Here is a 72,089-nt window from a genome sequence, read left to right as displayed (position 1 = left end):
AGAAAATTCTTAATATTAGTGCCTTTGTGATGACATCCACAGTTCGTTCGGATACTCCAATACCTTGAAATGGCCTCCTCAGAATCTGCAAACCAACAAATTTATACGGTCAAATAGTGGATGATTGCTCCCTGTAACTAGGTTTACTAGGAGATCTCTCCTTTTAGGTACCACCATTAATGGCTGGACTATGATTCCCAATATTTTCGGGAACCAGGCTTGTGTAGGCTAATCTGGTACTACTAAAATGCCTGTAGCTTTGTCTTGCTTGATTTTAGCATCGGTTTATGAGGCAGAATTGTGGAAAAGCATACATAAACATTCCTCCCCCGTTTAGAGAGAAAGCATCCACTGCCTCTGCTCCTGGGTCCGGCTCCCAGGACACATATCTGGGTAACTGATGGTTTAATCTAGATGCAAACAGATCCATATCTGGAGTGCCAAATCGTGTAGTTATTTCGTTAAATACTGCACGATTCAACATCCATTCTGTGTTATCATTAAACATTCGTGACCTTGCATCTGCCACCATGTTATATCTTCCTGGTAGATATACTGCCGTAACCCAAATATCCCTCTCGATGCACCAGTGCCAAATGAGGTTTGATAATCTGTCACAGGATACAGATTTTAAACCACTCATGTGATTGATATATGCCACCGCTGTTGTGTTATCAATCTGAATTTGAACATGCACATGTTGCATGTTGTTACAGAGAGCCTTGAGTCCATATTGTGCCCCCAACAATTCCAGGTAATTGATTTCATATTGTTGGAGTATCGCAGACTCCTGCTCATTCCATCTGCTGCCACAGCTCCTGACTGTGTTTGTAGCTCCCCATCCTAAACCGCTTGCGTTGGTTTGGAGAAACGCTGATGGGCTTTCAAGCAAGATTTCCCTTGAGCTGAGTCTTATGTTTGCCTTCCACCATTGTAGTTCAACAATGGCCTCAGCTGGTAACCGCATAGGTTTGCCAAACTGGCCTGCATGTAATCTCAGTGCTCGTTCCTTTGCTCGCTGTAAATGCTGGTAATGCAAAGGCCGGTAGCGTACTGCAGGAAAGGCAGCTACCAATTTGCCAATTACACTTGCTGTTTGTCTGATAGTTGGTTTGTATTTTTCTATCAGATCATTGCAGGCTTTCCTCAAATCTTGTTGTTTGCCCCTAGGCAAAGTCACCAACATGGTTACTGTGTTGATAGTAAATCCTAGGTAATCAATTACCCTGGTAGGTGTCAATTTTGATTTAACTGGATGGATGAGGAACCCAAGTCTTTCAAACAGGGTTTTGGTTGCTTTGACTGTTACTTCTGCCAATTCTTTGGTGACTCCAAAGATAAATATGTCATCCAAATATGCCATGACTATGTGGTTCTGAGATCTTAGCAGCCCCAGAATTGGTTTCAGTAATTTGGTTAACCATCTAGGGGCTGATGTCAATCCATTTGGCAGAGCCTTGTATTGCCATTTTTGACCCATCCAGCTGAACTTCAAATATCTCCTATACTCTTTGTGAATAGACACCGAGTAGTATGCATCTTTGAGGTCGATGCATGCCATATAACCATTTTTGGAAACCAACTGAGTTGCTGTTCCAAAATTGTCCATTTTAAAGTGTTTATATTGCACATATGTATTGAGTTCCGTAAGATGCAAAATGATGCGGACCCCTCCATCTTTCTTCTCTTATAGTAATATCTATATTACTAAATCTCTGATCTTGACCGCTTTTGGCCAACTGTGCTGCGATTTCCGAGAGAACGCCGCCACCTACGGCCATCATTTTTGGCCACCTCGCTCAGAGCCCCTGTATGAGTGCAGAGGATTTTTTCCGTCGATGAAAAATGAGAGAGATATTAAAGTTATTACAAAATTCCCTGCTGCCCCCGCTGGCGGCATGGGGAGGGACTATAAAATCAGGAAGTGTTGTGCCTCACTCAGTCTCTGCCAGACCAGGAAGCGAGAGGGTCACGGCTCTCTGAGCTGCGAATAACAATGAACGCACGTCTACTCCACGGTGAGCCCCTCGATGCGGCTGTAAAGTGGCTACAGCCCTTTTTAAAAAGTTTGTGTTCACAAAATGAATTTTGGTTGTCTAGTGGCTGCAGCCCAATTGTTTTCCTCGCCTTTTTTAACAAGTTTGTGTTCACAAAATAAATTTTGGTTGTTGGGTGTCTGCAGCCCAATTGTTTGCCTCGCCTTTTTTTAACAAGTCTGTGTTCACAAAATGAATTTTGGTTGTTAGGTGTCTGCAGCCCAATTGTTTGCCTCTCCTTTTTAACAAGTTTGTGTTCACAAAATGAATTTTGATTGTCGTGTGGCTGCTGCCTAATTGTTTGCTTTGGCTTGGCTTTTAAAATCATTGCAACAGTTGGATGCCTGCCCAAGCATCCATACGGCCCACAATGTCTATACTAGCCCTCTGGAAACCAGTGCCTTCAGCCCGCAACACCCATACTAGCGCAACAGACAGCCCTCCCCCCCCCCACTGGCGAGCGGTATTGGAATTGGTGGAGAGGTGGAATATTGCATTGGTGACCAGCCTTCCCGTGTGATGCTGGGACCCAACGGGTCCCACTTAGTCTAGTATTGGATATAAATTGGTGAGGTTCTGTATGTGACCTCGCAATGACATTATTGTCAGATAATGTTTCAATTTCTTTCTGTATATCCATAGTATCTTTTTGGGAGAAGACATATATGCGAATATTGGAATGTGTTGGCGGTGGTGATGAATTCAAATTGAACTCAATTTTGAATCCTTCTATACTGTGCAGTACAAACGGATCCTTAGTGACCCAACACCATTCTCTCAAGAAATATTTTAACCTTCCTCCCTAAGTGAGGTTCGTCTGGAATGTTCCCTAAGGAACTGGCATGCCTTACCTCTGTTGTTACTGGCGGTATGGCGCTGGTTTTCATCCGCGAGGTTTGGGGAGCTGAGCTGGTGGTTGCTCTCTCCTCATCCTCGCTGTCGGCCTGCTGGGGCCTGCCCCTAAAATAAACCTTGACTCAGGTGTGGGTCTTCTTCCGGTGCCTGGCTCTCTAGGTGTGAAACGCCGAGAGCTGTAGGGGTGAAATCTTGTTGATGGACCCCTAGGGTTAGCCTGACCTTTGGTTATGAGACGAAAGGTCTTTGCCTCATCATCCAGATACCGTACCTGTCTCGGCAGGTCTTTCCCGAACAGGTAGTTTGCGGGCTTGTTATTGTTGGCTTTACAAAGAGCTGCGAACTTCGAGTTGATTGCTGGTTTAATTGCATCCTTCAGAATGCAGTTTACCATGAAGCGGGTATTGCATAGTAGCGCCATAGTGTCTTGTTCCCAGTCAGTGGGGAGGCCTCCTTCCACACCTCCTGCAAATGAAGTAATACCAGACCCCAGCAGGTTTAGTACTTTAACCATATAACCATATAACAATTACAGCACGCAAACAGGCCATCTCGGCCCTAGAAGTCCGTGCCGAACAATTTGTTCCCTTAGTCCCACCTGCCTGCACTCATACCATAACCCTCCATTCCCTTCTCATCCATATGCCTATCCAATTTATTCTTAAATGATACCAACGAACCTGCCGCCACCACTTCCACTGGAAGCTCATTCCACACCGCTACCACTCTCTGAGTAAAGAAGTTCCCCCTCATGTTACCCCTAAACTTCTGTCCCTTAATTCTGAAGTCATGTCCTCTTGTTTGAATCTTCCCTATTCTCAAAGGGAAAAGCTTGATCACATCAACTCTGTCTATCCCTCTCATCATTTTAAAGACCTCTATCAAGTCCCCCCTTAACCTTCTGCGCTCCAGAGAATAAAGACCTAACTTATTCAACCTATCTCTGTAACTTAGTTGTTGAAACCCAGGCAACATTCTAGTAAATCTCCTCTGTACTCTCTATTTTGTTGACATCCTTCCTATAATTGGGCGACCAAAATTGTACACCATACTCCAGATTTGGTCTCACCAATGCCTTGTACAATTTTAACATTACATCCCAGCTTCTATACTCAATGCTCTGATTTATAAAGGCTAGCATACCAAAAGCTTTCTTTACCACCCTATCTATATGAGATAGATTTCTATATGAGATGAGATAAAGTTCCAGACTTTCTGGAACTTTAGTTCTTGGTTCCTGATGAAAGGACCAATTTGTCCCCAGATTACATGGTTCACTGCTTGAACCTTGAGGGAAGCACAGTTAGATGGTGGGGGGTACCTGTTCATGGTTTCTTCCATGACCAGTTCTTTGAGTTGGTGAGATGCTAAGTAATTTATGTTACTTGCCAGGTCTTCATCCATGGGAGCACCCAGTGATGTGGTAATAGCAAACTTGGATGATGTAGAGATATTTCCTCCTTTCTCCCCTGGGAATGTTCCCCCCTTGTGCTTCCGTATTCTGATTCTGAGTAGTCCCCATATAACCATATAATATAACCATATAACAATTACAGCACGGAAACAGGCCATCTCGACCCTTCTAGTCCGTGCCGAACACGTATTCTCCCCTAGTCCCATCTACCTGCACTCAGACCATAACCATCCATTCCTTTCCCGTCCATATAACTATCCAATTTATTTTTAAATGATAAAATCGAACCTGCCTCCACCACCTTCACTGGAAGCTTATTCACACACAGCTACCACTCTATGAGTAAAGAAGTTCCCCCTCATGTTACCCCTAAACTTCTGTCCCTTAATTCTCAAGTCATATCCCCTTGTTTGAATCTTCCCTACTCTCAGTGGGAAAAGCTTATCCACGTCAACTCTGTCTATCCCTCTCATCATTTTAAAGACCTCTATCAAGTCCCCCCTTAACCTTCTGCGCTCCAAAGAATAAAGCCCTAACTTGTTCAACCTTTCTCTGTAACTTAGTTGCTGAAACCCAGGCAACATTCTAGTAAATCTCCTCTGTACTCTCTCTAATTTGTTGACATCCTTCCTATAATTAGGCGACCAAAATTGTACACCATACTCCAGAATTGGCCTCACCAATGCCTTGTACAATTTTAACATTACATCCCAACTTCTATACTAAGAATGGGGAACCTTCAATGGGGAAGATATAGTGCTGCCCCGTGTACGAGGCTGCTGGCCCGGTCTGTTGAGGGGACTCGTGCTGATATCGCTCCCTCCGACGGAGCTTATTGTGGAGCAACTTCTCCACAAGTTGCTCCATCTGGGGGAGTCGTCCTCGGACGCTTCCCGTTGAGGGAGGGTATCCCTCTTCCCCTGACTCATCCGAGTCTACGGGTCTGGCAGACTTATGGGTGGCTTTACGCCCCGTCGGGACCACCACGGTGCTTTCCTCCTGCACCAAGTCTGCTGCTGCCGGTTCTGATGCCGGCGGTAATGTCGGTGAAAATGACCGTCGCCCGTTACTGGGAATGCTGCGGTCTTCGGCAGCTGGTTTCCCCGCGGACCGTCTCTTCGACATTTTTGGGGCTCTGAAACACAAATATTTTTTCAAGCTCGATCAGAAAGCGGAGAGTAAGTAGTTCAGCTTCTCTTACCTGCCGCCTTTTTTAAATCCCAATGGCTGGGAGGACACAGTGCTTCTTCCAGTCCGTTGTGCGCGTTGCGTTCAGACGTAATGACGCGCACGCAGATGGACGGCCCTTCTTCACGTGGTCACTCGCGTGACTCCGAAGTAAAATTGGAGATTTGATCTCCCACTAAACTCATCAGCTGGGAAGCATCATTGAGTCAGAGGTTTAGACTCTCCTACCACCTTCACTGGAAGCTCATTCCCCACAGCCACCACTCTCTGAGTAAAGAAGTTCCCCCTCATGTTACCCCTAAACTTCTGTCCCTTATCCCCTGACTCCGCTATCTTTAAGAGCCCTATCTAGCTCTCTCTTGAAAGTATCCAGAGAACCAGATTCCAATGCTCTCTGAGGCAGAGAATTTCACACTCGCAGCTCTCTGTGAGAAAAAGTGTTTCCTCATCTCCGTTCTAAATGGCTTACCCCTTATTCTTAAACTGTGGCCCCTGGTTCTGGACACCTCCAACATCGGAACATGTTTCCTGCCTCTAGCATGTCCAAACCCTTAACAATCTTATATGTTTCAATAAGAGTCCCTCTCATCCTTCTGAACTCCAGAATGTTCAAGCCCAGCCGCTCCATTCTCTCAGCATAAGACAGTTCCGCCATCCCGGGGATTAACCTTGTAAAACTCCCTCAATAGCAAGAATGTCCTTCCTCAAATTACGGGACCAAAACTGCACACAATACTCCAGGTGTGGTCTCACTAGGGCTCTGTACAACTGCACAAGGACCTATTTGCTCCTATACTTGACTCATCGTGTTATAAAGGCCAACATGCCATTCGCTTTCTTCACTTCCTGCTGTACCTGCATGCTTACTTTCATAGACTGATGAACAAGGACCCCCAGATCCCGTTGTACTTTCCCTTTTTCCAACTTGATGCCATTTAGATAATAATCTGCCTTCCTGTTTTTAATACCAAATTGGATGACCTCACACTTATCCACATTAAACTTCATCTGCCATGCATCTACCCACTCCCCCAACCTGACCAAGTCACCTTGCATTCTCATACCATACTCCTCACAGTTCACACTGCCACCCAGCTATGTGTCATCTGTAAATTTGCTAATGTTACTTTGAATTCCTTCATCCAAATCATTGATGTATATTGTAAATAGCTGCGGTCCCAGCACCGAGCCTTGTGGTACCCCACTAATCACTGCCTACCATTCTGAAAGGGCCCCGTTAATCCCTACTCTTTGTTCCCTGTCTGCCAACCAATTTTCTATCCATGTCAGCACTCTATCCCGAATACCATGTGCCCTAATTTTGCCCACTAAACTCGTATGTGTGACCTATTCAAATGCTTTCTGAATGTCCAGGTACACTACATCCACTGACTCTCCCTTGTCCATTTTCCTGGTTACATCCTCAAAAAATTCCAGAAGATTAATCAAGTATGATTTTCCCTTCGTAAATCCATGCTGACTCGGACTGATCCTGTTACTGCTATCCAAATGTGCGGCTATTTCATCTTTTATAATTGACTCCAGCAACTTCCCCACCACCGATGTCAGGCTAACTAGTCTATAATTCCCTGTTTTCTCTCTCCCGCCTTCCTTAAAAAGCCATGGTTGTACATTACAGAATTAGGCCCTTCGGCCCATCACGTCCATGACCACCTTTTCCCCAGCTCAACTAATCGATTTGCTCACATTACATCGCTATTCTTCTACACATCACCTAGTGCCTTAAGTATAGTGATTATATCTCATTCCACCACCTCCTCTGTAGCATGTTCCACATATCACCAACTCTCAGTGTAAAGAAAACTTCCAACTCAGAACCTCTTTAAAACTCCTTGCTCTAAAGATAAACATGCACTCTCTTGATCTGATATCCCTGAATGCAAATAAGGTTTTAATAATCTACCCTGCATCCTGCTGCAGATTTTGACAACCTTCTCATCTATCCACAATTTTTGAGTCCTCCACAGACTAGTAAGATTAAACGAGAACTTACCAGTTGGAAGTTTGATCTTTATTTTATGAGGAGTTACGTCGAGGGACTACGTGCAGAAGGCCGTCCAGGCGCACGCGTGTCAAACTTCAAAGCAGCGGTGTGAAATCACAGATGATCTACTCCGAAGCACAATAGTAAGCTACGTGATACAAACTTAACTTACCTTTGATCTTATTAGGGTGGGAGCGGAGGGCACGTAGTCTCTCGACGTAACTCCTCAAAAAAGAAAGATCAAACTTCAAACTGGTAAGTTCTCGTTTAATCTTACTATTTTACTTCGGAGTCACGAGTGTGACTACGTGAAGATTTTAAAGCTTCTGTGATTTTAGGCCGTAGATTGAGTTCCGGCGTATCACTGCATTTTGCTTGACTATGAGTGAACACAGTTAATAACATGCAAAACCATCATACATGTTTAATTAATTAATTAATGGTTTATATTATGAGAAACATTATGTGTCCCTTTTTAATCACTAGGGACATCTTATACTGAATTCAACCCAGTACCATCAAATACACCAGGGTCTGCAATTTCTTTGTGAGAATACTTGTGAAACATCCTTTCACTTGCCCATCCTGAGGCCGTGAGGATATGGTCTATTGGCACGTCCAAATCCTTGGCCGCCAATGTTGCCGCCACCCTGGTGGAATGAGGTTTAAATTTGTCCGTATCAATTCCTGCATCCAATAGCACCTTCTTCAGCCATCTTGAAATTGTTTGTGTTGTCACTTTTATGTGTGGCTTTTTATGGCTGATGAATAATGCAGATTCTGCACCTCTCAGATGTTTGGTCGTTTCAATGTAGTATTTTAAATATGTAACTACGCAAAGTCTTTGATCTGAAGGATATGCTGAAAAACCCAATTTACACCCCAAGACTCCTGGTCTGCTCTGTTTTAGCAGGTCATAGACATAGAATGTAATTTCCTCTGATTTAATTCCCATTCTGTCTATCCTTAACTTGTGTAATGTTTGTACTCTTTGGGCTGAGACTAAAGCCATTAACATGACTACTTTCATCGTAATTTTGTCTAACGACAAATTTGAGATGGGATCCCAGTGGCTAAGTAGCAATAGTACATCCCTCACATTCCAGATTTCCGTATATCTCGGTCTGGGACGTTTAGCATTAAAGATGCCTTTCATGTACAGGTGCACAACCTTTTATCCGGAGTTCCGGAAACCCAAAAGCTCCGAAAACCGGACATTTTTTCCAGGATGTCGTCTGCACACCAAAGCTCGCGTTTGGCGCCAAACTTGACCCGAAACGACCCACGGTCAACCCAGGTCTGTACTCTGTAGCGGCTGCCTCCTCCCCGGAGACCGGGGAGACACTTAAACATCCGTAAATCATTGCTTAAATGTTAGTCAGTTAGTTTGGAGGGCTTTTATGTGGGGTGGGGGGGTGAAGGGGGAAACTTTAATTCTTAGTCCCCTACCTGGTCGGAGAGGCGGGGAGCGGGCAATGCCTTACCGGGTCGCCGTGCAGTAAGCTCCGGAGCGCTGTGGCCGCCGACTCCCAACATCGCGGAGCTGGGGCTGCGGGCGTCCGGCCGCGGGCAGCGCCGGTTGTAGCTCCGACCCCGGCGAACTCTACCACTGGCTGCGCGGCGCTCCAAATCCAGCGCCGCCCGCGGCCGGACACCCGCAGCCCCAGCTCCGCGATGTTGGGAGTCGGCGGCCACAGCGCTCCAGACCTTACCGCACGGCGACCCGGTAAGGCATTGCCCGCTTCCCGCTGGTATCCCAGCGCTGTGGCCGCCGACTGCCAACATCGCGGGGCTGCGGGCATCCGGCCGCGGGCGGCGCTGGATTTGGAGCGCCGCGCAGCCAGTGGTAGAGTTCGCCGGGGTCGGTGCCCCAACCGGCGCCGCCCGCAGCCACAGCTCCGCGATGTTGGGAGTCGGCGGCCACAGCGCTCCGGAGCTTACTGCACGGCGACCCGGTAAGGCATTGCCCGCTCCCCGCCTCTCCGACCAGGTAGGGGACTAAGAATTAAAGTTTCCCCCTTCACTCCCCCCCCACATAAAATCCCTCCAAACTAACTGACTAACATTTAAGCAATGATTTACAATGATTCCCCGGTCTCCGGGGAGGAGGCAGCCGCTCCAGACTTTTCAAGCCGCCCGCGCTGCCTACCTAATCTATGTTAAAAATCTTCCATTCCGAAATCCGAAAAATTCCGAAATCCGAAAAGTGTCTGGTCCCAATGCTTTCGGATAAAAGGTTGTGTACCTGTATCTACAAATCAAAGGGTGTGATCCTAGAACTTCACGTTCCGATGGTTTCGATAAGTATGCCGACAAAGTACTCCTTGCTGTATTGATCGCACTATAGCTTAAGTTATCATCAAAGTGTAATTTTGACACGAATTCTATAACATCTGAAGTGTCTGCAGTGTCGTAAGAAATATTTTGTGTTGAACAAATTGTTCCCATTTCTTAATGTAAGAGATGTACTGCTTCTGGGTACTATCCCTGCATGATCCTGTAATTACATCCATAGAGCGATCTGATAGCCTTCTTCCAACATATGGTCTTTTTAGAATCTGCAAATCAATAAATCAATATGATCATGTAAAGGATGAAATTCACCAGTTACAGGGTGCACAAGTAGGTGTTCTTGTCTAAAGACATTCATAATGGGTTCAGTCACCATTTTTAACACCAATGGATGCCATGTTTGTGTGGGCCATCTGGAACCACCAACAATCGTGAAGCATAATCTTGTTTGATCTTCTGTAGACACCTACTGATCAGACAAAAGGGAGGAAATGCATACAAAAACATTCCACCCCAATTTAACGTAAACGCATCTACCCCTTGTCGCACCTGGGTCTGGCTCCCATAAAACACTATTTGCCAAACACAAATCAACCTACTGAAGAAGGGTCTCGACCCGAAACATCATTCACTCCTTCTCTCCTGAGATGCTGCCTGTCCCGCTGCGTTGATGTTGAGAGGTTGCAGGGTGACCTACACAGGTTGAGTGTGTGGGCAGATGCAGTATAATATAGATAAATGAGAGGTTATCCACTTTTGTGGCAAAACAAGGGGGCAGATTATTATCTCAATGGGGTTAGGTTAGGTAAGGGGGAGGTACAGTGAGACCTAGGTGTCCTTGTACACCGGTCGCTGAAAGTTGGTGTGCAGGTACAGAAGGCAGTGAAGAAAGCTAATGGAATGTTGGCCTTCATAACAAGAGGATTTCAGTATAGGAGGAGAGAGGTCCTTCTGCAGTTGTATAGGGCTCTGGTAAGACCACATCTGGAGTATTGTGTACAATTTTGGTCTCCGAATTTGAGGAAGGACATCCCTTTGAGGTAGGTTCACGAGATTGATCCCTGGGATGGCGGGACTGTCATATGAGGAAAGATTGAAAAGACTAGCCTTGTATTCACTGGAGTTTAGAAGGATGAGAGGAGATCTTATAGAAACATAAAATTATAAAAGGGCTGGACAAGCTAGATGCAGGAAAAATGTTCCCAATGTTGGGCGAGCCCAGAACCAGGGGCCACAGTCTTAGAATAAAGAGGAGGCCATTTAAGACTGTGAGAAAAATCGTTTTCACCCAGAGAGTTGAGAATTTGTGGAATTCCCTGCCACAGAGGGCAGTGGAGGCCAAATCACTGGAAGGATTTAAGAGCTCTAGGGGCTAGTGGAGTCAAGGGATATGGTGAGTAGGCAGACACGGGTTATTGATTGGGAACAATCAGCCATGATCACAATGAATGGCGGTGCTGACTCGAAGGGCCGAATGGCCTCCTCCTGCACCTATTTTCTATGTATGATTACTCCAGCTTTTTGTGTCTATTTACAATTCAACCTTCTCTGGTCCGGAAGTGGTTTAGTTTACGCCCCCTCGCGGCACGCATTGTATGGGCGGTTCTGTCCAACACAGCAGAGCAGGCAGTTACATGTCAACACGCTGCAGCGTCCTTAACTGGGTCGCCGCTCCCCGCTCATCGCCCCCCCCCCCCTCAAACTTTACCCCACAACCCTCACCCCCTCGCCATCAGCCCCCAAATCCCTCTCACCTTCTCCGCCATCTCCCCCTCTCTCACGTCACCGGGCTGCAGGGACTCGGGCAGCGTCTGTGGGGCGGTGAGATGGTCATTGCTCGGGGTCGGGAACCTGCCTGATGCACAGATTCTGCCCGACCCACCGGGTTTACCAGCTCCTCCCCGGGGTCACACATCATTCCCACCGTCTTTTATTGACACGCCCGCGCTCAACTCCCATCCCCGCCTCCCACATTTCCTTTTATCCCCCCCCCCCCCCCCCCCCTCCTCCTTCCACCTTCCACCTCCTCCTCCGAGCCAGCACCGCCATTCAATATGATCATTGCTGGTCATCCTAAATCAGGGTGAAAAATGGATTTCCTCATATCACTCCCTAATGGCCCACTCCTTATTCTTAAACTGTGACCCCCTGGTTCTGGACTCCCCCCAACATCGGGAACATTTTTTCTGCATCTAGCCTTTTTCACAGAGAGAGTTGTGAGTGTGGAATTCTCTGCTTCAGAGCGCGGTGGAGGCCAGTTCTCTGGATACTTTCAAGAGAGAGCTAGTTAGGGCTCTTAAAGATAGCGGAGTCAGGGGATATGGGGAGAAGGCAGGAACAGAGTACTGACTGGGCAAGATCAGCCATGATCACATTGAATGGTGGTGCTGCTGAATGGCCTAATCCTATTGTCTATAACCTGTTTTACACATTTCTAGAAGAGCCCTTTCATCCTTCTAAATTCCAGTGAATACAAGCCCAGTTGATCCATTCTTTCATTATATGTCAATCCTACCTGTTGTATTAACTGGATAACACTGAGATAGGAGTTTGTCACTGGATCTATGTACACATACAATAATGAACCAACACCAATGGCCTTCGTTACATCAGGCAGAGGCTGACATGACAGGCAGCGGGTGTTATAATAAATCTGATTTAATATGTGCAAAGCCATGTTACAATGTCACCACAAGCTGCACAAAAACGTGCAGAACAAACATCCATTGCATCAATAGTCAGATTTTCTATAAATTACAGTTTCCCAAAGAGCAACAGATGCAACAATAGTCAATGGGGATTGGATAGATGTTGTATACATAGACTTTGGTAAAGTTGACGACAAGATTCTTATAGAACATAGAAAAGTACAACACAGGCCCTTCGGCCCACAATGTCCATTCTGAACACGATGCCAAAATAACCTCATCGCATCTGCCTGTATGATCCATAATCCCCCCATAACCACGTGCCTCTTAAACACCACTATCATATCTGCCTCCACCACCACCCTTGACCATGTGTTCCAGGCCCCCATCACTTTGTAACAAAGTAAAACTTGCCCACACATCTAAATATGACTAAAACTCTCATCTTGTTTGTTTCTATGTCTGTCTGTGCGGAGTTCCTGAAATTACGCCAAAACGGTACAAAATAGCACTACAATTATGGACCACCTTAATCACCGTTGTCCTGTGGTGTGATGTAACAAGTTTAGTTCAGATTGATGGTATATTTTACAAGTCATTCACATTGTGAACTTTTACAATGTAACACTGTGTTTCTAAAGTCTAAAGGCATCATGTTCGGCACGGACATTGTACTGCGCTAGGAATTAAAAAAATACAGAGAAAAGACAAAGAGACGGAGAACAAGGACAGAATCTTCAAACCCCAATCGGTGACATCACGGCTTGTTGGTGACCATGGTCCCCAATTCCTCATAGTTCATACAGTCTGTAATCTTCATCTGTCCAGTGATCTCCCCTCCCCCTACACGCCCCCACAGTGTCAGGCTGGGGGGCTCTGGGACCATGGACAGGGGGCTCACATCTGACACAGAGACGGGACAGCAGCAAACTTGTTCCCCATCACCCAGCAACGGGGTGCACTGTGACCCCCCACGTACACCGGTCCACACTCTGCAACACTCCCGGTCGCACACCGTCACGCTCCTTGTTCCTGCGAGAGAGAAGGAGAGAGGGAGAGAGGGAGAGAAGGTCCTGTGTTAGTGACCGGACATTATGGCCCATCCATCCCATGCACTAGGGGGCAGCATCACCCCACAAAGTTAGCTGAGAGAGAGGGGGTGTCTGGGGGGCAGATGGGAGGGGCGACGGAGAGCAGCGTTGCAGGGAATGCGTCGCTGACCCGGCGGCTGCAGCAATCTTCTGCGATGCAGGTGTAGGTGTAGGTGCAGGTGCAGGTGTGCTGCCCCGGGTCCGGCAGGTACAGCACGGCTCCGGGGAAGGTGGCGTTCCCCACACCGGGATCCTGCGATCGCCGCTCCCACCGGTAGGTGACGGGGCAGCCGCTGACGGTGGAGCAGTTCAGCGTGAGATGCGACGAGTTGCGGCTGACCTCCACGGTCGGTGTGGACATCGGCTCTGCAAGGCAGCACAGTGTAAAGTCCAGCTAATCCGCAGGGAGTTCAAGTCCATAGCCCACTAAAGGCGGCAGCACCAGCAGATATGGTGGTAAAGAAGGAGTGTGGTGTGTCTGACTTCAATGTATAGGGGCATTGAACACAAGATGTAGGAAGTCATGATGCAGTTGTATACGACTCTGGTTAAGCCCCATATGGAGTATTGTGTGTAGTTTTGGTCGCCCCATTACATGGGGGATGGTGCAGAGGTAGTTTACCAGAATGCTGCCTGGATTAGATGGTTTCAGCTACAGGGAGAGGTTGGGTTGATTTTGGATTTGGATGTGGAGAGGATGTTTTCACTCGTGGGAGAGTCCAGGACTAGAGATCATAGCCTAAGAGTTGTAGGACTTTGATTTAGGAGAGACTAGGAGAAATCTCTTTAATCAGAGGGTGGTGAATCTGTGGAATTCTTTGCCACAGAAGGCTGTGGAGGCCATCAGTGGATATTTTAAAATCAGAGATAGATAGATTCTTGATTAGTATGGGTGTCAGAGGTTATGAGGAGAGGGCAGGAGAATGGGGTTGGGAGGGAGAGATAGATCAGCCATGATTGAATGGCGGAGTGGACTTGATGGGCCGAATGGCCTAATTCTACTCCTATCACTTATTGATAATAGGTGCAGGATTAGGCCATTCGGCCCCTCGAGCCAGCGCCACCATTAAATGTGATCACGGCTGGTCATCCACAATCAGTACCCGTTCCTGCCTTCTCCCCATATCCGCTGACTCCACTATCTTTAAGAGTTCTGTCTAGCTCTTTCTTGAAAGCATCCAGAGAATTGGCCTCCACCGCCATCTGAGGCAAATAATTCCATCTCGTCGTCTGGGAATCGCCGGCAGTTAAATGAAGCCAAGCACTACTACAGATCTCTAAATTGATGGGTTCACAAATGGAAAGTGTTAAAAATGCTTTGTGTAAAATGGAATTATTTGCAACGCTTTCAGTGTCCTTTAGGTGGCGACTCTTTGCATTCCTTGTGCTGTGTGCAGGCGGGTGGGACCAGACCAGAATGCCCAGAGGGTCAGCATGGACCATGTGGGCCGAAGAGCCAGTCTGGATACTGTACAACTCTCCACGATGCTACTCACCGACCACTCGCAGCTCAAACTGCTCCCGGTTCCTCAGCTCCCTGCCCAAGTAATTTATCTGCACCTCGTACGTCCCCTGGGCACCTGGACTCACGGCCCGCAGATCGATGAAGGCGTCCCGTCCGAAGTGGACCCTGTCCCTGTAGGACGGGCGGACCCAGTGCGGATATTCCGGGCTGTCAGACTTCCAGGCCAGGATTGCAAGATCGGGTTGGATCCGCTCCATCACCACCACAAACCTCTCCTGGCTGTGATGTAGGACGGGGAACCTCACCTTTCCACCCACGGGGACGGTGGTGATGGAGCCGGCGATGGCTGACGTTCCTGCTCTGCACAGCACCGCAGTGTGGAGGCCTGCAACACAACAAGGGCCGGGGATGGTACACAATCCAGCGGTGATGGGGGCTGACTGGAGACATGGGACAAGAGCAGACAAGGCACCGTGCAACACGATAGGCAACATGTAGTGGCCGCACCAGTGTGGACCTCTGATCACCGTGCTGTAGGAAGGTGCAGTGGAGGTTCACCAGCACATCGCATGTGACAGATACAGCACAGAAACAGGCCATTCAGACCATATCGCCTCTACCAAAAATGTATCTACACAAACTCATCCCTTCTGCCTACATCCTGCCCATATGGAAAAATGTTCCCCATGTTGGGGGAGCCCAGAACCGAGGGTCACGCTGAAGAGTAAGGGGTAGGCCATTTAGGACTTTTCACACGGAGAGTTGTGATTCTGTGGAATTCTCTGCCTCAGAGGGCGGTGGAGGTCGGTTCTCTGGAAACTTTCAAGAGAGAGCTAGATAGGGCTCTGAATGATCGTGGATTCAGGGGATATGGGGAGAAGTCAGGAACGGGGTACTGATTGTGGATGATCAGCCACGATCACATTGAATGGCCGAAAGGCCTACTTCTGCACCTGTTGTCTATCGTCTATTGAGATGCGGAAAAACTTCTTCACCCATAGAGTTGCGAGTCTGCGGAATTCTCTGCCACAGAAGGCAATGGAGACCAATTCACTGGGTGTTTTCAAGAGAGAGATATATATGGCTCTCAGGGCTAACGGAATTAAGGGATAAGGGGAAAAAGCAGGAATGATGATCATCCATGATCATAGTGAATGGTGGTGCTGGCTCGAAGGGCCTACTCCTGCACCTACTGTTTCTACATTTCTTCAAATCTTCCATATCCCTGTACCTGTCCAAATGTTTAATATCATACTAACCTCTACAGCTTCCTCCGGCAGATCATTCTATAACCCCCCCCCCCCCCCCCCCCTGGCTTCCACTGCCTTCTTTGGCAGATAATTCCACAGATTCACAACTAGTTAGGGAGTAGTTGGAGACCTTTCTACCCCAACTAGTCTGAAGATGTCTCGACCTGAAACATCACCCATTCCCTCTCTCCAGAGATGCTGCCCATCCCGCTGAGTTACTGCAGCATTGTGTGTCTGTCTGTAAGCTGTTTGTGTGTGAAACTAAACCACAGCCAAGGTTCAGATGAACCCACATCTTAAAGTATGTACAGGGGCCGAGAACATGGTCTGCACAGCGGTAGAGTTGCTGCCTCACAGCGCCAGGGACCCGGGTTTGATCCTGACTACGGTGCTGTCTGCACTTAGTTTGAAAGTTTTCCCTGTGACTGCGTGGGTTTTCTCCGGGTGCCCCGGTTTCATCCCACATCTCCCCTTCTCCACCAGTCTAAAGGTTCGCCTGTTCATTCCCCCCACAGATGCTGCCCGACCCGCTGATTTCCTCCAGCACTGTGTTTTACCGACAATTGTGCACTCCTGACTGGTTTTATTTCAGTTTAGAGATACCTCTACAGCTGGGAACAGGCCCTTCGGCCCATCGACTCAGCGCCGACCAGCGATCACTGATTCTAACCTACATGCACTAGCAACAGGTGCTAGTGGAATCAAGGGAAAAGGGGAGAAAGCAGGCACGGGTTATTGATTGGGGACAATCAGCCATGATCACAATGAATGGCGGTGCTGGCTCGAAGGGCCGAATAGCCTCCTCCTGCACCTATTGTCTATGTTTCTATGACAATTTACAGAAGCCAATTAACCTACAGACCTGAGATAGACACAAAAAGCTGGAGTAACTCTGCGGGACAGGCGGCACCTCTGGAGAGAAGGAATGGGTGACGTTTCTGGTGGAGTCCCTTCTTCAGACCCGAAATGTCACCCGGTGGAAACCCACACGGTCACGGGGAGACCGAACAAACCCCGTACAGACAGCGCCCGGAGTCAGGATCTAAACCCGAGTCCCTGGTGCTGAGAGGCAGCAGCAACACGCGGGCCGAGTGGCCTCTCTCTCTGTGTACCTGCCAGCAGCCACAGCAGACACCCCACCTTCCAGATAGAGCGCCGCATCCCTGGTGGTCTCCCGGTCCCGTCTGCTCAACGGGCGCCGACTCCACGTTGCACCGAGTCACCCCGAGTCAAGCGGCGCGCTGGGCTGGAGGAGAGAGCGAGATGTATTAGTGCGGGGGCGCGGGGGGGCAGGCGAGTGGGGGGGGGGGGGGGTTATGGCAAGAGATGCAGGGGAGGGGGGGGGGGAAGATGCAGCGAGAGAAGAGGAGGGGGGATGGGGGAAGAGGGGAGAGGTGCGGGGAGGAAGGGGGAGAGGTGCAGGGTGGGAAGGAGGTGCGGGGAGGGGAGGGAAAGGAGCGGTGAGAGGGGAGGGGGAGAGGAGGGGGAGGGGAGGGGAAAGGAGCGATGAGAGGGGAGGGGGAGGGTGCGGGGAGGGGGGGAGAGGAGCTAGATGTAAAAAGCTGGAGTAACTCAGCGGGACAGGCAGCATCTATGGAGAGAAGGAATGGGTGACGTTTCGGGTCGAGACCCTTCTTCAGACCGGTTAGGAAGAAGGGAAACGAGAGATACAGACGGTGATGTGGAGAGATAAAGACCAATGAATGAAAGATCTGCACAAAAGTTACGATGATAAAGGAAACAGGCTGTTTGTTGGGTGCAAATGAGAAGCTGGTGCGACTTGGGTGGGGGAGGGATGGAGAGACAGGGAATGCCGGGGCTGCCTGAAGTGAGAGAAATCAATATACATACCACTGGGCAGTGAGCTGCCGGGAGCGGAGACAGTAACTCACCAGCAACGGCGGGAACTGAAATACTGTCGATTGTAATTTTAGAATTAACCTCTCTGATGGTGAATTGGTTTAAAGTTTAAATCCCACATTGTTACTCAGCCAATGAGTGGGTTCAGGGCGAGGCTTGCAGTGTCCTCGGGTTCAAAGATCCTATTTATACTGTATTGTAATGTGGGCGTTGCTGATCCACACAGTATAGCGGCACAAATTGCCAGTTTACGACAAACCTCCGTGTAAACCCTCATCTACAGTTGCGTCCGACACAGTAGATGGACACAGAGTGCTGAGAGGATTATATCCACTGCTGGAGATCCCTTAAGCCTCAAGGTGTCTCTGGAGAAGGGTCTCGGCCCACAATGTCACCTATTCCTTTCTCTCCACAGATGCTGCTCGACCCACTGAGTAACTGCAGGATTTAGTGACTGTCTTTGGTGTGAAGCAGCAAAGGCAGATCCTTGCTCCACTTCAGTGATGTGGTCAGGGGGAGGGAGAGAGAGGGGCTGCTGTTGTTGAGGGTCTATTGGCCTGGGTTAGACTGGGGGCCAAGGCTGGGAGACAAGGCAGAGGGGGAAGGCCGGCTGTACAACTCCAGGCCCAGGCTGTGGGGTCCCGGGCTAGGCCGCTGCCCCGCCGCAGGGAGCGGAACTCCAGGCCCAGGCTGCGGATCCCGGGCTAGGCCGCGCCGTGGGGGTTGCTGGGAGTTGTAGTCCGTACTACCCGGAAGACGACGGTGGTGAGGGAGATTCACACTGAGGGGGGGGAGGGAGGGAGGGAGATCCACACTGAGGGGGGGGGGGGGAGGGAGGGAGGGAGATCCACACTGAGGGGGGGGGGGAGGGAGGGAGGGAGATCCACACTGAGGGGGGAGGGAGGGAGGTCCACACTGAGGGGGGGAGGAGGGAGGGAGGGAGATCCACACTGAGGGGGGGAAGGAGGGAGGGAGGGAGTTCCACACTGAGGGGGGAGGAGGGAGGGAGGGAGGGAGATCCACACTGAGGGGGGGGAGGGAGGGAGGGAGATCCACACTGAGGGGGGGGAGGGAGGGAGGGAGGGAGATCCACACTGAGGGGGGGGAGGGAGGGGGGGAGGGAGATCCTCACTGAGGGGGGGGAGGAGGGAGGGAGGGAGGAGGGAGGGAGGGAGATCCACACTGAGGGGGGGAGGAGGGAGGGAGGGAGGGAGATCCACACTGAGAGGGGGGAGGAGGGAGGGAGGGAGATCCACACTGCGAGGGGGGAGGAGGGAGGGAGGGAGATCCACACTGAGGGGGGGAGGAGGGAGGGAGGGAGATCCACACTGAGGGGGGGAGGGAGAGAGGGAGATCCACACTGAGGGGGGGGGAGGAGGGAGGGAGGAGGGGAGGGAGGGAGGGAGATCCACACTGAGGGGGGGAGGAGGGAGGGAGATCCACACTGAGGGGGGGAGGAGGGAGGGAGATCCACACTGAGAGAGGAGGGAGGAGGGAGGAAGGGAGATCCACACTGAGGGGGGGGGGAGGGAGGGAGATCCACACTGAGAGGGGGGGGAGGAGGGAGGGAGGGAGATCCACACTGAGGAGGGGGGAGGAGGGAGGGAGGGAGATCCACACTGAGGGGGGGAGGAGGGAGGGAGGGAGGGAGATCCACACTGAGAGGGGGGAGGAGGGAGGGAGGGAGATCCACACTGCGAGGGGGGAGGAGGGAGGGAGGGAGATCCACACTGAGGGGGGGGGGGGAGGGAGGGAGGGAGATCCACGCTGAGGGGGGGGAAGGAGGGAGGGAGGGAGATCCACACTGAGGGGGGGAGGAGGGAGGGAGGGAGATCCACACTGAGGGGGGGGGGGAGGGAGGGAGGGAGATCCACACTGAGCGGGGGGGGAGGAGGGAGGGAGATCCACACTGAGGGGGGGAGGAGGGAGGGAGGGAGGGAGATCCACTCTGAGGGGGAGGGGAGGAGGGAGGGGGGGAGGGAGATCCACACTGAGGGGGGGGGGGAGGAGGGAGGGAGGGAGATCCACACTGAGGGGGAGGGGGGGGGGGGAGGTACCAGTGTAAGTTGGGCCACTGACAGCAACGTTGTGGAGAGTTGCAACAATCACGAATGACCAAACCCAAGGCAAGAACTGGCCTTGCTCAGCCGACGGTTAACCTCTAACGGAGACTGAAGTTCAGCACAGTGGCCATAAACTATACACCTGTAGACGTCCTGGTAGAAATCTTCCCCAAAACACCATCCAGCATAAACCCCCCCTTGCGCTAGACGTGTGGAGATGCCAGCATGGGTTTAGTTTAGAGACACAGCACGGCAACAGGCCTTTCGACCCACCAACTCCGTGCCGACCAGCGATCCCCGCTCACTATCACTATCACACACACACTGGGAACAACTTACAATGTTTACAGAAGTCGTTAACCCACAAACCTGTTGGTCTTTGGAGATTGTACGATGATACGGGCGTTTTCTGTTGTGTAGGGGCAGCGGATGCTGGCAGTGGGCGGTGAAATGCTGATGGGTGAACTGGACATCTCCACCGATGAGTTCATCCTGGACGAAGTGGACAGTGAGTACCGTTCCTCCTGCGCCTACTGTACGATGGGCGCTGCTGGCTAACCTGTTCGGCTTCACACGACAGCTGTTAATAAAAGTAGATACAAGTAATTGCAGATGTAGGTTTATACTACAATAAAACACAGAGTACTGGAGTAACAAATGGGTGGTCAGACAGCACCTCTGGATAACATGGATAAGCAGTGTTTTGAGTAATAAGGGTCTCATAGATACATAGACAATAGGTGCAGGAGTAGGCCATTCGGCCCTTCGAGCCTGCACCGCCATTCAATATGATCATGGCTGATCATCTAACTCAGTATCCCGTACCTGCCTTCTCTCCATACCCCCTGATCCCTTTAGCCACAAGGGCCACATCTAGCACAGACATAGGGTTGCCAACTTTCTCACTCCCAAATAAGGGACAAAAGGTCAAATACGGGACAAATTCCCAACGGCAATTCGTTGACCGACTGGGCCGTGGCTGGTTGAATGATGAGTTGGCCCGGGTGCTGGACTGCACACAAAGCCCAACCTGCGGGCCAGCTGAGGAGTTTTAGCCCGGGCGCAACATCGCGCGCAAAGTCCGTCGCCCCATCCAACTCATGAACCGACGATCGGCCATGAGAAGTAGGGGTGGTGGTGGTGTCGTCGGTCAGTGAAGGTCTGAAGGTCGGACAGCTGGCCGGGCTGCCGACCGACTGACGGGGCCACGGGCGAGGCACTGCTGCTGCTGCACTCCATGCGCTGCACTACTTCGGGATGGGGTGAGGCGGGGGCCAGACGTGGCGCTCCGCCCTGACCCGACAGTCCCCTCGACCCGAGTAGTGGCAGTCAAATACGGGACAACGGCGGTTCTGTACGGGACAAACCAATTTAGAGGCCAATGTATGGGATGTCCCGGTTAATACGGGACACTTGGCAACCCTAGTCACAGAGTCTTCGAACCAGCACCGCCATTCAGTGTAATCATGGCTGATCATCCACAATCAGTACCCCGTTCCTGCCTTCTCCCCATAACCCCTGACTCCTCTATCTTTAAGAGATCTGTCTAACTCTTTCTTGAAAGCATCACAACTCTCTGGGTGAAAATGTTTTTTCTCATCTCCGTTATAAATGGCCTACCCTTTATTCCTAAACTGTGTGGCCCCTGGTTCTAGACTCCCCAACATCAGGAACCCCTGACACCCGTACTAATCAAGAATCTATCTATCTCTGCATTAAAAATATCCACTACCTTGGCCTCCACAGCCGTCTGTGGCAAAGAATCCTACAGATTCACCACCCTCTGCCTAAAGAAATTCCTCATCTCCTTCTGAAACGAAGGTTTTTTTATTCTGAGGCAGTGACCTCTGGTCCTCGACTCTCCCACTAGTGGAAACAACCTCTCCACATCCACTCTATCCAGGCTTTCCACTATTTGTAAGTTTCAATGAGGGCCCTATCATCCTTCTAAACTCCAGCGAGTATAGGCCCAGTGCCGACAAACACTCATTCCTGCTTGAGTCCAGCACCAGAGAGCAGAATGTGGTTAACAGCAGCTCTCTGTCTCACTCTACCAACCTCCCCAGTCTGTAATAACCGCTGTCCCACTTAGGAAACCTGAACGGAAACCTCTGGAGACTTTGCGCCCCACCCAAGGTTTCCGTGCGGTTCCCGGAGGTTGCAGGTGGTTGCAGGTAGTGGAAGCAGGTAGGGAGACTGGCAAAAACCTCCGGGAACCGCACGGAAACCTTGGGTGGGGCACAAAGTCTCCAGAGGTTTCGGTTCAGGTTTCCTAAGTGAGACAGGGGCATAACTCCACTCGCAGCCCCCCCACCCCCACCCCTCCCTCCCCCGGAACCAACCTCTTGGGTGTCGTCGCTGCAAAAACACTCCGTTGAAATGGATGGAATGATAGGATCTGCCCCTTCTCCGGGTCCTGTGGAAGGGGGAGGGGGAGGGGCGGAGGGGAGGTAAACAGAGAGATCGACACCGAACCACAACTCTCACCAACTCCTGCAGATGCTCAGTTCTGGGCACCATGCTATAGGAAAGATATTGGCCTTCATAACAAGTGGAGGGGTATAAGAGCAAAGAGGTCATTCTGCAGTTGCGTAGGGTCCTAGTGAGACCACACCTGGAGTATTGTGTCCAGTTTGGGGATGGAGAGGGTGGGGAGAGGGATGGGGGGGTAGAGGGTGGGAGAGGGGGGCGGTGGGGGAGGGGAAGCAGAGGGGGAGCATGTCATGTGGGTTGTAAAGCCGCCACCAATACCACACGCACTCTCTCACCTTGAGCTTCCTCTACAGGGTGCGTGAGCGCTTGAAGCCGGAGTTCTTGTTCTCGGCTTTGATGGCACTGATGGCTCCCATCTTCACCAGCATCTCAGCCTCCACTGTGGCCGTGGCTGTGTCAATCAGCGGCTGCTCGGACAGCGGTGGGGGAGAGGCGGAACACCAGTTAGCGTGGGGCGGGGGAAGGGGCCACTGCAGGCGGGAGGGAGACACACAAAAATATTTTACGCGGCTCGAAGGGCCGAATGGCCTACTCCTGCACCTATTGTCTATTGTCAAGCTGGAAAGGGTTCAGAGATGTTGCCAGAACTAGAGGGTGTGAGCTATAGGGAGAGGTTGAGTTGGCTGGGTCTCTATTCCATGGAGTGCAGGAGGATGAGGGGTGATCTTATAGAGGTGTACAAAATCATGAGAGGAATAGATTGGGTAGATGCACAGAGTCTCTTGCCCAGAGTAGGGTAATCGAGGACCAGAGGTGAAGGGGAAAAGATTGAAAAGGAATCCGAGGAGTAACTTTTTCACACAGTGGGTGTATGGACAAGCTGCCAGAGGAGGTAGTTGAGGCTGGGACTATCCCATTGTTTAAGAAACAGTTGGACAGGTACATGGATAGGACAGGTTTGGAGGGACCAAGAGCGGGCAAGTGGGACTAGGCTAGCTGGGACATTGTTGGACGGTGTGGGCGAGTTGGGCCGAAGGGCCTGTTTATGACAGGCAGCATCTGTGGAGAACATGGATAGGTGACATTTCAGAGTGCTGGAATAATTCAGCGGGTCAGGCAGCATCTCTGGTGAACATGGATATGCGACGTTTCACAGAGTGCTGGAGTAACTCAGCGGGACAGGCAGCATCTCTGGGGAGAAGGAATAGGCGACATTTCGGGTCAAGATCCTTCTTCAGACTGATGTCAGGGGAGGGGGCGGGACAGATAGTATGTTGTCGGAGACAGTAAGACTACTGGGAGAACTGGGAAGGGGAAGGGGATGGAGAGAGAGGGAAAGCAAGTGCTATCTGAAGTTAGAGAAGTCAATGTTCATACTAGTATGTTCATACTAGTGTAAACTACCCAAGTGAAATATGAGGCGCTGTTCCTCCAATTTGCACTGGGCCTCACTCTGACAATGGAGGAGGCCCAGGAGAGAAAGGTCAGATTGGGAATGGGAGGAGGAGTTGAAGTGCTGAGCCACCGGGAGATCAGGTGGGTTAAGGCGGACTGAGCGGAGGTGTTGGGCGAAGTGTTCGCTGAGCCTGCGCTTGGTAGACGGACTGAACAGAGGTGTTGAGCGTAATTCAGTGAGGAGGAGGTCACTGCGAGGTCACCGACAGCGTTAGATGCCTCCCTGGCTCCTCCCCTGTCTCCCCGTGTCTCTCCCCACCCTCTCCACTGCACCTTATTCCTCATCTTGCTGTAGTTTCTGTGCAGTCGGCAACTTTGATGAAGCGCGGCCACCTTTGTTAGGAGCATTAATGTCCCGGTTCCCAGGGCGAGGGCGGATCTGTGGCGCTCACATTATCTTAGCAAATATCTTTGAATGCGATGACGCTCAAGCACCGCCCTGACCCCACTCATTGGCTCAGTTCAATGCGCAGTTCAACTTTAAACCAATTCACGATGAGAGCGGTTTAATTCAAATTTACAATCCACAGTTCTCTGGATCTCAGTTCCTGCCGTTGCTGGCAAAGATCTTATAGCGGTAGGATCTTTGGTTGCTGGTGAGTTCCTGTCTCCGCTCCCGGCAGCTCACAGCCCAGTGGTATGTATATTGCTTTCTCTCACGTCAGGTAGCCCCGGCATATATATATATATATATATATATATATATAGAGAGAGAGAGATAGAGAGATAGAGAGATAGATAGATAGATAGATAGATATCTCCCTCTCCCCCCTCCCTCTCTCTCCCTCCCTCTCTCTCTCTCTGGAGAGGGGGGGGGGGAGGGAGAGAGAGAGCTCTCCCCTCTCTCCCTCCCCCTCTCTCTCTCTCTCTCCCCCTACCCTCCCCCTCCCTCTCTCTCCTCCACCCCCCCCTCTCCCCCTCCCTCTCTCTCTCTGGAGAGGGAGCTCTCTCTCTCTCTCTCTCCCTCTCCCCCTCCCTCCCTCTCTCTCTCCCTCGCATTTTGACCCAACAAACAGCCTGTTTAACTTTATCAACGTAACATTTTTGCAGATCTTTCCTTCATTGTTCTTTATCTCTTCACATCACGGTCTATATCACTCGTTTCCCTTCTCCCTAACCGGTCTGAAGAAGTGTCTCGACGCGAAACTTCGGCCATTCCTTCTCTCCATAGATGCTGCCTCTCCCTCTGCTCCTACCGACTCCCACCTACCCCCCCCCCCCTCACTTCTCCACCTCCCCGTCACTCTCCCCACGCACCCCCCCTCCCCGCATTTCTACCCCCATCTCCCCTCCCGCTGCATCTTCCTCCCCTCCCCACCCCTGCATCTCTCCGACCCTTGCCATGACCCCCCCCCCGCCTTCATCCCCCGCACTAATACATCTCGCTCTCTCCTCCAGCCCAGCGCCGCTTGACTCGGGGTGACTCGGTACAAGCGTGGAGTCGGCGCCCGTTGAGCAGACCGGACCGGGAGACCGCCAGGGATGCGGCGATCTATCTGGAAGGCGGGATGTCTGCTGCGGCTGCTGGCAGGTACACAGAGAGAGAGGCCACTCGGCCCGCGCGTTGCTGCTGCCTCACAGCGCCAGGGACCCAGGTTTAGATGCTGACTCCGGGCGCTGTCTGTACGGGGTTTGTATGGTCTCCCCGTGACCGCGTGGGTTTCCACCGGGTGACATTTCGGGTCTGAAGAAGGGTCTCGACCCGAAACGTCACCCATTCCTTTTGTCCAGAGGTGCTGCCCGTCCCGCTGAGTTACTCCAGCATTTTGTGTCTATCTCAGTAGGTTAATTGGCTTCTGTAAATTGTCGCTAGTGTGTGTAGGATAGAACAAGCGTATGGGGTGATCGCTGGTCGGCGCTGAGTCGATGGGGGTAATGAACAGGTGACCCTTTAGACTGGTGGAGATGTGGGAGAAAACTGGGGCACCCGGAGAAAACCCACACAGTCACGGAAAACTTTCAAACTCAGTACAGACAGCACCCGTAGTCAGGATCGAACCCGGGTCTCTGGCGCTGTGAGGCAGCAACTCTACCGCTATGCAGACCATGTTCTCGGCTCCTGTACATACTTTAAGATGTGGGTTCATCTGAGCCCTGGCTGTGGTTTAGTTTTCAGACACAAACAGCTTACAGACAGACACACAATGCTGCAGTAACTCAGTGGGACAGACAGCATCTCTGGAGACAGGGAATGGGTGACGTTTCAGGTCGAGACCCTTCTGCAGACTGGTTAGGGAAGAAGGTTCTCTAACTAGTCACTAACTAGTTGTGAATCTGTGGAATTTTCTGCCACAGAAGGCAGTGGAGGCCAATTCACGGGATGTTTTCAAGAGCGATTTAGCTCTTCGTGCTAACGGAATCAAGGGATATGGGGGAAATGGCAGGAAAGGGATACTGATTTTGGATGATCCGCCATAATCACATTGAATGGCGGTGCTGGCTCGAAGGGACGAATGGCCTACTCCCGCACCTATTTTCTAGGTATATATGTATCTCAACTTCTCTAAGTTGGCCAATCATACCACTATGCAATGTCTTGGGGTAAACAGATTATAAACCACTTACTTTCCTTAAAATCTTCAAAATGTACGACATCAGGGGCCTAATAGTCACACTTTTCACGTGGGGGGGGGGGGGGGGTATAGAATGAGCTGCCAGAGGAAGCTGTAGAGGTTAGTATTATTAAAGCTTTATTTCAGACACAGGTCCATATAACACATCAAACAGTACAAAGAATTACAAAGATACATTAAAAAATTGCATATTAGCCTAAAATATATATAAGCTATTGCACCAATGCCGTCTTAGCCTAGAAGTGAATCTATAGCAGCTTTTCAGAGGGCTGACTAGGGCTTCAATTATGTGGTTCTCTGATTTGTCCAGGCGACACATAAAACTAAACATCAGCTGTCTTAAGAGTGCCTCACAGGTTGGCACTCTAGTGGACACAAACAATTGACTGGCACTTGCCACCTAGGGACACGAAGTAGCAACCTCATTGCATCATTGTATGCAACCTTAAGCCTCTGCATACTCTTTTTCTTATAATTAGACCACAATTGAGCAGTATATAACGGTGTGATGCAGGTTCTGAACAGGGAACACTTCACAGAATCAGAGCACATATAAAACTTCCTTATAAGCATGTTGGCTTGAAGATAAATTTTACAGCGTCTTTGTCATCCTTCCAGTCATCAGATATGACATGATCTAAGTATTTAATTTCCTCACACACAGCAAGAGGACTGTCTGACAAATAAAAGGTCGGAAAAGTTGATTCCCTGTCCTCAGCGCTTCTAATTACCATTATGCGGCTTTTCTTAGCGTTATACTTAATGTCATAATCAAGGCCATACTGAGAGCACACCTTCAGCAACTGCTGCAGCCCAGCATTAAATGGACAGAGCAGGACCAGGTCATCTGCATACATCAGATGATTAACAATAGTGTTGCCCACAAGACAGCCAGTTTTTAGCCTATTTAACTGATTTGACAATTCGTCCATATAAACATTAAATAAAATAGGAGACAAAATTCCTCCTTGCCGCACTCCGTTACTAACACAGAATGGAGCAGATACAACATTGTCCCATTTAACGTAAAACGTTTGATGGGCATACCAGAACACTAAGATTCTCACTAAGAATTTAGGGGCACCTCTATTTAACAATTTTACAAACAAGTGTTCATGGTTAATTTTATCAAATGCCTTGGATGCATCAATAAAACATAGGAATACAGATGAATTCAGGCATGTGTACCTGAACACAATCTCTTTAAGAGCATAGATACACAGGTCAGTTCCATGTTTTCTTTTGAACCCAAACTGATTGTCAGTAGTAAGGACATACATTTCTAGATTTGTCAGCAGTATTCTCCAGTACTTTAGATAAGATACTGGCTAGTGCAATAGGTCGATAATTATCAATACTGTTGAGCCTACCAGCCTTAGCTTTAATCACAGGCACTAGCATTACAGACATAATATCATTTGGCAAGACACCATGAACCAGACAGCCATTAAAACACATGGAAAGCAAAGGGCAGAGCTTATAGCTGGCATATTTTAGATGTTCTGCAGTAATGCAGTCCATACCACAGGCTTTGTTGTTATCCAACATGTTAATGGCATCATAGACATCTGCTGCCCTAACTACCATATCTACAGAGAGATCAATAAGTTCATGATTAATTCTAACTGGGTTACTTTTAACACAGTTAAAAAGTTTACAGTAGTGCTCACGCCAACTCTCAGCTATTTTTTCTGGGCTACTAACACCTTCAATGTCAGACGGTAGGGGTGTTTTGCTGTTATTCATTACTCTGACCTCTTTCCAGAAGTTAGTAAGGTTGTTATTCTGTAGCTTCCTGGCAAGCGAGTCTGCTCTCATTGTGTTTTCATTGTTCTTAATAAAACGAAGTGCATATTTAACTCTAGCATTTGTGCGTTTTTTCATATCTAGCAATACCCCCTGTTTAGGCCGACCTGCCTCTGACCAGAGTCTAAAGGCCTCTCTTGCTTCAGCGTACTGCAGATATTAAACATTTGGACAGGTACATTGATATGGATAATTTGAAGGAATTTAGAAACAATAGGTGCAGGAGTAGGCCCTTCGAGCCAGCATCACCATTCTATATGATCATGGATGATCATCATTCCTGCTTTTTCCCCTTATCCCTTAATTCCGTTAGTCCTGAGAGCCATATCTAACTTTCTCTTGAAAACATCCAGTGAATTGGTCTCCATTGCCTCTGTGGCAGAGAATTCCACAGACTCACAACTCTCTGGTGAAAAAGTTTTTCCGCATCTCAATAGACAATAGGTGCAGGAGTAGGTCATTCGGCCCTTCGTGCCAGTACCGCCATTCAATGTGATCATGGCTGATCATCCACAATCAGTACCTCGTTCCTGCCTTCTCCCCATATCCCCTGAATCCATGATCATTAAGAGCCCTACCTAGCTCTCTCTTGAAAGTTTTTAGAGAACCGACCTCCACTTGAGGCAGAGAATTACACAGACTCACAACTCCCCGTGTGAAAAAGTCCTAAATGGCCTACCCCTTAGTCTTAAGCTGTGACCCTCGGTTCTGGACTCCCCCAACATGGCGAACATTTTTCCATATGGGCCAGATGTAGGCAGATGGGATGAGTTTGTGTAGACACTTTGGTTGGCAGAGGTGAGATGGGCTGAAGGGCCTGTTTCTGTGCTGTACCTGTCACATGCAATGTGCTGGTGAACCTCCACTGCACCTTCCTATAGCACGGTGACCAGAGGTCCACACTGGTGCGGCCACTACATGTTGCCTATCATAGAAACATAGAAAATAGGTGCAGGAGTAGGCCATCCGGCCCTTCGAGCTTGCACCGCCATTCGATATGATCATGGCTGTTCATCCAACTCCGTATCCCATCCCTGCCTTCTCTCCATACCCCCTGATCCCTTTAGCCACAAGGGCCACATCTAACTCCCTCTTAAATATAGCCAATGAACTGGCCTCAACTACTTTCTGTGGCAGAGAATTCCACAGATTCACCTGTGTAAAAAATGATTTTCTCATCTCGGTCGTAAAAGACTTCCCACTTATCCTTAAACTTAGACCCCTGGTTCTGGACTTCCCCAACATCGGGAATAATCTTCCTGCATCTAGCCTGTCCAACCCCTTAAGAATTTTCTAAGTTTCTATAAGAACCCCCCTCAATCTTCTGAATTCTAGCGTTTACAAGCCGAGTGTTGCACGGTGCCTTGTCTGCTCTGCATGATGGAGCCCGAGGTCGTGGTACGTATAGGTACCAATGACATAGGTCGAAAAAGAGTAGAGGTCCTGAAAGGAGAATTTAGGGAGTTAGGAGGAGAGTTAAAGAGAAGGACCGCAAAGGTAACAATCTCGGGATTACTGCCTGTGCCACGCGACAGTAAGAGTAGAAATGGAGCGAGGTGGAGGATAAATGCGTGGTTGAAGAACTGGTGCAGAGGGCAGGGATTCAAGTTTCTGGATCATTGGGACCTCTTTTGTGGAAGGTGCGACCTGTACAAAAAGGATGGGTTGCACTTGAACACGAGGGGGACCAATATCCTGGCGGGGAGATTTACAAAGGCTACTGCGGAGACTTTAAACTAGAACGGTTGGGGGGAGGGACTCAAATAGAGAAAGCTAGTGGACAGTGTGTGAGGCAGGAGGCAGAGAAGGGTAGCACCCAGACAAATCCAGGGCAAAAATCAGGCAGGCAGACAAATCCAGGGCAAAATCAAAAAGGGGCACTTCAACATAATTGTGTAAGGGGTAAGAGTGTTGTAAAAACAAGCCTGAAGGCTTTGTGTCTTAATGCAAGGAGAATTCGTAATAAGGTGGATGAGTTGAATGTGCAGATAGCTATTAATGATTATGACATAGTCTGGATCATGGAGACATGGCTCCAGGGTGACCAAGGCTGGGAGCTGATCATCCAGGGATATTCAATATTCAGGAGGGATCGACAGAAAGGAAAAGGAGGTGGGGTAGCGTTGCTGGTTAGAGAGGAGATTAACGCAATTGAAAGGAAGGACATTAGCTTGGGGGATGTGGAATCGATATGGGTAGTGCTGCGAAACACTAAGGGGCAGAAAACGCTAGTGGGAGTTGTGTAAAGGCCACCTAGCAGTAGTAGCAAAGTTGGGGATGGCATCAAACAGGAAATTAGAAATGCGTGCAACAAAGGTAAAATAGTTATAATGGGTGACTTCAATCTACATAGAGATTGGGTGAATCAAATTGGCAGGGGTTGTGAGGAAGAGGATTTCTTGGAATGTATGCGGGATAGTTTTCTAAACCAACATGTAGAGGAACCAATGAGAGAGCAGGCTATTCTAGACTGGGTACTGAGTAATGAGGAAGGGTTAGTTAGCAGTCTTGTTGTGCGTGGCCCCGTGGACAAGAGCGACCATAATATGGGTGAGTTCTTCATTAGTATGGAGAGTGACATTGTTAATTCAGAAACAATGGTTCTGAACTTAAAGAAAGGTAACTTTGAGGGTATGAGACGTGAATTGGCCAAGATTGACTGGCAATTAATTCTTAAAGGGTTGACGGTGGATATGCAATGGAAGGCATTTAAAGACTGCATGTATGAACTACAACAAATGTTCATCCCAGTTTGGCAAAAGAATAAATCAGGGAAGGTAGTACATCCGTGGATAATAAGGGAAATCAGGGATAGTATCAAAGCAAAAGATGAAGCGTACAAATTAGCCAGAAAATGCAGCCTACCAGAGGACTGGGAGAAATTCAGAGACCAGCAGAGGCGGACAAATGGCTTAATTAGGGAAGGGAAAATAGGTTATGAAAGAAAACTGTCAGGGAACATAAAAACTGACGCAAAAGTTTTTATAGATATTTGAAGAGAAAGAGATTAATAAAAACAAATGTAGGTCCCTTGCAGTCAGAAACAGGTGAATTGATCATGGGGAACAAGGACATGGCGGACCAATTGGATACCTACTTTGGTTCCGTCTTCACCAAGGAAGACATAAATAATGTGCCGGAAATGGCAGGGGACCGCGGGTCAAATGAGATGGAGGAACTGAGTGAAATCCAGGTTAGCCGGGATGTGGTATTAGGTAAATTGAATGGATTAGCCGATAAATCCCCAGGGCCAGATAGGCTGCATCCCAGAGTACTTAAGGAAGTAACTCCAGAAATAGTGGGTGCATTAGTGATAATTTTTCAAAACTCTAGATTCTGGAGTAGTTCCTGAGGATTGGAGGGTAGCTAATGTAACCCCACTTTTTAAAAAGGGAGGAAGAGAGAAAACGGGGAATTACAGTTAGTCTAACATCGGTAGTGGGGAAACTGCTAGAGTCAGTTATTAAAGATGGGATAGCAGCACATTTGGAAAGTGGTCAAATCATTGGACAAAGTCAGCATAGATTTACGAAAGGTAAATCATGTGTGACGAATTTTATAGAATTTTTCGAGGATGTAACTAGTAGTGTGGATAGGGGAGAACGAGTGGATGTGTTATATCTGGACTTTCAGAAGGCTTTCGACAAGGTCCCACATAAGAGATTAGTGTACAAACTTAAAGCACACGGTATTAGGGGTTCAGTATTGATGTGGACAGAGAATTAACCATATAATCATATAACAATTACAGCACGGAAACAGGCCATCTCGGCCCTACAAGTCAGTGCCAAACAACTTTTTTCCCTTAGTCCCACCTGCCTGCACTCATACCATAACCCTCCATTCCCTTCGCATCCATATGCCTATCCAATTTATTTTTAAATGATACCAACGAACCTGCCTCCACCACTTCCACTAGAAGCTCATTCCACACCGCTACCACTCTCTGAGTAAAGAAGTTCCCCCTCATGTTACCCCTTAACTTCTGTCCCTTAATTCTGAAGTCATGTCCTCTTGTTTGAATCTTCCCTTTTCTCAAAGGGAAAAGCTGATCCACATCAACTCTGTCTATCCCTCTCATCATTTTAAAGACCTCTATCATGCCCCCCTTAACCTTCTGCGCTCCAGAGAATAAAGACCTAACTTATTCAACCTTTCTCTGTAACTTAGTTGTTGAAACCCAGGCAACATTCTAGTAAATCTCCTCTGTACTCTCTATTTTTTTGACATCCTTCCTATAATTGGGCGACCAAAATTGTACACCATACTCCAGATTTGGTCTCACCAATGCCTTGTACAATTTTAACATTACATCCCAGCTTCTATACTCAATGCTCTGATTTATAAAAGCTAGCATACCAAAAGCTTTCTTTACCACCCTATCTATATGAGATTCCACCTTCAAGGAACTATGCACGGTTATTCCCAGATCCCTCTGTTCAACTGTATTCTTCAATTCCCTACCATTTACCATGTACGTCCTATTTTGATTTGTCCTGCCAAGGTGTAGCACCTCACATTTATCAGCATTAAACTCCATCTGCCATCTTTCAGCCCATTTTTCCAAATGGCCTAAATCACTCTGTAGACTTTGGAAATCCTCTTCATTATCCACAACACCCCCTATCTTGGTATCATTTGCATACTTACTAATCCAATTTACCACCCCTTCATCCAGATCATTGATGTACATGACAAACAACAAAGGACCCAACACAGATCCCTGAGGCACCCCACTAGTCACCTGCCTCCAACCCGACAAACAGCCATCCACCATTACCCTCTGGCTTCTCCCATTCAGCCACTGTTGAATCCATCTTGCTATTCCTGCATTTATACCCAACAGTTGAACCTTCTTAACCAACCTTCCATGATGAACCTTGTCAAAGGCCTTACTAAAGTCCATATAGACAACATCCACTGCTTTACCCTCGTCAATTTCCCTAGTAACCTCTTCAAAAAATTCAAGAAGATTAGTCAAACATGACCTTCCAGGCACAAATCCATGTTGACTGTTCCTAATCAGACCCTGTTTATCCAGATGCTTATATATATTATCTCTAAGTATCTTTTCCATTAATTTGCCCACCACTGAAGTCAAAACTAACAGGCCTATAATTGCTAGGTTTACTCTTAGAACCCTTTTTAAACAATGGAACAACATGCGCAGTACGCCAATCCTCGGGGACTATTCCCGTTTCTAATGACATTTGAAATATTTCTGTCATAGCCCCGGCTATCTCTACACTAACTTCCCTCACTGTCCTAGTGAATATCCTGTCAGGACCTGGAGACTTATCCACTTTTATATTTTTCAAAAGTGTCAGTACTTCTTTTACTTTGAAACTCATAGTATCCATAGCTACTCTACTAGTTTCCCTTACCTTACATTATTCAATATCCTTCTCCTTGGTGAATACCGAAGAAAAGAAATTGTTCAATATCTCCCCCATCTCTTTTGGCTCTGCAGATAGCTGTCCACTCCGTCTCTCCAATGGATCACATTTATCCCTCGTTATCCTTTTGCTATTAATATAGCTGTAGAAACCCTTTGGATTTACTTTCACCTTACTTGCCAAAGCAACCTCATGTCTTCTTTTAGCTTTTCTAATTTCTTTCTTAAGATTCTTTTTACATTCCTTATACTCCTCAAGCATGTCATTTACTTCATGCTGCCTATAATTATTGTAGATCTCACTCTTTTTCTGAACAAGATGTCCAATTTCCCTTTAAAACCAGGGCTCTTTCCACTTTTTACTGTTTCCTTTCAACCGAACAGGAACATAAAGATTCTGTACTCTTAAAATTTCCCCTTTAAATGTCCTCCATTTATCTTCTACATCCTTCCCATAAAACAAAATGTCCCAGTTCACTCCTTTTAAATCATTTAGCATCTCATCAAAGTTAGCCTTTCTCCAATCAAAAATTTCAACCCTAGGTCCAGTTCTGACCCTCTCCATAATTATATTGAAACTAATGGTATTGTGATCACTGGACCCGAAGTGCTCCCCAACGCATACCTCCGCCACCTGTCCCGTCTCATTTCCTAACAGGAGGTCCAACACTGCCCCTCCTCTAGTAGGTACCTCTATGTATTGCTGCAAAAAACTATCCTGCACACATTTTACAAACTCCAAACCATCCAGCCCATTTACCGAATGTGTTTCCCAGTTTATGTGTGGAAAGTTGAAATCTCCCACAATCACTACTTTGTGCTTACTACTAATATCTGCAATCTCCTTACATATTTGCTCTTCCAATTCTCGTTCCCCATTTGGCGGTCTATAATACACCCCTATAAGTGTTGCTACACCTTTCCCACTTCTCAGTTCCACCCAAATAGCCTCCCTAGATGAGCCCTCCAATCTATCCTGCCAAAGCACTGCTGTAATATCTTCCCTGACTAGTAATGCAACACCTCCACCTCTTGCCCCTCCAATTCTATCACACTTGAAGCAACGAAATCCTGGAATATTTAGTTTCCAATCACAGCCCTTCTGCAACCATGTTTCACTGATCGCCACAACATCATACTTCCAGGTGTCTATCCAGACTCCAAGCTCATCCACCTTTCTTACAATGCTCCTAGCATTAAAATATGCACATTTAAGAAACCCCCCGTCTCTTCTTCTCTGTTTATTTCCTTTTTTTTCTTTCTCCTCTTGTGCCCGAGTGCTTCCATTTTCTGCTTCTTGCCTCCCATTCTGTCTACTAGCTTTCTCTATTTGAGTCCCTCGCCCCAACCGTTCTAGTTTAAAGTCTCCCCAGTAGCCTTTGCGAATTTCCCCGCCAGGATATTGGTCCCCCTCGGGTTCAAGTGCAACCCATCCTTTCTGTATAGGTCCCAACTTCCCCAAAAGAACTCCCAATTATCCAGAAACTTGAATCCCTGCCCTCTGCACCAGTCTTTCAGCCACGCATTTATCCTCCACCTCGCTCCATTCCTACTCTTACTGTCGCGTGGCACAGGCTGGCAGTGACTGGCAAACAGGAGCAAAGAGTAATAATAATAATGGATGGGATTTATATAGCGCCTTTCTAATACTGAAGGCGCTTTAAATCGCATTATTCATTCACTCCTCAGTCACACTCGGTGGTGGTAAGCTACTTCTGTAGCCACAGCTGCCCTGGGGCAGACTGACGGAAGCGTGGCTGCCATTCTGCGCCTACGGCCCCTCCGACCACCACCAATCACTCACACACATTCACACACAGGCAAAGGTGTGCCCAAGGACACAACGACAGTATGCACTCCAAGCGGGATTCGAACCGGCCTCCTTCCGGTCGCCAGCCGAACACTTAGCCCATTGTGCCATCTGTCATCTGGAGTAAACGGGTCCTTTTCAGAATGGCAGGCAGTGACTAGTGGGGTACCGCAAGGCTCAGTGCTGGGACCCCAGCTATTTACACTATATGTTAATGATTTGGACGAGGGAATTGAATGCAACATCTCCAAGTTTGTGGATGACACGAAGCTGGGGGGCAGTGTTAGCTGTGAAGAGGATGCTAGGAGGTTGCAAGGTGACTTGGATAGGCTGGGTGAGTGGGCAAATGCATGGCAGATGCAGTATAATGTGGATAAATGTGAGGTTATCCACTTTGGTGGCAAAAACAAGAAAGCTGACTATTATCTAAATGGTGGCCGATTTGGAAAAGGGGAGATGCAACGAGACCTGGGTGTCATGGTACACCAGTCATTGAAAGTAGGCATGCAGGCAATAAAGAAAGCAAATTGTATGTTGGCATTCATAGCAAAAGGATTTGAGTATAGGAGCAGGGAGGTTCTGCTGCAGTTGTACAAGGTTTGGTGAGACCACACCTGGAGTATTACGTACAGTTTTGGTCTCCAAATCTGAGGAAGGACATTATTGCCATAGAGGGAGTGCAGAGAAGGTTCACCTGACTGATTCCTGGGATGTCAGGACTTTCTTATGAAGAAAGACTGGATAGACTCAGACTGTACTCGCTAGAATTTATGAGATTGAGGGGGGATCTTATAGAAATTTACAACATTCTTAAGGGATTGGACAGGCTAGACGCAGGAAGATTGTTCCCGATGTTGGGGAAGTCCAGGACAAGGGATCACAGCTTAAGGGTAGAGGGGACATCCTTTAGAACCGGGATGAGAAGAACATTTTTCACGCAGAGAGTGGTGAATCTCTGGAACTCTGCCACAGAAGGTAGTTGAGGCCAGTTCATTGGCTATATTTAAGAGGGAGTTAGATGTGACCCTTGTGGCTAGAAGGATCAGGGGGTATGGAGAGAAGGCAGGTACAGGATACTGAGGGATGATCATCCATGATCATATTGAATGGCGGTGCAGGCTCGAAGGGCCGAATGGCCTATTCCTGCACCTATTTTCTATGTTTCTAAGTCAGCCCCCATCACCGCTGGATTGTGTACCATCCCCGGCCCTTGTTGTGTTGCAGGCCTCCACACTGCGGCGCTGTGCAGAGTAGGAACGTCAGCCACCGCGGGCTCCATCACCACCGTCCCCGTGGGTGGAACGGTGAGGTTCCCCGTCCTACATCACAGCCAGGAGAGGTTCGAGGTGGCAATGGGGCGGATCCATCCCGATCTTGCAATCCTGGCCTGGAAGTCTGACAGCCCGGAGTATCCGTACATGGTCCGCCCATCCTACAGGGACAGGGTCCACTTCCGACGGGACGCCTTCATCGAGCTGCGGGCCCTGAGGCCGGGTGACCAGGGGACGTACGAGGTGCAGATAAACTACTTGGGGAGGGATCTGAGGAACCGTGACCGGGAGCGCTTTGAGCTGCGAGTGGTCGGTGAGTAGCATCGTGGAGAGTTGGACAGTATCCAGACTGGCCCTTCGGCCCACATGGTCCATGCTGACCCCCTTGGCATTCTGGCCCAGTCCCACCCGCCTGCACACAGCACTCTAAACACTTTCTCTCCATGAATGAATGAAACTTTATTGCCACATGTTCTTTGTGTTTCACACCCATGGTATGCAAAGAGTTGCCACCTAAAGGGCACCGACAGAGTTACAAATAATTCCATTTTACACAAAGCATTTTAACACATTCCATTTGTGATCCCCCTTAGTTCCCGGCGGTTCCCCCACGAAGGAATTCTCCGCCTCAGATGGCGGTGGAGGCCAATTCTCTGGATGCTTTCAAGAGAGACCTAGACAGAGCTCTTAAAGATAGCGGAGTCAAGGGATATGGGGAGAAGGCAGGAACGGGTACTGATTGTGGATGAGCAGCCATGATCACATTGAATGGTGGTGCTAGCTCGTGGGGCCGAATGGCCTTCACCTGCACCTATTGTCTTTAAGTGATAGGAGTAGAATGATTCAATCATGGTTGATCTATCTCTCCCTCCCAACCCCATTCTCCTGCCCTCTCCTCATAACCTCTGACACCCATACTAATCAAGAATCTATCTATCTCTTAAAAATAACCACTGATGGCCTCCACAGCCTTCTGTGGCAAAGAATTCCACAGATTCACCACCCTCTTGTTAACGAGATTTCCCCTAGTCTCCGTCCTAAATGAAAGTCCTTCAACTCTGAGGCTATGACCTCACGCCCTGGACTCTTCCACGAGTGGAAACATCCTCTCCACATCCAAATCCAAAATCAACCCAACCTCTCCCTGTAGCTGAAACCATCTAATCCAGGCAGCATTCTGGTAAACTACCTCTGCACCTACTCCAATCCCTCCACATATCCCGTGTAATGGGGAGACCAGAACTACACACAATACTCCATATGGGGCTTAACCAGAGTCGTATACAACTGCATCATGACTTCCTACATCTTCCTACATGACTTCCTGCATCTTGTGTTCAATGCCCCTATATATTGAAGGCAAACACACCACACGCCTTCTTTACCACCCTATCTGCTGGTGCTGCCACCTTTAGTGGGCTAAGGGCTTGAACTCCCTGCGGTTTAGCTGGACTTTACACTGTGCTGCCTTGCAGAGCCGATGTCCACACCGACCGTGGAGGTCAGCCGCAACTCGTCGCATCTCACGCTGGACTGCTCCACTGTCAGCGGCTGCCCCGTCACCTACCGGTGGGAGCGGCGATCGCAGGATCCTGGCGTGGGGAACGCCACCTTCCCCGGAGCCGTGCTGTACCTGCCGGACCCGGGGCAGCACACCTGCACCTGCACCTACACCTGCATCGCAGAAGATTGCTGCAGCCGCCGGGTCAGCGACGCATTCCCTGCAACGCTGCTCTCCGTCGCCCTGCCCGGAGGTGAGTGGGTCAATGCTGGGTCTCTGTACAATGGGAGAGTCATGCAGTACGGGAACAGGCCATTCGGCCCTACTCCTCCCAGCCCACCAACATGCCCCATCTACACTAGTCCCAACGGTAGGTGATGGGGCAGCCGCTGATGGTGGAGCAGTTCAGCGTGAGATGCGACGAGTTGCGGCTGACCTCCACGGTCGGTGTGGACATCGGCTCTGCAAGGCAGCACAGTGTAAAGTCCAGCTAAACCGCAGAGAGTTCAAGCCCTTAGCCCACTAAAGGTGGCAGCACCAGTAGATAGGGTGGTAAAGAAGGCGTGTGGTGTGTTTGCCTTCAATATATAGGGCCATTGAACACAAGATGTAGGAAGTCATGATGCAGTTGTATACGACTCTGGTTAAGCCCCATATGGAGTATTGTGTGTAGTTCTGGTCGCCCCATTACACGGGATATGTGGAGGGATTGGAGTAGGTGCAGAGGTAGTTTACCAGAATGCTGCCTGGATTAGATGGTTTCAGTTACAGGGAGAGGTTGGGTTGATTTTGGATTTGGATGTGGAGAGGATGTTTCCACTCGTGGGAGAGTCCAGGGCGTAAGGTCATAGCCTCAGAGTTGAAGGACTTTCATTTAGGACGGAGACTAGGGGAAATCTCGTTAACAAGAGGGTGGTGAATCTGTGGAATTCTTTGCCACAGAAGGCTGTGGAGGCCATCAGTGGTTATTTTTAAGAGATAGATAGATTCTTGATTAGTATGGGTGTCAGAGATTATGAGGAGAGGGCAGGAGAATGGGGTTGGGAGGGAGAGATAGATCAACCATGATTGAATCATTCTACTCCTATCACTTAAAGACAATAGGTGCAGGTGAAGGCCATTCGGCCCCACGAGCTAGCACCACCATTCAATGTGATCATGGCTGCTCATCCACAATCAGTACCCGTTCCTGCCTTCTCCCCATATCCCTATAAACGTTTCCAGCGGGCAGCACAGTGTCCCTGCGGGTAGAGTTGCTGCCTCACAGCACCAGAGACCTGGGTTTGATCCTGACTACGGGTGCTGTCTGTACGGAGATTGCACGTTCTCCCCGTGACCTGCGTGGGTTTCTCCGGGATCCTCCCACATTCCAAAGACGTGTGGGTTTGTTGGATATTTGACGATAATTGTAAATTGTTTCCCGTGTAGGGTTGTGTTAGTGAGCGGGGATTGCTGGTCAGTGCCGACTCAGTAGGCCGAAGGGCCTGTTTCCGCGCTGTATCTCGAAATTAAACCAGACTCCAGGTTCACCACTGTGTGACAATATCTCCTCCAGGGTCCAAGAGTCGTTGGGCGATCGTTCTCTCCGTGTTCCTTCTCGCTGCGATCCTTCTCGCTGTGATTCTTCTCGCTGTTGCGTGCTGGGAGACCGGGCATCGAAACTCCGCAGAAACTGCCGTGAGTGTCCTCACCTTCACACCCTCGGCCTCTTCCCCCCCCTCTCTATCCCAGTCCCTCACTCCCTTCTTCCCACCCTCCCCTCTCCCCCCCTCTTCCCACTTCCCCTCCCTCTTCACACCCTTCTTCCCTCTTCCCCACCCTTCTTCCCTCTTCCCCACCCTTCTTCCCTCTTCCCCACCCTTCTTCCCTCTTCCCCACCCTTCTTCCCTCTCACCCCTCTTCCCCCCGCCCTCTCCCCTCTTCCCCCCGCCCTCTCCCCTCTTCCCCCCTCACCCCTATTCCCCCCTCTCCCCTCTTTCCCCCCCCTCTCCTCCCCTCTTCCCCCCTCTTCCCTCTTCCCCATCTCCCCTCTTCCCCCATCTCCCCTCTTCCCCCCTCTCCCCTCTTCCCCCCTCTCCCCTCTTCCCCCCTCTCCCCTCTTCCCCCCCTCTCCCCTCTTTCCCCTCTTCCCCCCTCTCCCCTCTTCCCCCCCCTCTCCCCTCTTCCCCCCCCTCTCCCCTCTTCCCCCCCCTCTCCCCTCTTCCCCCCCCTCTCCCCTCTTCCCCCCCTCTCCCCTCTCCCCCCCCCGCTCCCCTCTTCCCCCCCCTCTCCCCTCTTCCCCCCCTCTCACCTCTTCCCCCCCCTCTTCCCCCCCTCTCCCCTCTTCCCCCCCTCTCCCCTCTTCCCCCCCTCTCCCCTCTTCCCCCCCTCTCCTCCCTCTTCCCCCCCCCCTCTCCCCCTCTTCCCCCCTCTCCCCATCCCCTCTTCCCCCTCTCCCCTCTCCCTCTTCCCCCCCTCTCCCCTCTCCCTCATTCCCCTCTCCCCTCTTCCCCCCCTCTCCCCTCGTTCCCCCCCCTCTCCCCTCTTCCCCCCCCTCATCCCCTCTTCCCCCCCTCTCCACCTCTTCCCCCCCTCTTCCCCCCTCTCCCCTCTTCCCCCCTCTCCCCTCTTCCCCCCCCTCTCCCCTCTTATCCCCCCCCCTCACCTCTTCCCCCCCCTCTCCCCTCTTCCCCCCCTCTCATCCCCTCTCCCCTCTTCCCCTCTCCCCTCTTCCCCCTCCCCTCTCCCCCTCTCACCCCCCCCTCTCGCCCTCTCCCCTCTTCCCCCCCCTCTCCCCTCTTCCCCCCCTCTCACCTCTTCCCCCCCCCCTCTCCCCTCTTCCCCCCCTCTCCCCTCTTCACTTCCCCCGACCCCCCCCCCCATCTGCCCCCCAGACACCCCCTCTTTCTCAGCTAACTTTGTGGGGTGACGCTGCCCCCTAGTGCACGGGATGGATGGGCCATAATGCCCGGTCACTAACACAGGACCTTCTCTCCCTCTCTCCCTCTCTCCTTCTCTCTCGCAGGAACAAGGAGCGTGACGGTGTGCGACCGGGAGTGTTGCAGAGTGCGGACCGGTGTACGTGGGGGGGGGGGGTCACAGTGCACCCCGTCGCTGGGTGATGGGGAACGAGTTTGCTGCTGTCTCATCTCTGTGTCAGATGTGAGCCCCCTGTCCATGGTCCCAGAGCCCCCCAGCCTGACACTGTGGGGGCGTGTAGGGGGAGGGGAGATCACTGGACAGATGAAGATTACAGACTGTATGAACTATGAGGAATTGGGGACCATGGTCACCAACAAGCCGTGATGTCACCGATTGGGGTTTGAAGATTCTGTCCGTGTTCTCCGTCTCTTTGTCTTTTCTCTGTATTTTTTTAAATTCTTAGTGCAGTACAATGTCCGTGCCGAACATGATGCCGTTAGACTATAGAATGTAACACTGTTTCTAAAGGTTTAAAATGTGAATGACTTGTAAAATATACCATCAATCTGAACTAAACGTGTTACATCACACCACAGGACAACGGTGATTAAGGTGGTCCATAATTGTAGTGCTATTTTGTACCGTTTTGGCGTAATTTCAGGAACTCCGCACAGACAGACATAGAAACAAACAAGATGAGAGTTTTAGTCATATTTAGATGTGTGGGCAAGTTTTACTTTGTTACAAAGTGATGGGGGCCTGGAACACGTGGTCAAGGGTGGTGGTGGAGGCAGATATGATAGTGGTGTTTAAGAGGCACGTGGTTATGGGGGGGATTATGGATCATATACAGGCAGAAGCGATGAGGTTATTTTGGCATCATGTTCAGAATGGACATTGTGGGCCGAAGGGCCTGTGTTGTACTTTTCTATGTTCTATAAGAATCTTGTCGTCAACTTTACCAAAGTCTATGTATACAACATCTATCCAATCCCCATTGACTATTGTTGCATCTGTTGCTCTTTGGGAAACTAATTTATAGAAAATCTGACTATTGATGCAATGGATGTTTCTTCTGCACGTTTTTGTGCAGCTTGTGGTGACATTGTAACATGGCTTTGTACATATTAAATCCGATTTATTATAACACCCGCTGCCTGTCATGTCAGCCTCTGCCTGATGTAGCGAAGGCCATTGGTGTTGGTTCATTATTGTATGTGTACAGAGATCCAGTGACAAACTCCTATCTCAGTGTTATCCAGTTAATACAACAGGCAGGATTGACATATAATGAAAGAATGGATCAACTGGGCTTGTATTCACTGGAATTTGGAAGGGTGAAAGGGATCTTCTAGAAACGTGTAAAACAGGTTATCGACAATAGGTGTAGGATTAGGCCATTCGGCAGCACCACCATTCAATGTGATCATGGCTGATCTTGCCCAGTCAGTACCCCGTTCCTGCCTTCTCCCCATATCCCTTGACTCCGCTATCTTTAAGAGCCCTAACTAGCTCTCTCTTGAAAGTATCCAGAGAACTGGCCTCCACCGCGCTCTGAAGCAGAGAATTCCACACTCACAACTCTCTCTGTGAAAAAGTCTAGATGCAGAAAAAATGTTCCCGATGTTGGGGGAGTCCAGAACCAGGGGGTCACAGTTTAAGAATAAGGGGTGGGCCATTAGGGAGTAAGATGAGGAAACCCATTTTTCACCCTGGCTCTGAGGAGGGGGGGGGGAGATAGAAGGGAAATGAGGGAGGCGGGGATGGGAGTTGAGCGCGCGGAGGAGGGTGGAGATGAGCAGGATGAAGGGTGGGAGGGGTGTCAATAAAAGACAGTGGGAATGATGTATGACCCCGGGTAGGAGCTGGTAAACCCCCAGCAATGACCGTCTCACCGCCCCACAGACGCTGCCCGACCCGCTGCCGAGTACACGTGATGTGAGAGTGAGTTGGAGGGTGATAGGGAGGGGGGGGGGGGGGTGAGCGAGGAGCGGCGACCCAGTTAAGGACGCTGCAGCGTGTGACATGTAACTGCCTGCTCTGCTGTGTTGGACAGAACCGCCCATACAATGCGCGTCCCGAGGGGGCGTGAACTAAACCATTTCCGGACCAGAGAGGGTTGAATTGTAGATAGACACAAAAAGCTGGAGTAAACATACATAGAAAATAGGTGCAGGAGGATGCTATTCGGCCCTTCGAGCCAGCACCGCCATTCATTGTGATCATGGCTGTTCGTCCCCAATCAATAACCCGTGCCTGCCTTCTCCCCATATCCCTTGATTCCACTAGCCCCTAGAGCTCAATCTAACTCTATCTTAAATCCATCCAGTGATTTAGCCTCCACTGCCCTCTGTGGCAGGGAATTACACAAATTGACATCTCTCTGGGTGAAAACCTTTTTTCTCACCTCAGTCTTAAATGTCCTCCTATTCTAAGACTGTGCCCCTGGTTCTAGGCTCGCTCAACATTGGGATCATTTTTCCTGCATCTATCTTGTCCAGTCCTTTTATAATTTTATGTTTCTATAAGATCTCCTCTCATCCTTCTAAACTCCAGTGAATACAAGGCTAGTCTTTTCAATCTTTCCTCATATCACAGTCCCGCCATCCCAGGCATCAATCATGTGAACCTACGCTGCACTGCCTCAATCACAAGGATGTCCTTCCTCAAATTAGGAGACCAAAATTGTACACAATACTCCAGATGTGGTCTCACCAGAGCCCTATACAACTGCTGAAGAACCTCTCTACTCCTATACTGAAATCCTCTTGTTATGAAGGCCAATATGCCATTAGCTTTCGTCACTGCCTTCTGTACCTGCACGCCAACTTTCAGTGACCTGTGTACAAGGACACCCAGGTCTCCCTGTACCTCCCCCTTACCTAACCTAACCCCATTGAGATAATAATCTGCCCCCTTGTTTTGCCACCAAAGTGGATAACCTCACATTTATCTATATTATACTGCACCTGCCACACATCTGCCCACACACTCAACCAGTCCAGGTCACCCTGCAACCTAACATCAACGCAGCGGGACAGGCAGCATCTCCAAACCCTTTCTCTCCGTGAATGAATGAAACTTTATAGGCACATGTTCTTTGCGTTTCACACACAAAGAGTCGCCACCTAAAGGGCGCCGAAAGAGTTGCAAAGAATTCCATTTTACACAAAGCATTTTAACACTTTCCATTTGTGGTCCCCCTTCGTTCCCGGCGGCACCCCCACGCCGGGTCCCCCTTTGTTTCCCTCACTGTGGATCCCCCAGGCTGAATATAGCCCAGTACAGCACAGGATCAATGTTTGTGCCTTAACATGATCCCTATCCCTCTTCTCTCCATATCCACGTGCCTATCTAAAGCCTCCACCACCACCCCAGAAGAAGGGTCTCAACCCGAAACGTCGCCCATTCCTTCTCTCCAGAGATGCTGCCTGTCCCGCTGAGTTGCTCCTGCTTTTTGTGTCTTCCACCCCAGGCAATGCGTTCCAGGCCGCTACCACCCTTTATGTAAATAAAAGGGGTTCCCCGAATACTTGGGGTGGCGCAGTGGTAGAGATGCTGTCACTGCGCAAGAGACCCTGGTTCGATCCTGACTACGGGTTCTCTCTAAATGGAGTTTGCACATTCTCCCTGTGACCACGTGGGTTTTCTCTGGGTGCTCCGGTTTCCTCCCACATTCCATAGATGTGCAAAATATCCACAAAATAAATACTTTAATCACCGTGTCGGACCATTTAATTCAGCAGAGATCGTATAACCTTCGATATGCAAGATGATGTAGCGAGCAAAACTGGGGGAAAGGAATCACGTTTTGTAGTTGGAACGTCAGGGGCGCAAATGAACCAATAAAAAGGGGTAAAATACTAGCCCACTTAAAATCTCTTAAGAGTGACATAATATTCCTTCAGGAGACTTGCCTCAAGAACGAATCACATAACAGGCTGAGGGGTAGGTGGATTGGCAGTTGTATCACTCCACCTATTCCTCTAAAGCCAGGGGAACAGCAATGCTAATCCGTAAAGATATTCCGTTCAAACATATGTCCACAATAGCTGATAAGGAAGGTATGTACATTATAGTATCCGGAGCAATGTACTCAATCTCATTGACGTTGGTGAAGATATACGTTCCAAATTTAGATAACCCTTAACTTTTCAATAAAATATTTAATTTAATACCAGATATGTCCCAGTCCAATTTGATAATCGGGGGGGGGGGGGGGTCTAGACAGTGTATTTGACCAATACCTAGATCGATCTTCATTTCAGAGAATAATCACATCCAAGTCCAGTGAACTTCTGAACACTTAGATAAACAACACAAATATAAAGGACGTATGGAGGATTGCCAATCCTTCAGGAAGAGAATATTCCTTCTACTCAGGTGTGCATAATATGTATACAAGAATAGATTATTTCCTGGTTGACTCCAAACTTCTGCCATACACCTACAACCCAAAATATCATAATATCATTATTTCAGTTAATTGCCCTCTTACATTTTCCGTAAAACTGGAAGGAATGACAAATAGACAGCTGTGCTGGAGATTTAACCCACAAATACTTGCAGAGCCTAGGTGTTGTGACTACCTGAAACCACAGATGGAAATCTTCTTTGAGATAAATGAAACTCCTGGTATCTCTCCATCTTTGCTTTGGGAAACATTTAAAGCCTACCTCAGATGCTGCATCATTTCATACCAAGCTTCACAGAATAAGAGAAATAGGGCAGAACAATTGTAGTTAGAAAAATAAATAAAGCAATTAGACTTAGAAAATGCGGCTGACCCGTCCACAAGAAAACACAATAAGATAGCTGCACTCAAATTCAAATTAAACCAGATACTTGCGGCAAGAATCAGTAGGGCATTTCAATACACCAAACAAAAACACTTTCTATTCGGCGATAAACCCCATAAACCTTTGGCACGACAACTTCGTTAATTAGAGAATGACCGTACCATACATAAAATCAGATCAGAAAAAGGTGGACTGCTCTCACTGCGCAAAGGTATTAACGAAAGATTTCAACAATTTATCAAACCATATACTCGTCACAAACGTCAGTCGATTCAGTGAAGATGAAGACCTTTCTTGATAAGTGCAATCTCCCATCCCTCAGTGAAACTGAATGTGAGGAATTAGGTGCAGAGATAACAATAAAGGACATTTCAGAGACCAATAAATCACTGTAAAATGTAAAAACTCCTGTCCCAGACGGGCGCAATAATGAATTTTACAAAAAATGTAACAACATAATTTCCCCCACGCCTACAAAGCCTCTATACCCAAGCGTTCAAAGAGCAGACCTGACCGCAGACTCTAGCGGAATCAATTATCACGTTAATCCCTAAAAAAGATATGAACCTGGAAGAGCCGGGATCTTGTAGAGCAATTGCCCTTTTAAATACTGACCAGAAGATTCTAGCCAAGACTTTGGCTCGTAGACTCAGCCTAGTCATTGGCAAACTTGAACACCCAGATCAAACCGGGTTCATACCTAAACGACAGTCATTTTATAATCTCAGATGACTGTTTAATATAATTTATTCGCATAGAATACCAAACAAAGACCTAGCAATCATCTCATTGGACGCGGAAAAGCTTTCGACCAAGTTGAATGGCCTTATCTTTTCACAGCGTTGGAAAAATTCCAATTGGGAGAAAACTTCATCTCATGGCTGAAGCTTCTATATACTAATCCGACTGCCAGAATACTAACCAATCAAATGCTTTCATCTAAATGTTACCTATTATGGGGCAATAGACAAGGATGCGCTCTTTCCCCGATGCTATTTGCATTAGCCATAGAATCTCTTGCCGAGCGTATGCGGTCCCACCCAGGCATATATGGATACAATACGCTTGGAGGGACGGTGAACGGCGTGTGCGCTGCTCTCCCCTCCCCAGGGAGGGAGGGTTGGACGGGGAGCAGGCCAGGAGCTTCTAAGAGAGCGTCCTTGCTTCCCGCAGCCAGGCCAGCATCAGCACCAGCACAAGCACCAGCTCCAGTGCAGTCCGTAAACACAAGGCCGAGCGGAGGAGAGTGCGGGCAGGTGGCCCCAGTGGGCATCAGGTCGAGGGAGGGCAGAGGAATGGGCATCTGCTGCTGAAATCTGCTCAGAATGGGGACATAAAAATGCTTCGGTGGTTGCTGGAGACAGGAGCGAGCGATATAAACTGCCAGGACAGTTACTACTGGACTGCCACCATGTGTGCAGCGTACAGTGGGCAGCTGGAAGCGGTGAGGAACTTGCTGAGTCTTGGAGCTGCATGGGTCGGCGTGTGTGACTGCACGGGAAGCGATGCTCTGGATTTGGCCCGACAGGCTGGACATGCAGAAATCGTCACCGCTCTGGAGGAATATCACACTCGTCCAGAGGAACAAGAAGACCGCAGGTATGAGGCTCTTGGTGGTCTGGGCATGACAGTCCCTCTGCGGAAACCCGCACCATCTTTCCCTTCCAGCCTCTCACCTGTACATTTCCAAATCTGGAGGTGAAGATAAAAGATAGACACAAATAGATAGTGTATGGAATTCTCTGCCTCAGAGGGCGGAGTAGGCCGGTTCCCTGTGTACTTTCAAGAGAGAGCTAGATAGGGCTCTTAAAGATAGCAGAATCAGGGGATATGGGGAGAAGGCAGGAACGGGGTACTGATTGGGGCTGATCAGCCATGATCACAGTGAATGGTGGTGCTGGCTCGAAGGGCCGAATGGCCTACCCCTGCGTCTATTGTCTAAATTGCTGGAGAGACTCACGGAAGGTTTATTGAGAAAGTCGCATGTGCTTATTGTTAAACAAAAGGACACAGAGTGCTGGAGTAACTCAGCGGGTCAGGCAGCATCTGTGGAGCACATGGATAGGTGACGTTTCACACAGTGCTGGAGTAACTCAGCGGGTCAGGCAGCATCTGTGGAGAACATGGATAGGCGACGTTTCACACAGTGCTGGAGTAACTCAGCGGGTCAGGCAGCATCTGTGGAGAACATGGATAGGTGACGTTTCACACAGTGCTGGAGTAACACCGCGGGTCAGGCAGCATCTGTGGAAAACATGGATAGGTGATATTTCAGATTGTCCTCCATGTTTAGAATTCTCTACCCTGGGGAAAGACTGCAAGTGTTCACTTTATCCATGCCCCTCATGATCTTGTACGCCTATTAACACATGGCATCTCTGTGTGGTATCTCAGCTGCACGGAGGCGGAGAGGAGAGCTCTTCAGCGCGTCATCCACAGAGCGCAGTGGATTATTGGGACACAGCTACCAGCCTTGGAGGGCATCTACCACACACGGTGCCTCAGGAAGGCCGTCAGCATCCATAAAGACTCCTCACACCCTTGTAATGGACTGTTCGAACTACTTCCCTCCGGCAGACGTTACAAGGCCTTCTACGCCCGAACCTCCAGACTCAGGAACAGCTTCATTCCCAGAGCTATAGTGGCTCTGAACCGGCCCGCTGAGTGCCCCCCACCCCCCCTGGACTGTCTCCCTTGGTTGGTCACGTCACACAGGCACATCTGCACTTTAGTCTGTTGAACTTTGACTGTTTTACTGTTCTTTTTACAATCCATGTTCTCGGGATATCTAAATCCAAATTTTATTAGTTATTTATGTTATGACATCAGTTGGAAGCTGCATACCAAATCTCGTTGCGCTTATGTGCAATGACAATAAAATATATTATTATTATTATTATTAATAAGTTCACCCTTCTACCTCAGGAGTCGTTTATTGTCATATGTCCCAGGTAGAAAGATGATATTCTTACTTGCATCAGCACAACACAATACGTAAACATTGTACACTGTAAACTGCATAATAAACGAGACAAAAAGTTCAGATTACACACACGCGCACACAACGCACGCACGCACACGCGCACACCCACTTAAACAGTGCAAAAATGCACAGCAACAGGCCTTTCGGCCCACTGGGTCCTTGCCGACCAGCGATCCTACAGTATCCTAGGGACAATTTTTTATTTAACATTTACCAAGGCAATTAACCTACAAACCTGTAGGTCTTTGGAATGTGGGAGGAAACCGAAGATCTCAGAGAATACCCACGCAGATCACGGGGAGAACGTACAAACACCGTACAGACAGCACCCGTAGTCGGGATCGAACCCTGGTCTCTGGTGCTGCAAGCCCTGTAAGGCAGCAACTCTACCGCTGCGCCACCATGATTTCCCCAAGTTCTTGTAGATCAGAGGTTATTTGGCGCTCCTATGCTCCAAGGAAATCAGTAGCAGCCGACCAACCTCTCCCTGTACCTCAAGCCCGGGTAACATCCGTTTAGTTTAGTGTAGTTTATTGTCATGTGTGCTGAGGTACAATGAAAATATTTTGTTGCGTGCTAACCATTCGGCGGAAAGATAATAGAAGATGGGTTGGAGTTTGTAAAATGTGTGCAGGATAGTTTTTTGCAGCAATACATAGAAGTACCTACTAGAGAAGGGACGGTGCTGGACCTCCTGTTAGGAAATGAGACGGGTCAGGTGGTAGAGGTATGCGTTGGGGAACAGTTCGGGACCAGTGATCACAATACCATTAGTTTCAATATAATTATGGAGAGGGTCAGAACCGGACCTAGGGTTGAGATTTTTGATTGGAGAAAGGCTAACTTTGAGGAGATGTGAAAGGATTTAAAAGGAGTAAATTGGGACATTTTGTTTTATGGGAAAGATGTGGAAGAGAAATGGAGTACATTTAAAGGTGAAATTTTAAGAGTACAGAATATTTATGTCCCTGTTCGGTTGAAAGGAAATAGTAAAAATTGGAAAGAGCCATGGTTTTCAAGGGAAATTGGACACTTGGTTCGGAAAAAGAGGGAGGTCTACAATAATTATAGGCAGCATGGAGTAAATGAGGTGCTTGAGGAGAATGTAAAAAGAATCTTAAGAAAGAAATTAGAAAAGCTAAAAGAAGATATGAGGTTGCTTTGGCAAGTAAGGTGAAAGTAAATCCAAAGGGTTTCTACAGCTATATTAATAGCAAAAGGATAACGAGGGATACAATTGGTCCATTAGAGAGTCAGAGTGGACAGCTATCTGCAGAGCCAAAAGAGATGGGGGAGATATTGAACAATTTATTTTCTTCGGTATTCACCAAGGAGAAGGATATTGAATTATGTGAGGTAAGGGAAACAAGTAATAATAATAATAATAAATTTTATTTAATGGGCGCCTTTCAAACATCTCAAGGTCACCTTACATAGTATATCGGAATAACATATAATCGGAGTAAAACAAGTAATTAAAGACATCACAGAGACACAAATTAAAAACAGGATTCAATCCAAAAACAGAAAATCAAAAACACAGTGTGAAGAGGGAGCAGCGGCAACCAAATCGTGCCAGCGTCCACTCTCTCTTCACGGCAGCCATCTTGGACACAGACCTACAGGACTACAATTAGACAAAACAAAAACATCCCCCCACAGTGGGTAGCACTGTGGAGGAAGGCACAATGTCCAGTCCCCACCCCATGTTCACCCCAAAGTCAGGCCTATTGAGGCCACCGCAATTGCCTCTACGGAGGCCCGATGTTCCTGGCCGTTCTCACCGGGTGGTCTTGCCCCGGCGTCGGGAGAGTCCTTTTGGCGGCTGGGCCACTTGGAACGGCCGCTTCCTGGTTGGAGCCCGCGGCTGCCGAAGCCGACAAGGCCGCGCCGGTTTGGAGCGCCCAGGCTCCAAACCGGCGTATAGCTACTCTACTCCAAGTAGAGTAGCTATGGGAACTATGAGATTCAAAGAAGAGGAAGTATTGACACTTTTGAGAAATATAAAAGTGGATAAGTCTCCTGGTCCGGACAGGATATTCCCTAGGACATTGAGGGAAGTTAGTGTAGAAACAGCAGGGGCTATGACAGAAATATTTCAAATGTCATTAGAAACGGGAATAGTGCCTGAGGATTGGCGTACTGCGCATGTTGTTCCATTGTTTAAAAAGGGGTCTAAGAGTAAACCTAGCAATTATAGACCTGTTAGTTTGACGTCAGTGGTGGGCAAATTAATGGAAAGGATACAGAGATAATATATATAAACATCTGGATAAACAGGGTCTGATTAGGAACAGTCAACATGGATTTGTGCCTGGAAGGTCATGTTTGACTAATCTTCTTGAATTTTTTGAAGAGGTTACTCGGGAAATTGATGAGGGTAAAGCAGTGAATGTTGTATATATGGACTTCACTAAGGCCTTTGACAAGGTTCCTCATGGAAGATTGGTTAACAAGTTCAATGGTTGGGTATTAATGGTGGAGTAGCAAGATGGATTCAACAGTGGTTGAATGGGAGATGCCAGAGAGTAATGGTGGATGGTTGTTTGTCAGGTTGGACGCCAGTGACTAGTGGGGTGCCACAGGGATCTGTGTTGGGTCCACTGTTGTTTGTCATGTACATCAATGATCTGGATGATGGCGTGGTAAATGGATTAGTAAGTATGCAGATGATACTAAGATAGGTGGGGTTGTGGATAATGAAGTAGATTTTCAAAGTCTACAGAGAGATTTATGCCAGTTGGAAGAGTGGACTGAAAGATGGCAGATGGAGTTTAATGCTGATAAATGTGAGGTGCTACACCTTGGCGGGACAATGCAAAATAGGACGTACATGGTAAATGGTAGGGAATTGAAGAATGCAGGTGAACAGAGGGATCTGGGAATAACTGTGCACAGTTCCCTGAAAGTGGAATCTCATGTAGATAGGGTGGTAAAGAAAGCTTTTGGTGTGCTGGCCTTTAAAATCAGAGCATTGAGTATAGAAGTTGGGATGTAATGTTAAAATTGTACAAGGCATTGGTGAGGCCAATTCTGGAGTATGGGGTACAATTTTGGTCGGCTAATTATAGGAAGGATGTCAACAAAATAGAGAGAGTACAGAGAAGATTTACTAGAATGTTGCCTGGGTTTCAGCAACTAAGTTACAGAGAAAGGTTGAACAAGTTAGGGCTTTATTCTTTGGAGCGCAGAAGGTTAAGGGGGGACTTGATAGAGGTCTTTAAAATGATGAGAGGGATAGACAGAGTTGACGTGGATAAGCTTTTCCCACTGAGAGTAGGGAAGATTCAAACAAGGGGACATGACTTGAGAATTAAGGGACAGAAGTTTAGGGGTAACATGAGGGGGAACTTCTTTACTCAGAGTGTGGTAGCTGTGTGGAATGAGCTTCCAGTGAAGGTGGTGGAGGCAGGTTCGTTTTTATCATTTAAAAATAAATTGGATAGTTATATGGACGGGAAAGGAATGGAGGGTTATGGTATGAGCGCAGGTATATGGGACTAGGGGAGAATACGTGTTCGGCACGGACTAGAAGAGTCGAGATGGCCTGTTTCCGTGCTATAATTGTTATATGGTTATATGATTACAATCGAGCCATCCACAGTGTAGATACATGATAAGGGAATAACGTTTAGTGCAAAGCCAGTAAAGATCGATCAAAGATAGTACGAGGGTCCCCAGGGAGGTAGATAGTAGTTCAGGACTGCTCTCTAGTTGTGGTAGGATGATATAACCATATAACCATATAACAATTACAGCACGGAAACACTCCCCTCGCTCACCTCATCCAATAAGTTGTTCCTGAGTCTGGTAGGACATGTTTTCAAGATTTAGCATCTTGTGCCTGACAGGATATTGGGCTGCAGAGAATGATACTGTAGAATGGACAATGAACAAATAAAGCAATGATTCTCAACAGCAATTGTATCCGCCTCCATATCGCATGCTCAATATTCTTGCTATTGAGGGAGTGCAGCGTAGGTTCACCAGGTTAATTCACGGGATGGCGGGACTGACAAATGACGAAAGAATGGATCGACTGGGCTTGTCCTCACTGGAATTTAGAAGGACGAGAGATGATCCTAGAGAAACAAACACAATTATTAAGGGTTTGGACACGCTAAATGTAGGGTAAAATGTTCCGAATGTTGGGAGAGCCCAGAACCGGGGGTCACAGTTTCAGAATAAGAAGTAGGCCATTTGGGACTGAAATGAGGAAAAACTTTTTTACCCAGAGAGTTGTGAATATGTGTAATTCTCTGCCACAGAAGGCAGTGGAGGCCAATTCACTGGATATTTTCAAGTTAGATTTAGCTCTTTGGGCTAACGGAATCAAGGTATATGGGGAGAAAGCAGGAACGAGGTACTGATTTTAGGTGATCAGCCATGATCATATTGAATGGCGGTGCTGGCTCGAAGGGCCGAATGGCCTGCTCCTGCACCTATTTTCTATGTTTCTATGTATGAACTCAAGCATTTTAGACATACAGCATGGGTTCAGGTCCTTCGGCCCACTGGAGTCCACACAGCCATGGTTGACTGGCAGAGTAGACTCGATGGACCGAATGGCCTAATTCTACTTTTGGAGCGGGGGGGGGGGGGGGGGGGGGGGGGGCGAGCGGTGGGGTGAGCGATGGACAAACCCGGCGGATCGGGCAGCATCTGTGCATCAGGCAGTGTCCAGATCCCCAGCAACAACAGTTTCGCGGCCCCACAGACGCTGCCCGACCCGCCGTTCCTGCAGCCCGGGACGTGACGGGAGCGGCGGGGTCTGTCTACAATTTTAGACCCAGCGTTTGGACAAACTCTTCGTATTGGTGTGTAGGAAGGAAGTGCAGGTGCTGGTCTTTACCGAATATAGACACAGAGTGCTGGAGCAACTCAGCGGGTCAGGCAGCATCTGTGGAGAGCATGGATAGGTGACGTTTCACAGAGTGCTGGAGTAACACAGCGGGTCAGGCAGCATCTGTGGAGAGCATGGATAGGTGACGTTTCACAGAGTGCTGGAGTAACTCAGCGGGTCAGGCAGCATCTGTGGAGAGCGTGGATAGGTGACGTTTCACAGAGTGCTGGAGTAACTCAGTGGGTCAGGCAGCATCTGTGGAGAACGTGGATAGGTGACGTTTCACAGAGTGCTGGAGTAACTCAGTGGGTCAGGCAGCATCTGTGGAGAACATGGATAGGTGACGTTTCGGGACTGACCAGAAAAACGTCACTTTTCCCCCTGGGGAACATATGATTAGAAATGCTGCCTGGCCCGCTGAGTTTCTCCAGCACTCTGTGTCCATCTACTGTGTCGGACGCAACTGTAGATGAGGGTTTACACAGAGGTTTGTCGAAAACTGGCAATTTGTGCCGATATACTGTGTGGATCAGCAACGCCCACATTACAATACAGTATAAATAGGATCTTTGAACCCGAGGATGTTGCAAGCCTCGCCCTGAACCCACTCATTGGCTGAGAAACAATGCAGGATTTAAACTTTAAACCAATTCACCATCAGAGAGGTTAATTCAAAAATTACAATCCACAGTTCTCTGTATCTCAGTTCCCTGCCGTTGCTGGTGATTAACTCTGTTTCCGCTCCCGGTAGCTCACAGCCCAGTGGTATGTATATTGCTTTCTTCACTTCAGGTAGCCCCGACATTCCCTCTCTCTCTATCCCTCCCCCACCCCAGTCGCACCAGCTTCTCATTTTCACCCAACAAACAGCCTGTTTCTTTTATCATTGTTACTTTTTTGCATATCTTTCATTCATTGTTCTTTATCTCTCCACATCGCCGTCTATATCTCTCGTTTCCCTTCTCCCTTCTCCCTGAGCGGTCTGAGGATGGGTCTCAAACCGAAATGTCACCCATTCCTGCTCACCAGAGATGCTGCCTGTCTCGCTGCGTTACTCCAGCTTTTTGTGTCTACCTTCATAACACCCCTGTCCCTCTGCTCCTAGCTACTCCCCGCCTCGTATACCCCTCCCCGCATCCCTCCCCCTCACCCCTCCTCTCACCCCTCATCTCTCCCCCCCTGCCCGCTCCCCCTCCTCTCCTCCCTGCACCTTCCCCTCTCCTCCCTGCACCCCCCCCCCCTGCCCTTCCTTCACCCCCCCAACTCACCGCACCTCTCACCCCCATTTTCCCGGACCTCCCCCCCCTCCCCCACTGCCCGCACCTCCTCTCCTCTCGCATCATCTCCCCCCCCCCCCGCATCTCTTGCAACAACCGCCCCTTGCCTGCATCTCCCGCACAAATGCATCTCGCTCTCTCCTCCAGCCCAGCGCGCCGCTTGAGTCGGGTCCCGATGAGCAGAGGGGACCGGGACCGGGACCCAGCCATGGATGCGGCTCTCTATCGGAAAGACGCATGTCTGCTGCTGCTGCTGCTGACAGGTACAGAGAGAGAGAGGCCACTCGGCCCGCGCGTTGCTGCTGCCTCACATCGCCCGGGACCCGGGTTTAGATCCTGACTCCGGGCGCTGTCTGTACGGAGCTTGTACGGTCTCCTCGGGACCTCGTGGGTTTCCATCGGGTCTGAAGAAGGGTCTCGACCAGAAACGTCACCCATTCCTTCTCTCCAGAGGTGCTGCCTGTCCCGCTGAGTTATTCTGTGCATATCTCAAGTTTGTATATTAATTGGCTTCTGTAAATTGTCGCTAGTGTGCGTAGGATAGAACAAGCATTCGGGGTGATCGCTGGTCAGCGCTGAGTCGATGGGCCGAAGGGCCTGTTCCCAGCTGTAGAGGTATCTACAAACTAAACTCAAACCAGTCAGGGGTGCACAATTGTCGGTAAAACACAGAAAGCGGGAGGAAATCAGCGGGTCGGGCAGCATCTGTGGGGGGAATGAACAGGTGACCCTTTAGACTGGTGGAGAACGGAAAGACGTGGGAGGAAACCGGGGCACCCGGAGAAAACCCACACAGTCACAGGGAGAACTTTCAAACTCAGTACGGACAGCACCCGTAGTCAGGATCAAACCCTGGTCTCTGGCGCTGTGAGGCAGCCACTCTACCGCTGTGCAGACCATGTTCTCGGCTCCTGTACCTTCTTTAAGATGTGGGTTCATCTGAGCCCTGGCTGTGGTTTAGTTTCAGACGCAAACAGCTTACAGACAGACACAAAATGCTGCAGTAACTCAGCGGGACAGGCAGCATCTCTGCAGAGAGGGAATGGGTGATGTTTCACGTCGATCCCTTCTGCAGACTGGTTAGGGATGAAGGGTCTCTAACTAGTCTCTAGTTAGATTTAGCTCATCGGGCTAACGGAATCACGGGATGTGGGGAAAAGCAGGACTTTCATATGAAGAAAGACTGGATATACTCGGCTTGTACTCGTTAGAATTTAGAAGATTGAGGGGGGATCTTATAGAAACTTACAAAATTCTTAAGGGGTTGGACAGGCTAGATGCAGGAAGATTGTTCCCGATGTTGGGGAAGTCCAGAACATGGGGTCACAGTTTAAGGTTAAGGGTGAAATCTTTTAGGACCGAGATGAGAAAAACATTTTTCACACAGAGAGTGGTGAATCTGTGGAATTATCTGCCACAGAAGGTAGTTAAGGCCAGTTCATTGGCTATATTTAAGAGGGAGTTAGATGTGGCCCTTGTGGCTAAAGGGATCAGGGGGTATGGAGAGAAAGCAGGTACAGGATACTGAGTTGGATGATCAGCAATGATCATATTGAATGGTGGTGCAGGCTCGAAAGGCCGAATGGCCTACTCCTGCACCAATTTTCTATGTTTCTATGTTTAATTGCAGTAAAAGCATACTGATTTTGGATGATCAGCCATGATCACATTGAATGGCGGTGCTGGATCGAAGGGCAGAATGGCCTACTCCCGCACCTATTTTCTGTGTATGTATATCTCACGAACTTCCTTAAATGCTCTAAGTTGGCCAATCATCCCACTATGTAAGGTCTTGGGATAAACAGATTATAAACCACTTACCTTACTATGGGTCACATTTTTCCATGCGGGGGTGGGGGTGGGAAGGTGGAGTATAGAATGAGGTGCCAGAGGAAGCTGTAGAGGTTGGTATGATATTAAACATTTGGACAGGTAAATGGATCGGGAAGATTTGAATGAAATAGAAACATAAAAAGTAGGTGCAGGAGTAGGTCCTTCGAGCCAGCACCACCATTCAATATGATCATGGATGATAATCGTTCCAATTTATCCTCATCTATCTGTCCACCTGTCTATCTTCTATCTGTCTATATCTATATTCTATCTATCTATATTCTATCTATATTTATATTCTATCTATATCCATCCAATCTATCTAATCTCTCCTATTACTAAAACTCTCTTCTTGACCACCCGGTCTGAGTTGTAATTAAATGTGCATAAAAACACTACCCTATTTCGTTTAGATTTTTTCGCCTCTTTAGTCAACGTTTTCCGCTGCTCCAAGCCACCAGGTTTTGTTCTGATCGGTGATATATTAGAATGGGGTTGTGAAGGTTTAAAAAATGGTGAGATCAGCAGATTGGTCTTCTCGCCTGTCGTTCACCATGAAGATAACGCCCCTTCAGGGGTGAGGAGAATAAAGCCCCCGGGGCCGGGTGTGAGCCACTCAGCCCGGAAGCCGTGAGTGAGAGTTGAGTCCAGAACTGTGAATCCACCAGCCGTGAGTGAGTGGACTGTGAGTCCACCAGCCATGAATCAATGAACTGTAAGCCCACCAGCCGCAAGTGAGTGAACTGTGAGCCCATCAGCCATGTGTGAGTGAATTGTGAGCCCACCAGCCATGTGTGAGTGAACTGTGAGCCCATCAGCCATGAGTGAGTGATCTGTAGCCCACCAGCCGTGCTGAGTCCGGAAGTCGCGCTTAGTCCCGAGGTTGCTCTCAGTCCGGAGGTTGCGCTCAGTCCGGAAGTGGGCCTGAGTCCAGAAGATGGATCTGAGTACAAGGCCGCGCTCAGTCCAGCAGGCGGGCGTGAGAATAGTCAAGATAGTTTTACTGTCATATGTCCCGGATGTGTGTGTGTGTGTGAGATGGTGTGTGTGTGTGTGTGTGTGTGTGTGTGTGTGTGTGTGTGTGTGTGTGTGTGTGTGTGTGTGTGTGTGTGTGTGTGTGTGTGTGTGTGTGTGTGTGTGTGTGTGTGTGTGTGTGTGTGTGTGTGTGTGTGTGTGTGTGTGTGTGTGTGATGGAGGGTGTGTGTGTGTGTGTGTGATGGAGGGTGTGTGTGTGTGGTGGAGGGTGTGCGTGTGTGGTGGAGGGTGTGTGTGTGTGTGGTAGAGGGTGCATGTGTGTGATGGAGGGTGTGCGTGCGTGCGTGTGTGTGTGTGTGTGTAAGATGAAGGGTGTGTGTATGTTTGTTGTGGAGTGTGTGTGTCTGTGTGTGTGTGATGGAGGGTGTTTGTGTGTGTGGTGGAGGGTGTGTGTGTGGTGGAGGGTGTGTGTGTGTGATGGACGGTGTGTGTGATGGACGGTGTGTGTGGTGGAGGGTGTGTGTGTGTGTGAGTGAGATGGAGGGTGTGTGTGTGTGTGTGAGTGTGATGGAGTGGGTGTGTGTGTGTGTGATGGAGGGTGTGCGTGCGTGCGTATGTGTGTGTGTAAGATGGAGGGTGTGTGTGTGGTGGAGGGTGTGTGTGTGTGTGTGTTGGAGGGTGTGTGTGTGTGAGATGGAGGGTGTGTGTATGTGTGGTGGAGGGTGTGTGTCTGTGTGAGATGGAGTGTGTGTGTGTGTGTGTGTGTGTGTGTGTGTGTGTGTGTGTGCGTGTGTGTGTGTGTGTGTGTGTGTGTGAGATGGAGGGCGTGTGTGTGTGATGGAGGGAGTGTGTGTGATGGAGTGTGTGTGTGTGTGTGATGGAGGGTGTGTGTGTGTGTGAGATGGAGGGTGTGTGTGTAATGGAGGGGTGTGTGTGTGTGTGTGTGAGATGGAGGGTGTGTGTGTGTGTGTGATGGAGGGTGTGTGTGTGTGTGAGTGTGATGGAGGGTGTGTGTGTGAGATGGAGGGTGTGTGTGTGTGGTGAAGGGTGGTTGTGTGGGTGTGATGGAGGGTGTGCGTGTGTGTGTGATGGAGGGTGTGTGTGTGATGGAGGGTGTGTTTGTGTGTGTGGTGGAGGGTGTGTGTGTGAGATGGAGAGTGTGTGTGTGTGTGTGTGTGATGGAGGGTGTGTGTGTGAGATGGAGGGTGTGTGTGCGTGATGGAGGGTGTGTGTGTGTGTGTGTGTGTGTGTGTGTGTGTGAGATGGAGGGTGCGTGTGTGATGGAGGGACCGTGTGTGATGGAGGGTGTGTGTGTGATGGAGGGTGTGTGTGTGATGGAGGGTGTGTGTGTGTGTGAGAGATGGTGGGTGTGTGTGTGATGGAGGGTGTGTGTGTGATGGAGGGTGTGTGTGTGTGATGGAGTGTGTGTGTGTGTGTGTGATGGAGTGTGTGTGTGTCATGGAGAGTGTGTGTGTCATGGAGGGTGTGTGTGTGATGGAATGTATGTGTGTGCGTGATGGAGGGTGTGTGTGATGGAGTGTGTGTGTGTGCGTGTGTGATGGATGAGTCCACCAGCCGTGAGTGAGTGAACTGTGAGTCCAAGAATCCATTCGGCCCACAATGTGCATACTAGCTGTCCTGAAACCAGTCCCCTTCGGCCCACAACACCCATACTAGCCCTCCAGAAAGCCTCCTCCCTCTATTGGCCACCGCTTGAAGCAGTCCCCCTCCCCCAGCTGCAGGACCCTCCTCCCTCCCCTACCGGCCCCCGACAGCCCTGCCTGAAGCCGTGCCCCTCCCCAGGCTGCAGGACGCTCCCCCCACCAGTCCCCAACAGCCCCCGCCTGAAGCCAACCCCCCGCCCCCCAGCTGTAGAACGCACCAAGAGACGCAACAAGTAAGAATGGACTGAATAAATCTCCTCTTTAACGTTTACATTGTTGTTATATTTTAAGAGTTATTCCCATTTTAGTCTTTAATAAATCCCTTTTCCACTTGCCGAGCCCGACAGCTGCACCTGCGCAGTAATACCTGCGTATTCTACGTCACAAAGGGAACCCAGTTGGAGGGAATGGCTGCGCCGCCGGAAAGCCGCTAAGAGTGGATGGGGGGGGGGGGATTGAGGGGGGGGATGGAGTGAGTGCGTGGGGTGGGGGTGGGGGGGGGGGGGGGTGGTAAGTGCAAGTAGCGACGTGGGGGGGGGGGGGGGGTTGAGGGGAGGAGGGGGGGGGGGTGGATCAGGGGTATCACAATGGGAACCCGTCAGCGAGTGGTGGAATATTGGAATTGGTGGAGAGGTGCAATGTTGCGTTTGGGGACCAGGCGTCCTGTGTGAGAATGAGGCCCAACGGGTCCCACTTAGTCTAATATCCCTTAATTCCATTAGCCTTGAGAGTCATAACTAACGCTCTCTTGAAAACATCTAGTGAATTGGCCTCCATTGCCTTCTGTAGCAGAGAATTTCACTGACTCACAACTCTCTGGATGAAGATTTATTTCCTAAACACATTCCTAAATGGCCTACCCCTTATTCTTAAACTGTGACACCTGGTTCTGGACTCCCCCAACATGGGGGAACATTTTTCCATATGGGCAAGATGTAGGCAGAAGGGATGAGTTTGTGTAGATACATTTTTGGTAGAGGTGATATGGGCCGAATGGCCTGTTTCTGTGCTGTATCTGTCACATGCGATGTGCTGGTGAACCTCCACTGCACATTCCTGCAGCACGGTGACCAGAGGTCCACACTGGTGCGGCCACTACATGTTGCCTATCGTGTTGCACGGTGCCTTGTCTGCTCTTGTCCCATGTCTCCAGTCAGCCCCCATCATCGCTGGATTGTGTACCATCCCGGCCCTTGTTGTGTTGCAGGCCTCCACACTACGGCGCTGTGCAGAGCAGGAAGGTCAGTCATCGCAGGCTCCATCACCACCGTCCTCGTGGGTGGGTCGGCGACGTTCCCTCTACTACATCACAGCCAGGAGAGGTTCGTGGTGGTGTTGGGGCGGATCCATCCCGATCTTGCAATCCTGGAATGGACGTCTGACAGCCCGGAGTATCCGCACATGGTCCGCCCGTCCTACAGGGACAGGGTCCACTTCCGACGGGACGCCTTCATCGAGCTGCGGGCCGTGAGGCCGGGTGACCAGGGGACGTACGAGGTGCAGACAAACTACTTGGGGAGGGAGCTGAGGAACCGTGACCGGGAGCAGTTTGAGCTGCGCGTGGTCGGTGAGTAGCATCGTGGAGCGTTGTACAGTATCCAGACTGGCCCTTCGGCCCACATGGTCCATGCTGACCCCCTGGGCATTCTGGTCTAGTCCCACCCGCCTGCACACAGCATCTCTAAACACTTTCTGTCCGTGAATGAATGAAACTTTATTGCCACATGTTCCTTGTGTGTCACACCCAAGGTATGCAAAGAGTCGCCACCTAAAGGGCGCCGAAAGAGATGCAAAGAATTCCATTTTACACAAAGCATTTTAAAACTTTCTATTTGTGGTCCCCCTTAGTTCCCGGCGGCTCCTCCACGCCGGGTCCCACTTTGTTTCCCTCATTGTGGTTCCCCCAGGCTGAACATAGCCCAGTAAAGCACACGATCAATGTTTGTGCCTGAACATGATCCATATCCCTCTTCTCTCCATATCCACGTGCCTATCTAGAGCCTCTTAAACTATCCTATTTGCCTCCACCACCACCCCAGAAGAAGGGTCGCAACTCGAAACGTCGCCCATTCCTTCTCTCCAGAGATGCTGCCTGTCCCGCTGAGTTGCTCCTGCTTTTTGTGTCTTCCACCCCAGGCAATGCATTCCAGGCCGCTACCACCCTTTATGTAAATAAAAGGGGTTCCCCGAATACTTGGGGCGGCGCAGTGTTAGAGATGCTGTCACTGCGCAAGAGACCCTGGTTCGATCCTGACTACGGGTTCTCTCTAAATGGAGTTTGCACATTCTCCCTGTGACCACGTGGGTTTTCTCTGGGTGCTCCGGTTTCCTCCCACATTCCATAGATGTGCAAAATATCCACAAAATAAATACTTTAATCACCGCGTCGGACCATTCATTTCAGCAGAGATCGTATAACCTTAAATATGCAAGATGATGTAGCAAGCAAAACTGGGGGAAAGGAATCACGTTTTGTAGTTGGAACGTCAGGGGCGCAAATGAACCAATAAAAAGGGGTAAAATACTAGCCCAATTAAAATCTCTTAAGAGTGACATAATATTCCTTCAGGAGACTTGCCTCAAGAACGAATCACATAACAGGCTGAGGGGTAGGTGGATTGGCAGTTGTATCACTCCACCTATTCCTCTAAAGCCAGGGGAACAGCAATGCTAATCCGTAATGGTATTCCGTTCAAACATATGTCCACAATAGCTGATAAGGAAGGTAGGTACATTATAGTATCCGGAGCAATGTACTCAACCTCATTGACGTTGGTGAAGATATACGTTCCAAATTTAGATAACCCTTAATTTTTCAATAAAATATTTAATTTAATACCAGATATGTCCCAGTCCAATTTGATCATCGGGGGGGGGGGGGGGGGGGGGGGGGTCTAAACAATGTATTAGACCAATACCTAGAGAGATCTTCATTTCAAAGAATAATCACATCCAAGTCCAGTGAACTTCTGAACACTTAGATAAACAACACAAATATAAAGGACGTATGGAGGATTGCCAATCCTTCAGGAAGAGAATATTCCTTTTACTCAGGTGTCCATAATATGTATACAAGAATAGATTATTTCCTGGTTGACTCCAAATTTCTGCCATACACCTACAACCCAAAATATCATAATATCATTATTTCAGTTCATTCCCCTCTTACATTTTCTGTAAAACTGGAAGGAATGACAAATAGACAGCTGGGCTGGAGATTTAACCCACAAATACTTGCAGAGCCTAGGTGTTGTGACTAGCTGAAACCACAGATGGAAATCTTCTTTGAGATAAATGACACTGCTGGTATCTCTCCATCTTTGCTTTGGGAAACATTTAAAGCGTACCTCAGATGCTGCATCATTTCATACCAAGCTTCACAGAATAACAGAAATAGGGCAGAACAATTGGAGTTAGAAAAATAAATAAAGCAATTAGACTTAGAAAATGCGGCTGACCCGTCCACAAGAAAACACAATAAGATAGCTGCACTCAAATTCAAATTAAACCAGATACTTGCGGCAAGAATCAGTAGGGCATTTCAATACACCAAACAAAAATACTTTGAATTCGGCGATAAACCCCATAAACCTTTGGCACGACAACTTCGTAAATTAGAGAATGACCGTACCATACATAAAATCAGATCAGAAAAAGGTGGACTGCTCTCACTGCGCAAAAGTATTAACAAAAGATTTCAACAATTTTATCAAACCATATACTCGTCACAAACATCAGTCGATTCAGTGAAGATGAAGACCTTTCTTGATAAGTGCAATCTCCCATCCCTCAGTGAAACTGAATGTGAGGAATTAGGTGCAGAGATAACAATAAAGGACATTTCAGAGACCAATAAATCGCTGCAAAATGTAAAACCTCCTGTCCCAGACGGGCTCAATAATGAATTTTATAAAACATGTAACAACATAATTTCCCCCACGCCTACAAAGCCTCTACACCCAAGCGTTCAAAGAGCAGACCTGACCGCAGACTCTAGCGGAATCAATTATCACGTTAATCCCTAAAAAAGATATGAACCTGCAAGAGCCGGGATCTTGTAGAGCAATTGCCCTTTTAAATACTGACCAGAAGATTCTAGGCAAGACTTTGGCTCGTAGACTCAGCCTAGTCATTGGCAAACTTGAACACCCAGATCAAACCGGGTTCATACCTAAACGACACTCATTTTTTTAATTTCAAATGCCTGTTTAATATAATTTATTCGCATAGAATACCAAACAAAGACCTAGCAATCATCTCATTGGACGCGGAAAAGCTTTCGACCAAGTTGAATGGCCTTATCTTTTCACAGCGTTGGAAAAATTCCAATTGGGAGAAAACTTCATCTCATGGGTGAAGCTTCTATATACTAATCCGACTGCCAGAATACTAACCAATCAATTGCTTTCATCTAAATGTTACCTATTTTGGGGCAATAGACAAGGATGCGCTCTTTCCCCGATGCTATTTGCATTAGCCATAGAATCTCTTGCCGAGCGTATGAGGTCCCACCCAGGCATATATGGATACAATACTAAACACACTATGACCAAAATTACCCGAGATGCAGATGATATACTTTTATACATTACTAATCCCCGAATCAGTATCCCATATTTACTAGCCACTATAGATCAATTCGGCTCCTTCTCTGGCTACAGAATTAATTGGAACAAAAGTGAAATTACGCCGATAAATGAACAAAACGTCACCCAGCTCCAACAGTTCCCCTTTAGAATTGTTACTGAAAAATTCAGATACCTCGGAGTTTACGTTACCAGAAAATATTCCCTTCTGTTATTTCCCTCCATTAATCACTAAATTCATACAAATATTATATTTTGGAAAACATTGCCTATTTCCCTCCTCGGCAGCCTAAATGCCGTAATGATAATCTTTATCCCGCAGCTTTTATATCTATTCCAGACAATACCGATATATCCTCCCAAATCTTTCTTCAAAAAAATTGATTCCATTGTCACTAATTTCATTTGGGATTACAAAAGCCACCGAATACATAAACGGCACCTGTGCAAATCCAAAGAGAATGGAGGACTAGCCTTACGCAATTTCCTCTTTTACTATTGGGAAACAAATATTAAAACCATAATTCTCTGGCTGGATGACTCGCACCAACAGGCAAACTGGCTAAAAATGGAAAGTGAAGATTGTTTGCCTTTCTGCATCGGCTAGATTGTCCTGTCTACAATATCCCCGAATAAGTCAACGTAAGAGCATAACCCTATAATACATAGTACTATTCATGTCTGGAAACCGTTGAAGTTCAGTCTCAAATTGAGAGACATGTCTCTTCTTCTTCCTATTGCAAACAATGCCTCTATTAAACCCTCTAATTTAGATGGTGTTTTCGTTCAATGGAAGAACAAGGGAATCAACACTTTGGGAGACCTTTATCAGAAGGGGACTCTTTCCGCCTTCCAAGAATTGCAGGAGAAATAAGATCTGAACACTAATCATTTTTTCAGATACCTCCAGGTTAGAGACTTTGTGAGAACATATAGGCAAGACTACACCTCTGCACGTCCAGACAAACTCAATGAGTGTTTGAATAGACATGCAGAAACAGAGAAGTTGATATCCTACATTTACAAGATTTTCCCCAGTGTTTCCCCTCTTTGCGATAATAATAATAATGATGGATGGGGTTTATATAGCGCCTTTCTAATACTCAATGCGCTTTACACCGCATTATTCATTCACTCCTCAGTTACACTCGGTGGTGGTAAGCTACTTCTGTAGCCACACCTGCCCTGGGGCAGTCTGACGGAAGCGTGGCTGCCATTCTGCGCCTACGGCCCCTCCGACCACCACCAATCACTCACACATATTCACACACATTCACACACAGGCAAAGGTGGGTGAAATGTCTTGCCCAAGGACACAACGACAGTATGCACTCCAAGCGGGGTTCGAACCGGCCATCTTCCGGTCGCCAGCCGAACACTTAGCCCATTGCGCCATCTGTCGTCCCAATGTCAATCTCAAGAAGCCACCTTAACCTACAGTTTTGTACTGTGTACAAAAATAGAACGTTTTTGGACGGAAGTATTCAGCTTAACCTCCAAAACATTGAAACCTCCACTAGAGCCAGACCCAAAATTGATAATACTGGGAATATCAGAGGCATGTAGCAATCTAACTTGGATTGGATAGTTATATGGATGGGAAAGGAATGGAGGGTTATGGTCTGAGCGCAGGTATATGGGACTAGGGGAGATTATGTGTTCGGCACGGACTAGAGGGGTCGAGATGGCCTGTTTCCGTGCTGTAATTGTTATATGGTTATATGGTTAACGGTCTCTCAATGACGCTTTCTCGATTACGGTCTAATATCAGCAAAAAAACTCATACTTAAATTCTGGAAAAGACAACAGTCCCTTCAGTGAAGATGTGGTTTACAGAAATGACGGATACACGACATCTAGAGAAAATTAGGGTTGTCTTGAATGATAAACTGGAACACATTTTAAAAACATGATCTCCTTGTATTGAATTTCTTGAGTAATATAAATGGTTGAACACAAATTTGAAACTGATCGTAGGGCTGGGTGTGCGGGCGCATGGGTGGGTCGACGTATATATCTCCTCTCTTCTTCTTTCCTTCCGTTCTCGCTTCCTTCTCTTTCCTCTCTTTTTAATGTAATGTTCTATTTGAAAAATGTTAAAACTGAAGCTGTTCCAGAGTCGTAAAATTGTCAAGTTTTTTTGTGCAATTGCTTCCTATAAAATACATATGTATATAAAAATATATATCCACTGACTTGGCCTCCACAGCCTTCGGTGCCAAATAATTCCACAGATTCATCACCCTCTGACTAAGGAGATTTCTTCTCAACTCCTTCCTAGAAGGAAGTCCTTCAATTCTGAGGCTATGAGATCTAGTTCTAGACTCTCCAAAATCAACCCAACCTCTCCCTGTAGCTGAAACCATCTAATCCAGGCAGCATTCTGGTAAACTACCTCTGCACCTTCTCCAATCCCTCCACATATCCCGTGTAATGGAGCGACCAGAACTACAAACAATACTGCATATGGGGCTTAACCAGGGTCGTATAGAACTGCATCATGTCTTCCTACATCTTGTGTTACCACACGCCTTCTTTACCACCCTATCTGCTGGTGCTGCCACCTTTAGTGGGCTATGGGCTTGAACTCTCTGCGGTTTAGCTGGACTTTACACTGTGCTGCCTTGCAGAGCCGATGTCCACACCGACCGTGGAGGTCAGCTGCAACTCGTCGCATCTCACGCTGAACTGCTCCACCATCAGCGGCTGCCCCGTCACCTACCGGTGGGAGCGGCGATCGCAGGATCCCGGAGTGGGGAACGCCACCTTCCCCGGAGCCGTGCTGTACCTGCCGAACAAGGGAATGCATAACTACACCTACACCTGCGTCGCAGAAGATTGCTGCAGCCGCCGCGCAGTCCCTGCAACGCTGCAATGCGACGCTATGGTCAGAGGTGAGTGGATCAATGCTGGGTCTCTGTCCGATGGGAGAGGCATGCAGCAAAGTAACTGGCCATTCGGCCCCACTAATCCCTGCCCAATAACATGCCCCATTTACACTAGTCCCACTTGCCCGCGGTTGGCCCATATCGCTGCAAACGTTTCCAGAGGGAGGCACGGTGACGCAGCGGGGAGAGTTGCTGCCTCACATCGTCAGAGACCCGGGTTCAATTCTGACTACGGGTGCTGTCTGTACGGAGTTTGCACGTTCTCCCCGTGAGTGCATGTGTTTCGCCGGAATCCCCCCATATTCCAAAGACGTGCGGGTTTGTTGGATATTTGACAATAATTGTAAGTTGTTCCCGGTAAAGTGTTCCCGTGTTGGGTTGTGTTAGTGTGCGGGGATCGCTGGTCAGTGGGACTTGGATTTGGATAGCAGTAACAGGATCGTTCCGCATCAGCACGGATTTACGACTGGGAAATCATGCTTGAATAATCTTCTGGAATTTTTTGAAGATGCAACTAGGAAAATGAACAAGGGAGAGCCAGTGGATGTAGTGTATCTGGACTTTCAGAAAGCAATTAATAAGGTCCCGCATAGGAGATTAGTGGGCAAAATTAGGGCACATGGTATTGGGGGTAGAGTGCTGACATGGATAGAGAATTGGTTGGCAGACAGGAAACAAAGTGTAGGGATTAAGGGGTCCCTTTCAGAATGGCAGGCAGTGACTAGTGGGGTACCGCAAGGCTCGGTGCTGGGACCGCAACTATTTACAATATACATCAATGATTTGGATGAAGGGATTCAAAGTAACATTAGCAAATTTGCAGATGACACAATGCTGATCGGCAGTGTGAACTGTGTGGAGGATGGTATGAGAATGCAGGGTGGCTTGGACAGGTTGGGGGAGTGGATAGATGCATGACGGATGAAGTTTAATGCGGATAAATGTGAGGTTATCCACGTTGGTAGCAAAAACAGGAAGGCGGATTACTATTTATATCGTGTCAAGTTGGGAATAGGGGAAGTACAACGGGATCTGGGGGTCCTTGTACATCAGTCTATGAAAGTAAGCATGCGGGTACAGCAGGCAGTGAAGAAAGCGAATGGCATGTTACCCATATAATATAACCATATAACAATTACAGCACGGAAACAGGCCATCTCGATCCTTCTAGTCCGTGCCGAACACATAATCTCCCCTAGTCCCATATACCTGCGCTCAGACCATAACCCTCCATTCCTTTCCCATCCATATAACTATCCAATTTATTTTTAAATGATAAAAACGAACCTGCCTCCACCACCTTCACTGGAAGCTCATTCCACACAGCTACCACTCTCTGAGTAAAGAAGTTCCCCCTCATGTTACCCCTAAACTTCAGTCCCTTAATTCTCAAGTGATGTCCCCTTGTTTGAATCTTCCCTACTCTCAGGGGGAAAAGCCTTTCCACGTCAACTCTGTCTATCCCTCTCATCATTTTAAAAACCTCTATCAAGTCCCCCCTTAACCTTCTGCGCTCCAAAGAATAAAGCCCTAACTTGTTCAACCTTTCTCTGTAACTTAGTTGCTGAAACCCAGGCAACATTCTAGTAAATCTCCTCAGTACTCTCTCTATTTTGTTGACATCCTTCCTATAATTAGGCGACCAAAATTGTACACCATACTCCAGAATTGGCCTCACCAATGCCTTGTACAATTTTAACATTACATCCCAACTTCTATACTCAATGCTCTGATTTATAAAGGCCAGCACACCAAAAGCTTTCTTTACCACCCTATCTACATGAGATTCCACTTTCAGGGAACTGTGCACAGTTATTCCCAGATGCCTCTGTTCACCTACATTCTTCAATTCCCTACCATTTACCATGTACGTCCTATTTTGATTTGTCCTGCCAAGTTGTAGCATCTCACACTTATCAGCATTAAACTCCATCTGCCATCTTTCAGCCCACTCTTCCAACTGGCATAAATCTCTCTGTAGACTTTGAAACTCTACTTCATTACCCGCAACCCCACCTATCTTAGTATCATCTGCATACTTACTAATCCAATTTACCACACCATCGTCCAGATCATTGATGTACATGACAAACAACAGTGGACCCAACACAGATCCCTGTGGCACCCCACTCGTCACTGGCCTCCAACCTGACAAACAACCATCCACCATTACTCTCTGGCATCTCCCATTCAGCCACTGTTGAATCCATCTTGCTACTCCACCATTAATACCCAACCATTGAACCTTCTTAACCAACCTTCCATGAGGAACCTTGTCAAAGGCCTTACTGAAGTCCATATACACAACATCCACTGCTTTACCCTCATCAATTTCCCGAGTAACATCTTCAAAAAATTCAAGAAGATTAGTTAAACATGACCTTCCAGGCACAAATCCATGTTGACTGTTCCTAATCAGACCCTGTTTATCCAGATGCTTATATATATTATCTCTAAGTATTCTTTCCATTAATTTGCCCACCACTGACGTCAAACTAACAGGTGTATAATTGCTAGGTTTACTCTTAGACCCCTTTTTAAACAATGGAACAACATGCGCAGTGCGCCAATCCTCCGGCACTATTCCCGTTTCTAATATAATATAATATATCTTTTATTGTCATTGCACGTCAGTGCAACGAGATTTAGTGTGCAGCTCCACTGATGTCCAGGAAAGGTAAATAAATACAATACATAAATAAACAAGCTGAATTGATTGACGTGACCATCTGAGGGAGACTGTCCAAAGGGGGTGGGTGGGGGGGCACTCATTAGGGCCGGTTCAGAGCCGCTATAGCTCTTGGGATGAAACTGTTCCTGAGTCTGGAGGTTCGGGCGTAGAAGGCCTTGTAACGTCTGCCGGAGGGAAGTAGTTGAAACAGACCGTGGCAGGGGTGTGATGAGTCCTTATGGATGCTGAGGGCCTTCCTGAGGCACCGCGTGTGGTAGATGCCCTCCAAGGCTGGTAGCTCTGTCCCGATGATCCTCTGCGCTCTGTTGACGACGCGCTGAAGAGCTCTCCTCTCCGCCTCCGTGCAGCTGAGATACCACACAGAGATGCCATACGTTAGTATGCTCTCTGTGGTGCAGCGGTAGAACGTTGTCAGCAGCTGTTGGGGCAGACCAGTCTTTTTTAATGTCCTCAGGAAGAACAGTCGTTGCTGTGCCTTCTTGACCAGCGCGGCGGTGTTTGTGGACCATGTGAGGTCTTCTGAAATGTGAGTGCCCAGAAACTTAAAGCTGGACACTCTCTCCACACTTTCCCCATAAATGGAGATTGGGTCGTATTCTCCAGAATGGGACCTCCTGAAGTCAATGATCAGCTCCTTGGTCTTGGAGGTGTTTAGTGCCAAGTTGTTATTGGCGCACCAGTCCGCCAGGTTCTGCACCTCCGCTCTGTATTTTGTTTCATCACCGTTGGTGATCAGCCCAATCACTGTTGTGTCGTCTGCAAACTTCACGATGGTGTTGGTGTCGAATGCAGGGACACAGTCGTGAGTGAAGAGGGAGTAGAGCTTGGGGCTTAGTACACAACCCTGTGGTGTGCCGGTGCTCAGGGTGATGGTGGAGGACAGGTGCGGGCCCAGTCTCACTGCCTGCGGTCGCTCCGTGAGAAAGTTCAGGATCCAAGCGCATATCGGTGAGCTGAGGCCTAGCTGGTGGAGTTTGGTGGTGAGCTTGGTGGGGATCTAATGACATTTGAAATATTTCTGCCATAGCCCCTGCTATTTCTACACTAACTTCCCTCAATGTCCTAGGGAATATCCTGTCCGGACCTGGAGACTTATCCACTTTTATATTTCTCAAAAGTGTCAGTACTTCCTCTTCTTTGATCCTCATAGTTTCCATAGCTACTCTACTTGTTTCCCTTACCTCACATAATTCAATATCCTTCTCCTTGGTGAATACCGAAGAAAAGAAACTGTTCAATATCTCCTCCATCTCTTTTGGCTCTGCAGATAGTTGGCCACTCTGACTCTCTAATGGACCAATTTTATCCCTCGTTATCCTTTTGCTATTAATATAGCGGTAGAAACCCTTCGGATTTACTTTTACCTTACTTGCCAAAGCAACCTCATATCTTCTTTTAGCTTTTCTAATTTCTTTCTTAAGATTCTTTTTACATTCTTTATACTCCTCAAGCACCTCATTTACTCAATGCTGCCTATGACTATTGTAGATCTCCCTCTTTTTCCGAACCAAGTGTCCAATTTCCCTTGAAAACCATGGCTCTTTACAATTTTTACGATTTCCTTTCAACCGAACAGGGACATAAAGATTCTGTACTCTTAAAATTTCACCTTTAAATGTACTCAATTTCTCGTCCACATCTTTCCCATAAAACAAACTGTCCCAATTTACTCCTTTTAAATCCTTTCACATCTCCTCAAAGTTAGCCTTTCTCCAATCAAAAATCTCAACCCTAGGTCCAGTTTTGTCCCTCTCCATAATTATATTGAAACTAATGGTATTGTGATCACTGGACCCGAACTGTTCCCCAACGCATACCTCTGCCACCTGACCCATCTCATTTCCTAACAGGAGGTCCAGTACCGCCCCTTCTCTAGTAGGTACTTCTATGTATTGTTGCAAAAAACTATCCTGCACACATTTTACAAACTCCAACCCATCCAGCCCATTTACAGAATGTGTTTCCCAGTCTATGTGTGGAAAATTGAAATCTCCCACAATCACTACCTTGTGCTTACTACTAATATCTGCAATCTCCTTACATATTTGCTCTTCCAATTCTCGCTCCCCATTTAGCGGTCTATAATACACCTCTATAAGTGTTGCTACCCCTTTCCCATTTCTCAGTTCCACCCAAATAGCCTCCCTAGACGAGCCCTCTAATCTATCTAATCTAATGTTGGCCTTTATAACAAGAGGAATCGAATATGGGAGCAAAGAGGTCCTTCTGCAGTTGTA

General features: G+C 48.5%; 1 protein-coding gene across 1 annotated transcript; it reads left to right on the top strand.

Moving 5' to 3' along the window:
* Window positions 1–25,487: 25,487 nt before the first annotated feature.
* On the top strand, window positions 25,488–41,923 carry LOC116990036 (hepatocyte cell adhesion molecule-like). The gene is made up of 5 exons (XM_033047560.1): window positions 25,488–25,586; window positions 36,864–37,223; window positions 38,386–38,664; window positions 39,967–40,115; window positions 41,909–41,923. The coding sequence occupies exons 1-5, from the start codon at window positions 25,538–25,540 to the stop codon at window positions 41,921–41,923; spliced, it is 852 nt and encodes a 283-aa protein (XP_032903451.1). The 5' UTR covers window positions 25,488–25,537.
* The last annotated feature ends 30,166 nt before the right edge of the window (window positions 41,924–72,089 follow it).

The sequence above is a fragment of the Amblyraja radiata genome, chromosome 30 (assembly GCF_010909765.2).
Source record: "Amblyraja radiata isolate CabotCenter1 chromosome 30, sAmbRad1.1.pri, whole genome shotgun sequence".
Lineage (NCBI taxonomy): Eukaryota > Metazoa > Chordata > Chondrichthyes > Rajiformes > Rajidae > Amblyraja > Amblyraja radiata.
Note: the sequence above shows the minus strand (reverse complement) of the source record. Positions and strands in the feature narration are given on the sequence as shown.

Coding starts and splice junctions, on each gene's coding strand:
- LOC116990036 (XM_033047560.1), top strand. CDS start 25,538: ATGCGGCGATCTATCTGGAAGGCGGGATGTCTGCTGCGGCTGCTGGCA. Junction 25,587..36,863: donor TCTGCTGCGGCTGCTGGCAG/GTACACAGAGAG, acceptor GTTGTGTTGCAG/GCCTCCACACTGCGGCGCTG. Junction 38,665..39,966: donor CTCCGTCGCCCTGCCCGGAG/GTGAGTGGGTCA, acceptor TATCTCCTCCAG/GGTCCAAGAGTCGTTGGGCG.